At 42.3% G+C, this 68,717-nt stretch overlaps 6 protein-coding genes across 6 annotated transcripts; 1 reads left to right on the top strand and 5 right to left on the bottom strand. All coding sequences in view use genetic code 11, as the record gives it.

The window, feature by feature from the left end:
- Positions 1 to 242: 242 nt before the first annotated feature.
- On the bottom strand, positions 243 to 499 carry EGR_00188 (hypothetical protein; the record flags this gene model as incomplete). Its single annotated transcript, XM_024489437.1, has 2 exons — positions 243 to 282; positions 330 to 499. The coding sequence occupies 2 exons, from the start codon at positions 497 to 499 to the stop codon at positions 243 to 245; spliced, it is 210 nt and encodes a 69-aa protein (XP_024356115.1).
- Positions 500 to 9,431: 8,932 nt separating this feature from the next.
- Positions 9,432 to 11,199, bottom strand: EGR_00187 (hypothetical protein; the record flags this gene model as incomplete). Its single annotated transcript, XM_024489436.1, has 3 exons — positions 9,432 to 9,819; positions 10,805 to 10,955; positions 11,136 to 11,199. 3 exons carry the CDS (start codon positions 11,197 to 11,199, stop codon positions 9,432 to 9,434), a joined length of 603 nt encoding a protein of 200 aa, XP_024356114.1.
- Positions 11,200 to 24,762: 13,563 nt separating this feature from the next.
- EGR_00186 (hypothetical protein) lies at positions 24,763 to 25,211 on the bottom strand (the record flags this gene model as incomplete). Its single annotated transcript, XM_024489435.1, has 2 exons — positions 24,763 to 24,929; positions 25,193 to 25,211. The coding sequence occupies 2 exons, from the start codon at positions 25,209 to 25,211 to the stop codon at positions 24,763 to 24,765; spliced, it is 186 nt and encodes a 61-aa protein (XP_024356113.1).
- Positions 25,212 to 30,339: 5,128 nt separating this feature from the next.
- Positions 30,340 to 47,348, bottom strand: EGR_00185 (hypothetical protein; the record flags this gene model as incomplete). Its single annotated transcript, XM_024489434.1, has 10 exons — positions 30,340 to 31,690; positions 39,883 to 40,408; positions 40,855 to 40,936; positions 41,742 to 41,824; positions 42,190 to 42,341; positions 42,712 to 42,952; positions 42,994 to 43,052; positions 43,458 to 43,591; positions 44,345 to 44,526; positions 47,141 to 47,348. The coding sequence occupies 10 exons, from the start codon at positions 47,346 to 47,348 to the stop codon at positions 30,340 to 30,342; spliced, it is 3,018 nt and encodes a 1,005-aa protein (XP_024356112.1).
- Positions 47,349 to 51,000: 3,652 nt separating this feature from the next.
- On the top strand, positions 51,001 to 58,854 carry EGR_00184 (MCM3-associated protein; the record flags this gene model as incomplete). The annotated part of the gene is made up of 13 exons (XM_024489433.1): positions 51,001 to 51,040; positions 51,678 to 52,261; positions 52,402 to 52,545; positions 52,643 to 52,848; positions 53,442 to 53,690; positions 53,783 to 54,094; positions 54,674 to 54,902; positions 55,018 to 55,185; positions 55,268 to 55,747; positions 55,823 to 55,963; positions 56,441 to 56,815; positions 57,446 to 58,024; positions 58,291 to 58,854. 13 exons carry the CDS (start codon positions 51,001 to 51,003, stop codon positions 58,852 to 58,854), a joined length of 4,071 nt encoding a protein of 1,356 aa, XP_024356111.1.
- Positions 58,855 to 59,442: 588 nt separating this feature from the next.
- Positions 59,443 to 63,843, bottom strand: EGR_00183 (WW domain-containing protein tag-325; the record flags this gene model as incomplete). Its single annotated transcript, XM_024489432.1, has 6 exons — positions 59,443 to 59,556; positions 60,263 to 60,634; positions 61,112 to 61,389; positions 62,173 to 62,388; positions 62,456 to 62,536; positions 63,546 to 63,843. 6 exons carry the CDS (start codon positions 63,841 to 63,843, stop codon positions 59,443 to 59,445), a joined length of 1,359 nt encoding a protein of 452 aa, XP_024356110.1.
- Positions 63,844 to 68,717: the final 4,874 nt, after the last annotated feature.

The following is a 68,717-nucleotide window of genomic DNA, read 5'->3' as shown; positions in this document are numbered from 1 at the left end:
ACAACGAAGACGACGACGACGACAACGACGGCATTAGTGATGTCTTTTTGCTGTTGGCGGCTTCACTCACACACACACACTCGTATATGCGCGCGCAAGCGCCTTGTGTGTATGCATGTGTGGGAGAGCGGGAGGACGTGAGCGAGGGAGCCTAATTATCATTATCGCGGAGGTACTCTCGCGGGATGTGTGTGCAAGATGTCTCGTTTCTCCTCTGAGTCAACTACACTGCGCGTGCGAGTCTAGACAACGACGAGGGTCTTGGCGCGCCAGCGGTGCGCACTTCAGAAGCCATAAAGTGGGCCCCAGACACTTCTCTTTTTAATCACCTCTCTCGCGTATTCGCGCCCCAGCGGAGGTGGCTACTGCTGGCATTGATGACACCTTCCATCTTCTGTCTGCGCACGCATGCCCGCATAAGCGCACACCAGCCAGAAGGCGTGTGGATGTGCAGACACCAGACGGGCAGAGGGACGGACACAGACAGAGGTATCTGCATACGTATCTACCCCCGGCGTTTGGCTTTTCCATAAGTGGAAAAATTCCCATAGATTAGTGAATATGATCAACGACATTCAGACAATTTACCATCTATGGCTGTTAGAAGTAGCCATTGATGCCGCTGCCGCAAATTCAAACTAGCATACTTTTGGACAAAGCAAATGGAAATGGGCAATCCTTGGCAGCCAGCATATGAATTACATACATGAGAAGAATTGGGGTTGTGGTTAGTCCATCTCTGACAGAATACCATTTCTGCGATTCACTTGTGATACCTCTATCAGTAGTTCCAATTCTTATTCTCCTATACAGCCACTTAAAATGAAATTTTTGTGTCGCTAAAATCTTTGGAATCATCAGTTATTTACTTGTTTGAAACGTTCTGGGTAGCACATCAGACTGACATTAACGCGTATCTCAATCCTCCATTGCGTAACAAGGATCATCTTAATTGCAAAAATGAATAATGAAACGGTGTTTATGCTAATCCTGATAACCGTTTTTCGGAAGAGATCAAAAAATGACACCTTTTTGTGGAGCAATGAAACAGAAGAAATTCATTTGTGCTTTACGTCGATGCCAAGTAATCATTGGGAGCTCAAAGGAAAGAAGTGTAAGTTATTTTTAACTTAAACGAAAAATAAGCAATAGCTGAACTTGTCTAACGCAATTTAAACTATTTCGGATGCTTGAAACAGCTGGTGGCTTCAACAGCCACGAAGTGTTGTAAGCCGAAATACATCACAAAACAGAACAACTGAAAAATGAATTGCTTCAACTCGAATCGTGACCATATTTTTGTTCTGTCGACATGGCTTTTGCCTCGGAATCACTTAAAGTGTTTAGGTTTAAAAAGCTAGATTTTCTTTGTCTGAGAACAGAGGAACGGCAGAGCACTGGAATTTGGTGATGACTCCAACGTCTCGTTACTTCCTCCCCCACAATTTAACCCCTTTCTTCGAGTGGGTGTCTGAAATGTTGAAGTGATCATACAATATTTTGCCATGATTTTAAAGCCTTCAGTTAGTTGACTTTGCAAGCTAGTCAGCGTAGCACACAACCGACACTTCGCGAGTGACCTGGTGGACAATTTTGATGAATGTATCATATAAATAAAATCTGATGGTAAGTCCATTCATTCAACCCTGGACAGATGATCGCTTTGTTAGTGATAGTCGGTTTTCAGTCCCAGGATGAGTTTAGAAATTGTTCGAATATTTTGCCCGACTTAAGGGTACACTGATTTAAGAAATCAATCCCGGTTCTTAAAATAGCTGAGATGCAGTGGTGAATTTGTTACTACTCAATCATATTTTAAAATACCATTTTGTTTCTATCAAAATTGTAACGAGGTAAATTTTGGAGAAGAGGCTTAGAGTTGAGACGTTTTGAATTGTCAATTGACGAGAATTTGTGCGCAATAAGACCTTTTTAAAATAATGCTGACTGGAAGTGTTCTGAGACACGGTCACAACCTGCGGACATTGAAATTAATACGAAATAATATTGTCTGGCTACTAACTTAAATTACCGGGCGAATCAAGATACAAGGTCCAAATAATACTTAAATAATAAAAGAGTCAATGCAACTGAATTCGCTATTCCTGTATGGAAATAGACGCTTAGACAAACCTTAAGCGGTAAAATTGGATCTAAGAAATCTGAAACAGGCGATACCGCAAAAACAGTCGTAGCGTTTTATCAAATCCATGAAGTTAATGCTCCAGATGCTATAAGTTTTTTCTTAATCTACGATTTAGTTATCTTTTATAAGAACAATTTAGTCGATTGCATTCACGACTTGACTTCCAAGTCATATTGATCTTACAAATGTCGTTTACTCTACTTTAAGAAGTCCTTTTACCGTCATTTTGCCTTTGGAGGAATTTCCTTTGATCACTCTTGTACTGCACCATTAATTTGTTTTGTAAACACTGGACTAGTGCCGTTGACAAATAAACAGAAAGGACAGTTAATTACACACGTCGTCAGCACTCAACTCCGGAAGTCCCGCTTCCAATTTAGCTCGGTTCGCTACAATACTTTTTGAGGCAATAAGCGGGAATTATTTTAATGATTTTTACTGAAGTGTATCCACAGTGAAAAATCACAAGTGCAATGTCAGGCAGCATAATAATGCTGGGCATATAGCAAGCTCAGACAAGGACGCAATGTTTGGGTGTGGGTGTGTCTAAAATGGGTGATGATGAGGGAAAGTGATACAACTTCAGTGAGGACAATCAGCTTATCTTTCTATTTTTAGATGCACACGACAGCTAGACACTGAGTTGCGTCAGACATAGACACACGCTTATCTCTCTTGTTCCTGTGTCTGCCGTTCGGATGCATCGCCACCCTCCTGTACCTACACAAGGGCGCCCGCGGTCCTTTCATGTGCTCCCCTTGCATCAACGTCCCATTCAGCCATGTCCCTCAACCCACCGCCCACCGCCTATCCTCTTCCCCCTCTCTCTCTCGATATGCAAGTGCGTGCGCACCCGTAGTAGGTATGAAAATATGCACATTCACGTGCGCACCCGAGTCTCATCGCTGATTGGCTAACTCATGCGCATGTACGCGCATCTGTTCACCCGGGTGTGCATCGACAACGCTTTCTCGATCCTCTCTTCAATTATCGCATCGTGCCTTACTTTTAATCACCCAATGAACTCCCATTGTGTTCTAAGTCAGTAATGCTTTACGTGCACACCAATGATACCTCAATCTTGGGCTGAATTTCTTCTACATTTCCATGTTCCTCGTCCACAATACGGTCAAAGGGCCTTAATGTTTAGGTACACTTTCTTCTCTTAAATGTATTTTTTTAATCAGAGCGTTTAAGACCCGCACAAAGGCAAATAATGAAATCGTCCTTAAACTGTGGTGTATTGGCCTTTAGGTGGGCAGTAATAAATTTAGGCCACAATACACTAATGACCACTATCACTAGGGCATGTGTGTCATTATTAACTGAGATCATGTTTTTTATATCAGACTCACTTTAAGCTCATTTTACTGGGCGTTAATTTGTAAGTTATTTTTTAATTTGAATTGGAATGAACTGTACCGTCAGAATGGGCTAATATGTTAAACAGTAAATTGACAATGAATCAATGGTTACCTTTAGTACACATTTTAGATTGATCACTTATGAAAGTTACTTTAAATACGTGAAAAAGGCATTGTACAGCTCATCATGCAGCTGAACTGAGTGAACTTTATTTATGCCGACGGTTTCAAGCTCATTTTCAACTCTTCTTCCAAATTCACAATGGCTCTGTCCGTCTCCATGTTGCTTATAGTTAAAACTGTTCTAATTGCATAAAAATTAAAAAAAGTCTAACTTGATGCAGATCATCGAATGTCAAGCGTGATAATCATGTGTGCACTTAATGAATAGCTCCAGAATTATAAAATTTGGTACCCCAAACAAAAATGTTAACAATGATATTGGTAATTGGGATGGCTTGGAATTTAGATCCGTCGACTGAGTGATTTCAGCGGTTGTGAGGTCTGTAAGATGGGCGACTCTGCTTTATTAATCCAGCTCTTGTCATCTTTACTCGTATTCTTCTTTTTATAGCATATTTTCGGACAAATGACAATTGCAAGTAATAGTACAGTGAAATTGTAAAATTTTTGCAGGCTATTAGTTATTCACTCGTGAAACGACCGCAGGTGGCAGGGCATCTAACGGCTTTCTTTTTTACGCCTTTAAAACAATGGCTGACAACACAACGGGAAGTCTAAGCAAACTCAAAGTGATATCAAAGGATTTTAGTTTACACTGATTAAAAGTCAGCATATAGAGATGTCAACTTCGGTGTCCAAACTATGTGAACCCTATGAATGTAATAACTTGATTTGGGCCTCATGAACGTGTGCTGCTGCCTTCATGTGACAAGTTATTATGGTAATAAAAGAAGGTTAGCTTCGGTCTTGGAACAAAAGTAAAGATGTGTGTAGATAGGTAGGCTAGTTAATCATCACTAAATGAGGAGGTTTATAAACAATCACCCCATTGTCCTTTTCATTTTAGTATCCACTCAAAATAGAGATCTGTTTCTGTTTATCAAACAGCCTATTTGAGTCTGTGATTTGCAGTCATTTTTAACTTACCAACAAGTCTGCAATGCAGTGAAAATACATAGCTGACGATACCACAATCACTAATTCTACTTCACTTATGTTGCTGTACTCGCTTCTATCTCTATCATGGCAATTACTATCACACTGCTGTGTGAAGTAACTTACCTACACGTGCGGGAGACGGAGCTGATTACAAAAATCCCATGATATACAAACGGTATTTTGAAACAATCGGGACGGGAAGATGGGGTACAAGCACCAACAGCACCCAGACACTGAGGGCCTGTGAACGCTTACGATGGAGGTACACAGAATGCGTGGTCTCCGTGGTGTGAGGAAAGCGCTGACTATGCGCCGCTACTTACGCCACAAGATTCATAAGTTTTGATCTCATGAGTTTTAGTTGGTTCAGTGAAGTTCACTGTGGACAAGAGTTGCAAAATCACGGGTATGATGGGGCTCCAAATTTGTGGGCTTTACCCTCATAGCCAGTCCACCACTCACTGTCCTTTAATTTACTTAAGCTCCCTTTCTAGGAGCTCAACTACTTCCAAAACGAGACTTTTTTTCAATTAGTTTATAATACTGTTTAAATCTAGTGCCTAGATACCCGCATTCATGGTGGCCAGTCTTCCTAGATTGTGTAGTGTTTTGTATTTACAATACAGATAAGCTTGTGTATCACAAGATATATAGGTACGAAATATAACAAATGGGGCATTGATCTCATCATGAGAGTGAGCTCTGCTTCGCCAGCTCTATGAATGCAACTTGAAACGCCTTCAACGTTGTAGCGTAAGTGCTTACGCGCCACCTCACACATGGGCATGCTGAACATGCGCGAAAATTCATCGATTACCCGAGAAATGCGTAGGTTGGGGCGTTCTGCCACCGGTGGGGCCAGAAAAGGCGATTTCGCTTTGATGTGGTATCGTCGGGCCTTTTTTCTCTCTCTCGTGTGCCGGCCCGCCCGCCCTCAGACTAGTCTTCAGCCCTTCCCTAATGGATGAACGGAAAAATGACGAAAACAATCACATACACGCACACACACATAAACACATACAAATCGGACATCCAGGAGTGAACAACACGGTGATAAAACCAGCGGCACACGAACTTCAAAGGCCGTATTTACGTGATATCGGCGGCAGTAGCAGTAGTGTCTCTGTGAGATTGCAATAAAGGCAAATACCAATAAAATTAGTGATAAATGACACTGCTTATAAAAAGATGGATGAGTTGTGGGTTGAAAGAGGAATTCGCATCGAGTACCGTTTGACAAGGAGGCCTCAAAGGGATTATTAAACAGGTTGATTTGACCTTATGCCTTGTCTGCTAGTAAAAGGAAACACTGAGTTGGTATCACCTTCCCCACAACCGTAGTGATATCCACACTTACTGTCATGAGACAGCAACGGAGTAGCACCCTGGCGTGATGGAAAATCTAGGAAAGGGTTGCGTGTAGTCACTGCATGCATCATGAACATCAATGCTTCTTGAATGGTGTCTGAATGCCCTACTTACTAGATCTTGAAATAAGAAAAATTAATTGAACCTGCACGCCTCACTTTCAAGACGTCCTATGAGTGTAAACATTCATACCATGGAAGAAAAGTTGGATTAGTTACGTGCACATTAATCAAACCGGTATTGCTTCGTAGAGTGGTTAAATAACCAGCATGTTAGCAAACAAATCACTCAGTTATGCTTATATTAGCTGCATGTCTAATTTATCAAGTGTATAATGGAAACAGGTATAATGAGTGAAAATGGAAATTCTCACCAGTCTGTTCCCTTCCTTTAATGTTTTAAAAAAGAACTGAGTTAACAGTCCTGAGAACACCATTAACAGGTTGATTAGCTTTTCAGAGGATGCTTTTTCTCTAGTCCGGAAAGGGCGAATGAACGCGAGAGTGGGCAAAGGCAAGAGGGAATGTCCCCAGTCTTCCCGCCTCCCGCCTCCGCTGGCCCATATAATTAGTTTTGTTTTGCCGCATTCTTTGACGCCGAGTCCAGCATCCTGCACGCGGGTGCTGTGTGCGTGCACGCGGCGTAAAGTGGATTTGTTACCACCTCCCCGCCGTAGTGCTTTGATGTCGTCGTTCGGGCACCCAACCTCTAGCTCAACCACTCACTCGCCCTTTTGTTGTCAGCGCTTTCCTCACACCACGGAGACCGCGCATTCTGTGTCTCACTGGTCGCGTTCTCCGTAAACATACACATGCGCACACACACAACAGTGAGAGGGGAAGGTGACGAGAGCGAGGCAGACGGGAAAAACAGAGCCATAAAATCCCTCAGAGAGACGAAGAACGGTCGCAACATCAAACGGCCTCGTGACTGCGTTTGCGCGACGAGTCTCGACTCACTAGAGTACTTCCTTGTCATGGTAGGGTTTGCTTAATCAATACAATAAGAAATTGCAACTTATGAAATGATTCTCTGACCCCATTGCCTTTGTGTTTGGTAGGGTTGGTGAGCCGTTTTGTAACAAGTTCAAGCGCGCCACCGTGTACAATTATGCTTATTTCATCCTTCACCAACGCCAATAACAACGGCGCTAAATCGATGGCGTCTATTGTCTCTGAACAATCGGAAGACAAAAGAAAGACCGATGTGATAATAAATTCGATCCTTTAATCCCCTTAATGGCTAGGCAAAATCGAGCAAATCAGTTCCGGTTTTGTGATAGCTTTGAGTTACAAAATAGGATGTGAGAAGAATAGTTTAGTCATCATCGAAGTCACTACTGCTAATTTGTTTAGCTGATTAAAGCCTACAAACCTGGTATTTGCAATTCCTTAGGTGGTGTAATTAATAGGCACAAGGTCTATAGCTATTTGGGTACTCAAAATTCTGGTATACTTTAACCCAAAGTGGAAAAGCGGTCTTTCCGGTTTCGTGTAACTTATGGACTAATGTGGGCTGTGCTTTTATATTAAGTCCATAGGAATGCCTATTTGAAAGTAAATTTCTTAATGAGGTGGAGATGGTTTTAGCAACTATCGCCAGTGACAGCGGTGAAGCCTCTGGAGAATGGCCTGTCTCTCGGAATGGGTCTCCCTCAAAGCACTAATCACGGTCATTTAGGTATATTACATCTGAGTCATAAAGTAGCGAGATTACACTCCATTAGCTGCTGCAGCTGTCTAAGACACCATTTGTTCCAATTAATTAGACCTCTTTGTGGACGGGAAACTGTTCGGAGAGAAGTACTAGTCGCTGGGAGCAGGCCGATTTTTTCTTCTCTGTGGCGAAACACCTTAAGTAGAGGGAATTTTCACAGGTCTTTAAGAATGCCTTTTCTATACGTCTTTTTCCTGAGCCCATGCAGCCTCCCTTACACTGATAAAGTCTACTGTAAGAAGTGGGTAATTGTATTTAAAAATGAGCTTCTTCTTCCCCTTCTTGGCCCATGTAACCACAGTTTCAGGGCTTATCAAAAGAGCAAACAGGTCTTTTAATGACTAAAATAGGTCTTTTTGTTATTATCACAAGACCATGGGGTCAGAGAGAGGAAAAGGAAATGCTGCCATGGTGCATATATCAAGTGCTTTTTAAATAATCCCATTAATAATGGCCTTCGTCAGCAACCGATTCACATTGCCACGCGCAGCCCTTTTTACAAAGCCTATTTTTTAACAACGAAACGCAAAAATTCCACTTCAAATGCAAATTTTATATGCTTTTTGAATTAGTATTAGCTGTTTTGATAATTTTGATGTTTTTGGAAGTTTTTCTGACCCACTGCTCTCATACATACCGAAGATCATTTACTAATCTAACCTAAAAGTTTCACATCAATGATATTATTCGTTAGTGTGGTGAACTTACGCACTTTCCTCCTACCCAGAACTTAAAGTGGGTCAAATGCAAAGGAAAGAGTGCTGAAACCTTAAAAAAGGCTTTTTCAATATGGGCACAAAGTGGTGCAAATGGTGTAGAATGCCAGTTTTAATATTTCCTTTAACCTCTGTACACCCCTTAGCACTTGTATGCCTCAAAGTATTTGCAAGGAAAATCTCTCAGCTCTGTTTCGTATATTCTGGGAGCACCAAAATTAAAAAGTGCAGTGGTTAACGCAAGCCCGGTGAATTGTAAGGAGTCTAAACTATGCAGAAGTCGCATTCCACTTGGGGTTGGATCCGAAAACACATGAAAGAGTTCAATCTCTGCAACTTAGCTTAGATTATGGTATCACAAATACCGCTTGTAAAGTTTTTTTCCGATTCCTGGACCATGAGGGCAAAAAGCACTTGCATCTGTGTTCGCGACTTCGCTTTATTGTTTAAACCTTCCCGATGTCACGCATTGAACACATCTTTTGATGTCTGCTTTTACTGAAGCCGCAGCCATCACCAACGTGACCAGTATTAGCACGGGAACCTCCAAAGTCATTTCATGAAGATGGTCTTATTGTCTCTTCTCTTCCCTGCCTAACCCCCTTATTCAATTTGTTCCGTGCTACAAACCAAAACTTCAAAGTCGCCTTCTGTTACCTCGGTCACCGGACGCCCGTTCAACTGCCCCCTCTCGATGCTCATCGTCCTTTCCTCGCGCTCCCCCCTTACCGTCTGCATGTACATGTGGGTGTGTGTGGGTACTACGTGAAAGGAGTGGTTCCTGTGAGAAGCCAAAATCAAAGGAGACGCACCTGGTAAACGGTGTTAAGATGGTCCACTTTTTTCCACCAAATTACAAGGGGAATACATAATGAGAGTGAGAAAGAGACTTGTTGGCTGACTAGACTCTGAGGGAAAAGCAGAAGAACACGTGGGAGTGGACTGCTGCAGCCTTTTTCCACTTCACAGCACAGGAGAGTCGGTTTTACTTTTTTAAAGTTATCCAACTCTTTTGCAGCATTTATGATGGAATATTGCAACCACACCCTTCTTAGTACAACTGCATTCATTCCAAGCCTGGAAAAGTATAAATTTGTCCTTCATGATAAATGCACTGCAACAATTACAAATTATTCTAAAAGGAAGGGATATGTAATTATGGTAAGGTTTAATGCTGGCTGGCCCTCCACCAAGAATTAATCCCATAACTCTTATCGTATAAATAAATATCAACAAAATATTGTAACCTCTGCTGTGCCAATCTATGAATCTACAAAGGTAGGCGGATATTAGCATTACCTTTATGTAATCAAGTCTCTGAAGTTTGGAATCCCAATTTGATATGAGACTATTCATTACATAACTCACCAATATGTCCCATCTAGCACTTATAAAAAGCAAAATGATTATTCTACAATTCTTGAAAAGTCTCTCCGTACGCAAAAAGATAATAAGTGACATTCAATGCTATCCTGAATATCTTTGGGCACATCCACTATCGATATCGGTATTATTGACAAGGAACTTACTAAAGGAAAACTGCAATGGATGTGTATTTTTCGGAGAGTAGCCATCTTGTAACTTAAACCCATAACCCTCATTTGTCGTTTAATCTAGGTAAGTTTATTCTTTGTGTTTCATGATTGCGAAACGGTAATCTATACATTTGTGACTTTACAACACTTTTTTTTCATTTTCTCGCTTAGATTACACTATTCTGGATTTTACCAAGGTGGGCGTGACTCAGACAGTTACTCACTAACAAACAGTCTGCAACGATATAAGGACGAAACGGCGATTCCCTCTACCGAATCCATTGAAGGTCATTTAGCAAGGCTATCTCAAGTTCATTCATGGTTACATGCAAAAGAGGTTAGTGTAGGTCAACTCAAACTTCTCACTTATGCCAACGGGTCTATCGTCGATACTGGCTGTGATTTTAGTGCTGATGTAGCTACTGGGAACGGGAAGTGGTGAGTATGCTAAGGGCTCGCTTAAATGGCCGCGGCATTGGCGGCGGCAATGGTAGTGGTGAAGACGGCGGTATTGCCGCACTTGCGGAAGACAGCAACAATATGAAGGGGCACGACATCAACAACAATGGCAACAAAACATTAACATCGCCTTATCAATGAGCTACTCAACTACAACTACGACTACTACTACTGCCGCTTCTGCTGCAGCAGCTACGGCGAACTACATCATACGAAAACGGGACAACAACAAAGTTGGACGCTGACAAACAAACACAAAGAATACCTTTGATGGTCATCTACCCTAAGAGATGTAAAACAAAAAGACCGGTGTAGTAAACTACGTACAATCAGAATCAACTCGTGGGGGAAACTTTTGGTGATATTCGCATCAATCACTCAAACACTGAGATAATACTGCAATAGAAGAGGAAATTGTTGCCTAAACGCTGGAATTGTAAAGGTCCTGGATGAAGAGCAATGTGAGTCGAATTTAAGCTAGTGGAATTTTTTGACATCAGGGGATTTTCTAAGGGCTTCACAACTCTTTCTTGCACAAAAGTAAAAAAAGAAAATCACTTTTATCTGGATTTAGCTCAGACTAAATTAGGCAGTAACGTTTGCATCAAAGTAGTAAAATCGAGCAAGTTGGTAAGATTTTTAGATCTATTTTATGCCCTAAATATAAATACCGTTTCCTTTTCTTAAATTTGGAGGTTTGGGGTGTTACTTTTTTGTTTTTTTTTCAATACTTTTTCACAAACAAGAAACCACCAGTGTAATAACGGTTCCATCAGCACTGTCGTCATTCACAGGTTAAAATACGGTCTGTGCACGGCGATTGCGTACTAAAAAGTAAGCCACAGACTTTGGGATAGCTCTTGGTGCAAATTAGCCGCCGCAAATCGACCAGCAGCCAAATCCACACTTCAGATGCCCGGTAAAGGTGAGCACAGGAGGTCTATCTCATCCATCTCCACTAGTCCGTCTGATTATGTGACAAAGGAAGAGACGAAGGCGGAGGGAGGGGAGGAGTCACCGTTCAAGGCATGACACACTGTGTGGGGATGCGAGAGGAGAGGGGAAGTGGGTCGATCTGTGAGAACTCATTTCACCTGTCTCAAATCGGGTGATCAAGTAAAACTGACGACTGGTAGCCTGTGTTCGCACGTATACACGCACCCACGCGCATTTCGGTTCTTTTTCTTTGAAGTCCTTGTCGCGAAATCTCATTCCTCTTGCGCGCACCCACGCACGTACGGGCGCACACTCCACACAATTGCAAGTGCACGTGCGCGCACTGGTAAACAACTGTCCGCGTGCCTGCCCGTCCGCCATGCACGTCCGCACGCACGCACACTGCACCAGGCATGGCGAAACATCAAAAGAATGCGAAGCTACGATTACGAGCCGCGCACACACGCACACACATTCGGAGTGAGGAAAGCGCGCCCGAAACGATAAAATGCGAGAAATGCGAACGGGCGAGAGGAAACCCCCGCGGTGTTTGTAATCGGCCGCTGTAGCAAATGTCGAACGGGAGGGGGCAGGAAACGCCTTTTTATGTGTGCTGCGATGCCGAGGATGTTTGATGAAGTGTCCCTACTTGATGAAATCCCACTGCGATTGCCCAAAATACGCTAAAGCCAAGCGCCTCAGAAGTCGAAATTGCATCGGTGGAGCTAAGCTACTTTACACATTGTCATGTATAAAAATAACGGGGATTTATGCGCCTTTTAATTACGTTCTTCTCGCTCCTCTCAGCATGGTTGTGCATTTTCAGCCATATTCTATCCAATCCACCGCGACTTTATGTAATTTTTCGGGTCACAAACAAAATTGCATTCCTACAGAATCAAGCAGACTTTTTTTACTATTCCTTGTTACATTTTCACCATTAACATACTTTATATCGTGAAGGATTTTGTTCAACTCATCTTAAGAACGCAGATCCATGTCAAACCTTGCAGTTGCCTAAAGGAGAAATACCCAGTTATGGTAGACAGCTAAAATGCTGTGCTTATGGTTGTGGTGGTTAGTTTCCGTTTCTGAAATGTATGTATATGAACGAAGGCAGCAGTAGTCTTTTTTTGCGGCAGAAAATTTTGAAGGAATTTTCTTAAAAAAATGGAAACATTAGATTTTTTGAACTTTCGCTGTATTCTAGACTTATGATGAGGGTAAGAATTTTATCAGTAATTGCAAGTGAATACAGCATAAACAGCTAGCTACAGCTCAAAGGACTGTCTTTTTTACCTTAACTTTTTCAGATGTGAGATAAAATAGATTTGCTTCATCCATGCACGCCAAAAGATAATTTTGCCATCAATGACAGAAGGTAGGGGAACTTGTCGATCTAGGTATGAACTAATTTTGATGCTCTCTCTTCGCAGGTCTTTTGGTCTTTTGTTAAAGAATTTAGCACAAAGCGTTAAAAATTAGTGCTTCCAACAACACACAATCGGTTCAAAGTGAAACGAACCAACCCTTGAAAGAGCTTCGGGCTTTCTCTCCGGTTTCCACATTTTAATGTGGGAAATTCCCTGACACCATGTGAACAGATTTCTAACTGTGGTCACTTGTCAAAGCAAATTGTGCTTTGTGCAGCATTGGTTAAAACTTTAACATTACAACTGACCTATTTTTTAAGCTGCCACTACATATACCAAGCATAATTAAATTTAAAAAGAGGGCAGTGGATTTCTTCTTTCGACGCGCCAAATTGCGCACTTTCAGAGTAGATAGAAATCAAGGTGTTGGTTTTCCGATAGTATATAATTAATGAAAAGTTGGGCTAGTAGTCTTCTTATGCATGTCTCCTAAAAAGGGGCTTTTGAATGGTTTCCTTCTGTATAAGAAGGCATGTTTGAATAATTCGTTTTTTATCCAGTTGATTTGCGGGAATTGAAAACTTCTGCTTTATCACCCTACAGACTTTATTTGGACATTGTGTGTTGGCTATTCTCTCTGGTCTCAGCCGCCTAATCTGGAACAATCTGTCCACCTTCCGCCATTCTGAAGAGGGCTCATTATTTATTCACAGCCATACACACAAACACTGTGTAGATCTTCAGTAAAGCTGGGGCTGAAACAAAATCATAGACACAGAGAGCATTGAAAACTACGGCACAACGAGGAAAACAAAGGAAAATGATACGACTACAGTAGGAAAGTTCATAAAATCAGTAAGGTTTACTTCGTGCTGTAGACGTCAAAAGATGGATCTCTTCACTACCACAACTCGTACATGTTAGGTACCTGATAAGAAAATCGCACATGATTTATCTAGACAAATAGCTCTACTTTCGCAATGACTGCTTTGGAGGCAACGAAATTTACACCACATGCTCACAATGAATTTGCTGAGTTCAGAAATGAGGATTGTAGCCAACAAAAATGATTTTATGCCCCCTTTTGGATTTACTTCGCATTAATTTATGCTCCCAACTTACAAAAAATCTATCGGTTTAATACGTTTTTTTGCCCGGATCGGTCCTTTAATTGCTTTTTCTGCTGTCTCTGAATGGTTGACCAAGTACACGCAAGGGAACAGCCAGTCAGTCCAAACGCAGCAAACCGGTGCATTAGCATCTCTCATGCATATTCTTTGTCAAATTTCCTTTTGCCATAGGATTCTTATCTAAAACAAAAACGAACCTTATGGGCAGAGTTGACCCCTCTTTTGGAGAGAAAGTGCTTCCAACACCAGCATCAAACAAAGGAACTCATCCTCTGTTCCATTTAAAGCCGATAAAAGGCCAAAACAATCGGTTTTAGTACCGATTTGGGTTTCTTAAGATCATTCTATTATTGCAAAAAATTTCCGAGGTTATCCAGAAATTAGAACACAAACCTTTCGAGCCATGGTAAAAGGCGAGCTCTTAGGAAAGTCATTCAAAAATTTCATATGGCTAAATTGGCTGATAAACAGTCCTAGCCTTTCCTTTTTTTGGAGGGGAGGGTTTATCGGTGGTAAACCTACACTTTTGCTAAAACAAACGTTGTTTTGACAATATAAGTCAAGTGTTGCTGAAGGTATGCATCAAACATACTCAAATCCACGTAACGATTTCTCGTTTCACTTCCTCTCAGGAACCAGAATTGTCGTACCCTTCATTTTAATAAAACCAACTTACCTTTGCCTAAATTATTAATTCTTTCTTCTTTCTTAAAAAAGGAAACGCCCCTTCCTTTTAGAAAAGAACCTTAAAACGATTTACCTTGGGGATATTTATTTTTATAAATCTGTCCAAACTTCGAGGCCTTTACTATACATTGAATGGATCAATCGAATAAGGAAACATAAAGTGAAGCAAAGGCGAAAATATATGCAGACGTTGGATGCAAATGTTACTTTTTGGATCTAAAATACTCAATGTTTGTGGCAGAGGAAGACGGATCAAGATTCCTTTCTGCACATGAGTGCCGACGAGCGTGATTTACTGTCATTCAGATGCTGAATACATAAATTGACAACAAGGAGATGTACGAAAGAGCTCTTTGTTGTCTCTTCGGCGGCTCAAATCAAAGCAGGGCAACGGGCATGCAAAGGAACGCCTTGAGTCTCTGGTGGTTACCGGGTTTTTGCCTTATGGAACGAACTAGTCTTTTATCATGCTCCAAGGCTTTTTCCTTCACTCCGTCTTCGTCCGTGCTTGTGCATGCGCCCGTGTCTACATCCTCACCACCGTTTTGTCCGTTTTCTTTCTGAGCCATCATAAATCATTCACATACATGCCACATCCCACACTTTCCCCCTTGCCCTCATCCTCCCACTGTCTGCTCTGTCCAGCCTCCAGACCGAGTACTCCCATAGCGTCGATCGACAGCGCATTCATGCTGGCCCCTAATGCCATTCATAGGCTTTGAGAGGGCCTTATGATAACAACTCTTGCCTCGCTGTTCCCCTCACTTCCCTTCAGTTCAGTTCATTCGGAAGTTTTCAGCTCGCCCAATCTGCATGAACGCATCACTCACGAAGTACAATTCATGGCAACGACAAATGGAGGATTATCCGATTTGGAAATGTGCACGCCCGTAATTCTTTTGCTATTTGTAGACTGGTGACCACTATTAAACTTCTTCTTTTTTACGTACCATGTATTCATCTGGTGTGCCGTCTAAGTCGCAAGTATTGGCTGATCGAGGTCACAATTTTCTCCTCACTTTTGAATGAGTTAAACAAAAAGAGCTTCCAATGTTCGTCAGAGATTATGAAACACTTATTTGTTTCGCTTGCATGGATCATAGCCTGATCTATCTGAATCTAACCCACTTCGAATTAAATCCCTGTTCTTGAGTATTTTGGCTGCATTGAGTTTTATGTGCCTCAAATTGGAATCCTTTTATTCAATCTACCAGGTGCAACCATAAAGAAGATAAGTAAATGGTTAAAGAAAAGGGGAAATATCTCACTTTCCAATTGTTGATGGATGGAATTGGCTTTTCGCAAACACACACACACACATACACCCCCTCTAGGTTCTCCTTGAACGTGGGAGAGCGATCAATGATTACTTGCAAATCAGGGAAATCAGGCCATTTTATGTTAAACCACATTCTTCAATTGAATTTACTTCATGGTTTCATCTTCTGTCCGCCCCAGCTGAGCAGGGCTCGCCTTTCTATCCACTGAAATAGCATGACTTTCAAAAGGTGTCATTTTCACAGTGAAAGATCGTCAATGTTACATGGTGATTTTGCAGTCCCCTATCCACACCTTGGATGGCCTTTGATTATTCGTTGCTGCTAGTTTAATAGTTAAGGAAAAGAAAAAACAATTTTTGAGGTTGCTTTGAGCGCTTATAAATTGCTGATAGACCTACACACCTCAAAAATGTATGCCTTTACGAGTTGAAAATACAAATGATTTCCCTTTTTGTTAGTTTTCATGTAGATTTGATTCTCAGGAGCGGAGATCAGCAGTCATTTTAAAAATATGTAGAAGCCATTGTGGTGGCCTTACTTTGAAGTGTCATGGGCACAAAGAAATTGAATAAAAAACTAGAAAATTAAGCGGATCTAGGCAAAACTGTACTGTGTATTATTTCACCACTTATCTCAGTTCACGAGGTGGTCATCTTGACTAACTTCCTGGTTGTCTAAATGTCTTCTCTCCCTCCAGAGCAGTAAATAAAACTTAATTTCCCATAAACTTCGAAACATTTTTCTGCATCCCACTAATCTTTTACACAATATCTAACGTTCTCTAATAATCAGGCTTCTCGATTCAAAAGTTCAAAGTCGGGATCAACGAAACATCCCATGGAAGTTCGACACTTGAATTAAACGAATATCAAGTTATTTGGTGCCGTGAACATGGTAGTGCACCTCTTCGTATGCTAAATTGGGCTTCCGTTGGATGAGTCTGGTTAGACAGCACGTGATTTGCCAGTACATTCTTAAGTAACAATAATTGCTTGGGGTAATAAACAATTACCATTGAGAAGGTGCTTTCAAAAATTAGTGTGTTGGGTTGTCCAAATTCATGACTTATAGTCGGTTTGGAGCAAGGTGGTCAGCCAAGACAGTACAAGAACAAAGACTAGTCTTAAAACAATACTGTTTAAAAAAAATTAAAGCATTCCGATTTGACTCCATTTTGAAATCACCAGTTAAATTGCATAATGATACCACAAGTACACCACAACCAAATTAAATGAATAAAAGAGACAGCAGTTTGCCGTTGTTAGCGGTTTCTGTATCAACACTTAGTCTAGATGAAGTAATGATGATGTCTTTGTCAGCTTATGCTTTTCCATGCACGACAGAATTAAAGTTCTTGACAATCGAGATTCCACAGTCATGTCTCAGTCCACAAAAGTAAACTTGTACGTATGCGTCTGACGCCTGTCCTCTTTCCTCCACACCCTTTCCAGCTTTGCGGTACATGTTAACATGTGACACTTACATACTCACTTAAGGAATTTACTGATCAGTCAGCTATTTTTAATTTGAAAAGAATAGGCAATGCAGTGAACAGTTCCACAGTCTAAATGGGAATACATGTTTGGGACCAATATACACAGCTACTGCTGTTTTGAATCAATGTGACAATCAGAAGATATTTTTTAGACTAAAAACGATTTATTCTGAATCCTTTAAACGAAATATCTCCCTCGTTTCTACATCTTGGTACTATTAAAGTCATTATTTAGGTGCCTACTTTATCGCTCCTTATAAGTGTAGAGAAGAAACAATGAAATTTTGTGTATCCTAGTCAGTCTAGACTTTGTATCTATGCCAGTCTTTTCTGTAGAAATATGCAATGTAGAGATTATTCCCAATATCCCCATTAGTCATTAGCTGAAGTATCACCAAAGCACCAAGTGTACGCAATGCCTTTACGTATCAGATACAAGGATCAAGGCTGTGTTCGCCCGCTTTTTCTTGCTAAGGACGTAGCTTGCGGACAGATTGGAAAATGATTGGTCATTTATCCACAGCATAAGAAACTTCTAATAAAGCCACTGAGGTTGGCCACCGACGCGAGGATTTTTAAATCACGAGCACGGTGAGTGGGTAGGGTGGTCGGTGGATGCATTTCCCTCTCTCCCCATTCCTCGTGGTCTTTTTGCCTTGCCGTCTCTCTCCACACGCCATAGAGTTTGTTTTTGCTTCTTGCACGATAAACGAGACATTCTCGTTCCTTTGCACATGGGCGGTACCTCACCTTTTTGACTGGGTCCCCATGTCGTTGTTGTTAGTAACAGCTTTGCTTTAATCCGTCTTCCTGGTCCGCCTGTGCGTGACTCCAAGAGGATGGTCGCTTTTTCGAAAGGAAACAAAAACACACTAATCTAACCACTGTCTACAGCCTGGTAGAAAGTGAGGAGTTTTCATTTTAGAAGACCTTACAAAACCATTAGCAGGATTTTGGTTACTCTTATCATCGCAAATTCTTCATCCTACTTGTTCACAAGAGGGTCGCCTTATTTAGCATATGCAGTGACTGCATCATTGAAACAATTTGAAATGGCAAAATAAGTGATTGTACTTTTGTTACCATTCCTAAGTTTGAAGATGAGTTTTGATAACTAACATTGTTGGAGCCAATTACGCCGATGCTAAATATGGATAGTATATTCGAACAATTGGTCCTCATGACCCTTTGACTTTAGACTTTTGACCTAAGGTTTGATACGCAAACTGATGAGCTTCAAAAAATTGAAGGGTACAACCAGCCTAAATAAAGCTATACTTCACATTTAATCACATAGGTCTGTGCATCCCATACTGTTTCATTAATAGCATTAATATGCAATACCTAAATTACCCTTACGGGTCATCGTACATCAAAGCACTGATTTAGCACGTTTACCACCATGTTCTGAGATGTCACGGCCGTCGCAGCTCACAAACGATGCCTTATTTCATGTCGTTTTGCCTAAAAAATTAACATTTCTTATTTTTCCCAGATTATGGACACACAAAGACTTTTTATATGTTTATTTATGACACTAGTAACGAACTTATAATTATTAATTTATTTAAACATTCAAAAGTTAAAGAGAGTAAATTTAGCAATATGGAGAAGTACGATACTAATGCCTGTAAGGAGGCGCAGATAAACATGGCAACATTATGATTATATGGCTACTGATTGTAGCTAAAGAGTTTGAAACAAATGGAAATGTTACAAGACCAAAGGTAATTTGTGGGCCTCGACGTATTAACTTGCAATTCCGGCTGAAGGCATTATTGACTCCGGGAAGAGGAGAGCTGGTAAGAATTTTGATGAACTGAACATACTATTATTTCAAGCACAACCAGTTTAAAGCGTTCAGTTGTTATAATTAAGGGGGAATCACCAGTTTTAATCTCCATGACACCAAGCGGCAGCACCGACAGGCAATATTTTAACTGGTGTATATCTTACTTTTCCCGACTGATGAAAGTACTGCAGCCGAGATAAAAAGACAAAAGAGATAGAGAGATCCTGCATCTCGGTTTATATGTAAGAAAAAGATCAATCTCCCTGCCCGCATCACCGCACCCCACCCCACTGCCTTCTGGAACCACCGAAACGCGCTACACGCGCCACCTGCAGGGGCATTTAGTGTTACCTATCCTCCACCCCTAATTCGGTGCGCCGCTTCTGCGCGCCTCCTCTCCTCTGTGTCTGTGTCGGTGTTGCATTGCCCTCGCTCTCGACTTTCGCTCGTTCCCTCGCATCGGCCTCACCGGCTCACTCACCACTCGTTAGTGTGTTTGCCTATTCCTATCCATACCCCGTGCCTCCCCTCTTTTTCTCCGCTCCGCTTTGCCATGTGTGTGAGTGCGCAGTACGGGTAATGTTTTTCCCTTTGACTAAGCGCCTCCATCCCTACTCTCATATCTCCATCGTCTATGTACCCAGGTACCTAGACAGGACTTTTTAAATTAACCGCTCTGGCTTCATTCTATTTCTCCTTAAAACGGTAACTGGACCACGCACATACCTTAACTACTAAGTACCACCCTAAAGGGGATGGTCAAGTGCTACATTAGAACCACCCCACACGCACCAAGTTTGCAGTGATGAAATTTCGTCAAAAAAAAAATGGATGCCAAAATCACTTCCATATAAAAGCAATGCGAAAATGTTTTTTACGGACTAAACCTATAACCAACAAGTTATGAAAATTCTTGCCTTGTCAAGCAGTTTATAAGTTCGTTTCATGACGGGAACTGCGTTGATGTGGTAAGCTTCAAAGTAAGGTGGGAATACGTTTAAGGTAGTAAGAATAAATGGCTAACTTGAACTACTTGCTGAAAAGTACTGCCTGCATCAGAGCAGGTCAAATGAGATTTTCAGTCTACATGTCCTCTGATTGAAGCCAAAATTGTTCATTTTTCATTAACCGTGAAAGTTTTATATATAACAATTTAGCAAATTAAACTGTCTCTCTAAAATTATCTTTTTATTGGTTCGCACAACAGCTTATTGTGGTAGATTAGTTGTATGCTTAAATGCAGGAAGGCAGACGTCAATTGGGGGTGTCCATTAAAACTCGTGATAGTCCAGATGAAAATCTATTATTAACGTTGCCATCTAATGAACGTCTACGGGTGCGGCGGGCCTGTGTACAATGATAGAGCAGTCTGAAAAGACGAGGCATCACACATCTACCGCCAAAGTCGGGTAATGTCGTCTCTGCATTTATGATTATCCAGAGCGTGGCTGAAAACCCAACACCTTGGCGTACTAGCGACTTGTCGATTGGCGATTAGAGGGACCATTAATGAATCTCAGGCAATGGCCAAGTAGTAGTCGATGCAAAAAAAGGTATAAATACTAGTGCAGTAACGATTAATAAACTATTGCTTTTGAATTCTATGAAAAAGTCTCGGTGAACCAGGCCTTTCTTATCGATGAAAGAAATGACGTATAATATAAACCCGTATATGTAGGTGAAAGGCTTAGGCGAAGAGTATATCGCTGATTGGAAACTGGCGGTCCTATGAGAGAAATATATTTAAAATGAGTAAAATCAGCGCGAATGATAATCAAAATACCGTGGTGTCTGCTGAGCACCTGTGAAACATGTTAGAAATAACTCCTATTGTCCCCACCTATGATACGATTTTGCAGCCTGAATTCCTTGCCTAGTTGTTCACAATTACGTATACAAAAGTAAATCCATGAGAATGCTAGCAAGGCTAAAGAAGATCGAAGAAAAGACCAAATGTTACTTGTCAACTTGCAAATAATTTGTGAATCCATGCACACGTCTCGATAAACGTCAGGTTTGCATTTAAAGAGCTAACAGAATCCCAACCAGGCATGCCACTTTGTTGTGTCTGAAGTCCCTTATTACTTCTTCATTGCCTTCAATCACAGAGAGCAAAAGTGCCGCTGGTGTGAGACAAGCACGGCAGTTGTAGGCTGCTTTTTGCAAAGGTCGGTTGGATTGGCATGTGAACACATGAGATTGCTTTCTCAGATGATGCAAGAGGATGCGTTTTGAAGATCTCTGCCTAGAAATCCATCTGTCAGTCGTGGGACAGCGGTACTTTAAGGAGCTTAATAAATGACAATTCAAGTGAAACCACATAATTCTAGAATAATTTCTCTGTTGAAGCAATTGCTCGAGAATAAAATAATCAATGGAAACGAAGGCTTCAAATAACGCGCAATGCTTCTTTTGTCACTCTGACTAAGCCAAAGATGCTATTTAGAGAAGCATATTTTCGGCTGATTTTTCATGGTCCCTTCATGGCTATGTCGGGAGTGAAGATAAAAAGAGGCGATTTCAAAGTCGCGCGAGTGGGGTTACGCACAAGGGCCAGGTTGCAGAGACCCATTGCAGCCATTTTTTATGTCACAGTATCGCTTCTTTAAGCGACGCGCATGCCTACGCCCGCACGGCTCTCTTATCTAAAAGCTTTTTTCTCGCCCATCATTCTGCTTTCTTTGGGCTGTGCGCGTGTGCGTACACACACACACACACACAAGGAGTTTGTCTTTTAACAACTCACCGCCTCGCCTCCTTCACACAAGAGGGTGAGAGAGCAAGTTAGCTAGCGAGCAAATTAGTGTGTGTGTGTGTGTGTGTGTTGCAGAACAAACGAATGAGCGAGCTCTCGTTCCGAGGATGAGCAGCACACTTGCACGCGAATTTGGAAAAATTTTCTATGTACTCGTGCACGCATCTCCTTTTTTCCGCTTTTCTGTGTGTCGTCGTTTTTGTGTTTGTGCGCGCGCTCAAAGGGTAAAGAAAAATATCTCTTAATCGTTTGATCAGACTTTTGCCATCCACCACCACCACCGCCAGTGCCTCTACCGCCACTAACTCCGCGATCCACAGAAAGAACGAATGGCGGACGAGGGGCGAGAGAGTTGGTGGATAAAAAAGTGGTGCACGCCTAAAATTTTATCAAAATGTGGGAGAAGTATTTTAGCTCTCCTCAGCCAAATTGTATCGTGCCAGGGGTTTAGGTGACATTAGGAGAGGCCATTACTATAATGACACAATCAAAGAGACTTATGTCATGCGAGAGAGTAAGCTCGTCACTTCTATGACTGTAAGCCAGTAAAGCGATATTCTGGACTTCGAGTTGACTAAAATTGGTCCTTTGCAGACTATTCGTTCAGTAAGGAGCAACAATTCACGTAGTGTCTGGAAATTTAGTGTACGTCCTAACTACCTAGGAATGATCGTTGATCACCACCATCTGCTAAGGAATGTGTTATGAAAATTGTTCAAGAAATAGGTTAACATTACCTCAAAATTAAACGATTTCTACAAAACCCCATCCGTTTGGTGTTACTGGAGCGGTGTAAAAGCCCGTCAAGTAATCAAAGTTACTGTTACCTTCAGAAGCGCCGGCCTTAAGTGAAGTTAGATGAAAGCGACCAATAGCCAAGGTGGCGGACAGTGCATGTGAGTAAAGATGCCTCCATGACCCAATACAGACTGCCCATAGGTATGCACATGGCAGAAGTGCTTGATCGTAACTTCTCCAAAAGTATTTTCTGGTCGAAATTGTGTAATGTAAATATTGAGTGGCAGCGGCGACCATTACCACCACGACTAAAACGCTCAAAGCGAGGAAAATTTATTCATCCCACATAGGAGCGATGTGTACGTGTCGCAATTACCAGGATGGAGTCACGAGACAGAGTACAGTCGAGGGGGCTTTTGCAATGATGCAGCCCTCCAACACCAATTCGGGAAGGCCTCCTTGTCTTGACTAAGAGGATGGAAGGACTTTAGTGGTCACAATCTCCAAATGAGTTATTTATGTACTTAACAGATTAATTTGTTTTCTTAACCACTGTCAGTTATTCGGTCAGATTTGTGTTATCCATCCTTCACCACAAATGTCAATATTCATGTATTTTATAGCTAATTGACAGGAGTGTCTGATCCTAGGTAAATTTTGGACCGTACAACAAACATGCGCATCACAATGACGAAGTGAAAATATCCTCCATGGTAAGCTTCACTTATACTTTATAGTGGAGTGACATGTTTTGACAATGGCCTATGCGTAATCGTTAAAATATAAACTGCTCAACGCCTCGGATATCTTTGTTTCCTTTATCATTCGCTTTTCCTTCCTGCTATTAGTTTGCTCAAAGGAATTAAAACTAGTAAATAAGTGTTGTTTTTTTAAGACAAATGATTGCTTATTGCTCGAATTTTTTTCTGAAACCCGAAATAAAGGATAGCGGTTAAACACTTAAAACACGCCTTTCTTTGGTATATTCTGTTCACTAGAATACATACATCTATGTCGTCATTTAATGCAACAAACTATTTTTTGAAAATGGTGTTACCTGGAGAAAAAATGGTGGATCTTTTGATGAAGGGCGCCTGACTGTTATGCCGCCAGAGAATAGGGAGCATTGTGGCTTCATTGCCATACCATTATCAGCGATTAAAACGACGCGCCAACTCCTCATGGCCAACAATAGTGTTGTTTAAGCAGTGCTGATATTTTTTCATGATTTGTGACCAAATTGTTTGTTGGCTTTATCGGCAATGGGAAGTCAGTTGGTAAAGGTGTCAACGGGTTTGCGAAACAGTAAAACGCTTGTGAATTGCCTTAATTTATTTGCTTATGAGAGCTCACTAAAAAACGAAAAAAACGGATGAAGTAATGTTCTGAATTGTCCAGTTTTACCAGACACTTGGTGCACATGTTCCCATTGAAAGTAGAATACATCGCAACAAGTGTTCCAGTATTTTACCCTACATGGCATGGTTGCTGAATCAAGTCCATTTAGTGACGTGGTTTAGCATATCTTCGTTGACCAAACACTGCCTTACTTTAGGACACATTAAGCCACATTACTCGGCCAGATCCAGTAAGTTGCCCGCACTATTCCATAATTATGGTAGGGAATGTCCTCTCGAAAATTGCGTTTTATTAGCTGTACAACAAATGGTCATTTCTTCCGGTTTTTGAAAAGATGTCGAGAATTAAAAGACCTACCCTTGCAATTATCTTAGTTTTCTTGTAAAACACCTTTTTCAGCTAACAGGACAGATGAAATCCGAGGCAACGATTTTATGTTGTACGGTAATCCTTAACAATTCCTCTTTTTTATTTGCACAAAGCCCTTTGCAATGACGTGTTGGAGATTCCTATATATAGGCACAAAAATTACACAATTGACCATTCATCTCATCAAGCTCTTGGATCCCCTATAGTTACACGATTTTTTATGTCCAGTTGCTCGAGCCGGGTGAATAAGATTGAGCTTAGAGCCATGTAACACCTTGAAAAGGCTGCGGTAAGGCCAATTACGGTCAGATGATGAAGTTCTGAAGAAATTTAGGTTTCGATCTCAACTACGCGACATCGCCGCGTTCGTCTTTAGCGGTGAGATAATCTATCATGGAGGCGGAGGTGGTGGTGGCGGTTGTCTATGTGTCGCAGCTCTGTTTGATGTTGGGCGCGCTGCCTCGACAATTCTCTTTGTCTGGATCGTGGCGCTCCAGCGCAAGAATTACCGCCCTTCGTGAGGGCAGCTGGAGAAGGCAGTGGAGGAGGAGGAGGAGGAGGAGGAGGAGGTAGAGGAGGCGTGAAACCTCTTTGTAACAGAGCGTCAACCTTTCTTTAAGCTGGCTTTGGATATAAAGACACTTTTCTGTTACTCCCATAAGTTGTCAACGCAATCATATTAAAGCAGTTTGAAGTTCTTTTAGAAAAACGCAAAGGCATTATATTTTATAACCTATTTGTTAGGTTTGTGCCACTTTCAATAGTAATATTTGCAGACAATAGTTTATTTGAATAATTTGGACTATTTTTCTCGTTAGAAAATTCTAACAACTTTTTACTTTCTCTGCTTACCAGTTAGAATAAAGGCCATAGTCTTTTTAGCTGTGATTCGAATAATGCAGCCAACAACACTAGAGGCAATGTGTTATTTAACGGAAAATACGCTTTTTAACGCGTTGTAAGTGGCATTTACACAGATAGCTTTACAATCTTTCCTCGTAAGCTGCAGTATCAGTTTGATAATAGATATCTTATCCCAAAGCCCCGTTGGTACTTGCATTCATAAGTTTTGCGTCTTTGACTGTAACCCGTAAAAAATGGACTAAAGTGAACCATCGAGCATCCTGAATTAGTGGTACAAAATAAAAGTTGATGAGGTGGATATTTTTGACTAGATTACTGACACAACTCATAATAAATTTACCTACACATGTAGAGTTAAAATGAATACTCTTCGATGCTGTCCCAATAAAGTTTAACTTTTCAAAACCAAATTTCGGTCACCTTCGAAGCGACTGACTCAAATCTCAGCTGACAACTGAGGGTAACCTTGGTGGAGAGAACACTGATTACTCAATTGAGGACCCAATGCATGTCTCGGATAACACCAACTTTCTCATAAGCAAATCTCATTAGGGAATACCAATTCGATTCCATGAGCTCCATTACACGGAAACAGTTGTAAGCCCTCTTTAGAGGGAGGGCACAAGGTGTGCGCACCCAGGCGGGTGGGCGGGAGAACGAGCGAGCGAACGAACTAAAGTAACTAAACGGGGAAGAGAAGTGAGGCGGGAAGGACAGATGGAGATTGTGCTTACAATGAAAAGACGGTACCGACGCATACACACACACAAGGTTGCAACATGCTGAGAATAATAAGCAATGTTAATCAAAGAAGTTTCTTTCCCGTGGGATATTGGCAGATCAGCCCGGAAGAGCATTTAAAGGATGCTGTGACACAAAAACGCCGTCTTAGGTTTCGGGATGTTGAAAAGGGTAGGAGAATTACAGTCCTGTAGGGAGGAGAGAGATGTACCTTCTTGTAAAGCAAAAAACTGGGGCTCTTTAGTGAAACTAGCCATTGTTCAAACCGAGATTCTAAAATAACACTATACTTTCTTAGGTAACCCTTTCAGTACTTTAAAATAAGACCGATGTTGCTGATGCTTTGGTATGGTGATTTCTAAGTTTGCTAAGCCCCAATGAAATCTCTCTAAAAAGAACTTTTCGTAAATCTATATTGCAGTAGCTATTACCTTCGTCTACTTCAATAATCATATTGTCTACGTCTCCCTTTAATGTCAAATTCCTCTTTAAGTTTTTGAATATGGGCACTTCTGAAGGCGAAATTTATTATTACCTGCTAGTTTTTTTATGCTGATGCTTTGGTTTTGGCGGATCACGATTAATACTTGGTCGTTAAGTGAGAGGAGTACTTTTTCAGAGAGATTCACCTAACAAGATAAAGACCAATTTACGCTCTAAGTAGAATGTGGCTAGCACAATGAAAAATTTGCCTTATATACTGCATTTTTGTCAAAGATAACTGAATTGCTCCAATTAGAGTAATCTCTGTCTCAAAATCGAGCATTACCTGACAACAACCTTTGAATAAAAGCCGAACCGAAGTCCGGGATGTAAAAACCGTTATTTCTGACATAGTTAAGATTTGAGGTGTTTTGTTGAAAGCGCATGCTGAGGGTCGAGGCGCCCGACCTCCCTTAAACATGCTCTTGGTCACTAAAAAAATAATAAGAGCGCAAAGTGACTGATGAGAAGTTGATAACTTTGACATGCACAGGTCACTGTCTGTTGCTAAATGAATCGTTAGACAGAAATGACGGAATTTGCACGTTCAAGGAGCAAGTTGCTGTCCATTTACTAAAGAAGAGCATACGCCTTCGGTCCAACTTGGAGCACCTATAAAGAACTAGGTTTTATGACGAAAAAAGCTTAACTCTACCAAAAAAACATTAAAAGTATTAAAATTCTAGGCATCGATAAATACGTATTGTCAATTATACCTAATTGCATCTCTTTCGAGTAGTCTAACGTTACAATCCAGACGACATGCTCTGTTATATAGCATTATCCAAAGTGATCACGAATTTAGATGTAAAACCTGGTTCAAAACCCACCAGCAATTCAGTTATGCAAATTTTATTTGCATTGATACTCATGGAAATCGTGTTTCACCTCACTGATTCATTGTCTATCCTCAAATCTTCATCGGTATTGCCCTTAAGGGTAGCCTGGCCCAATCAAGCAGTGATGATTGTTTGGTCGTTTCCATAACGTTTCTTTCTTCCCTCTTTACAGCTAGCAAAAAATCCTCCCTTTAATCTCCCCATTTGGAGACTGTTGACTTTGCGCATCTGTCCACTGTCTGGTTTCGGCTACGTATATACACATATACACGCACGTACACGTATATATGCAGGAACTTTACATTAAATTTTATGTTAAACAACTTTATATTAAAAGAGCACACCGATGAAAGCATTAAAAAATTGGCGGTCTGTCGCCTGCTGGACACCGTCTCGTTTTATTTTTAGCGAATTTCAGTGAATAAATGCCTATTTTCATGCCTACAGCGATATTTAAATACATATCAGGGAGAATGAATGTGTTTACTTTCCGTCCTACACAGCGCTTCTTGCTTGTTCCTCAATGAGGATATCCCATGGTAACTAACAAACTACCATCAGTCGTTGCTTTGTTCAAATACACATAATATTTTTCGGTTTTCTGGGATCTTCATATAACTTATTATCTCCCTAAAAATAATTTTAATTAAAACATACTCCCTAAGTTCTCCCAGCACTCGACGCTAACTCTCCTCTGGAAGCATGCGCTAACATCAGTGGCACGTGGAAAAGTTACAACTTCTTGCTAAAGAGTTTTAGTCGGTGTATTATAAAAAATAATTGTACGTCAGTGTGAACAATGACCAAAGTTTGCCTTAGGGACATTCCGTGTGAAACATCTTTAATCAAACGAATCCGCATAGTTCGGGTACAAATACTGGTTTTGGTGGTCAAGAGGGTGACACCAAGACTCAAATTCACTCATGCTGCTTTACTTTTAACAACCAACAACAAAGGAAGAACATTTTAGGGAATGCATGCCTTATTGTGCGTTAAAGTATTGTAAAGATTGCAATTGCAAAAGTTTCCAAAGTGAAAGTGGGAAAGTGCAGCTCAAAAATATGTATTCACTATTACGAACCGGAGCTTTTGCGTACAAAAAACCTTAGTTATCCCACTTTAATGCTTCTCTGAATGAGCAACAGACACTTGTGCTTTTAATTTCTTTGAGAAAAGCCTTATTGTGTCAAAGAGGAGATGATAAAAACTGACAATTACAATTTTGCACCCCATTAAGTTCTGGATTTTAAAATTTTGGCAAACGTTTAGTGTTCTCTTTCTACCCTTAGTAATATATTTATCTAGATGCGATCGTTGCTAGGATGTGGGATAGGGTATATGGGTACAAAACCCAAAGAATAGTTTCACCTCTGAGGGGCGTTGCGTGAGACGTCTCCAGCAAGGCATCAGATTTAACAATAGGCGAAATCCTCACTCAAGTAAAGGCAGCGGAAGTCTGAGAGACGTGCTACAAGAAAATAAAGAACAATGTCGGTTTCTTAACCGCATAAAGGTGATAACATCTGGCGGATGTGAATTTGGGTCTGGAAAATAAGCAAAAAAGTGATAAATTCAAGTGTGCAAGCAGGAGTTTATATTAAAAATCAAAGGCTGACTAATATAGCATTAATCACTTCACCAGTCACAATTTTTTTATATCCAATACAGGAACTGCACATATTCTGTACACAGTAGAGATTGTTTAAAGCCCGGAATCTGTGTATATTTACTGCGTCAACGCAACTTGGCCATCTGAGCTGTAGATCTAAAGAGGTTTTTGGAGGCGACAACGAACGGGAGCGGCTAGTGGTCCAGTTAATGTAAAGTTGGCGGCCATCAAAGATTGTAGACCAGATGCAGAACTCGTATTAAGGTGTATGTTACTTAATTGGTTTTTGAAGGAATATACAAAAGACTAGGTACAAGCGATGACAATGACTTCGGGAGCGCATTTTGTGCTGGGGCATTCAGTACACTGTCAGCCTTTGGAAGCACACAGGTGCGCATGGAAAAGCAAAGTTCTTCACCACCTCATCCTTGCTTTCGACTGCGCCCTCGTCAAAGAAGTTACCCGTGCATGCGATTGCTCCACCCGGTTGCCTCTGTTTCCTCATAATGAAAGTCTAATCAAAGCAAGCGCACCCGTAGATGCCACTCCTCAAATTGCTTCCCTTCGCGCTACCTGATTGGCATATGGTTGTATATTTTGCTAGCTAATGCATTCATCCTAGCTGGACTAGCAGTCGTAAAGTAAGGACAGGTACTTTTTGAGCGTAATGCAGTAGCAAACAATGTTAAAGCAGAGGATCGCATGATCACTGTCCCAGTGCACTTACTGGAATGGAGCCCTACAGGTAGCCCTACATGCAGTAAGTGACGATTCGGCGGTTTCTGTGTAACTGATGAGAGCCACGGAGCAACTCTCGTTAATCAAAATCACCAATGAGTGCGTAAAGGCAAGCAGTAATTTCCTGAAACCAGGCCGTTAGTAGTTACACGTATTACTAGAAATAAATACCATCGTCACTACAATATCGTGCTTGTAATTTTAACATTAAAAGATGAAGCAATCAATGAGACAGTATCTTTACTGCTTTAGTGCGCAATCAATGTACAATTAGAAGTGGCCTTAAATCCACCCCTTCAAATTTCCACCTCCCCACCTGTACCGTTCAAAATGGAATGCCAAAAATCTTAATGATGTCTTCTTTTGCAGGCCTGATACCTCGCCTATCCCCTCTTCCACTCTTAAATGGAAGTCGGGGTATTTGCTCGTAAAAATATTAATTTTGGTATAATTCAAACAGTGAGTGCGTGGAGACCGATAGAACGGCGCAATGTATAGAAGTACACGTGGTATCGTCATCAATGTCGTCGTTTTGGTGATAGTACAGCAAAACCAAAGCAGAAGGAAGAATTCGGGGTGCAATAAGAGATGAGAAGGCAAGAGACAGTGATGAAGAAATGCAGTAAATTAATGTGATGCGCAGGAAAAACACATTGAACCACATTTAAGTATTTTGGCGCCGACACGAACTGTCTCTCCCTCTTTTATGAAGGAATTACTGGCCATTAGACACCTGCTGTCTCCATGGCGGCGGATGAGGTATCGTCCAGTCTAGATTGGAAGCCGCCGCCACTGTTCAGACGGAGATCGGTTGCACCCGAGTGAAAGGGTGAAGGGTAGGATGAGGATGAGGAAGTAGTGGCAATGCTATAATCATTCTCGTGGAACGATCGTCCAGCCGAAGAGGCAGCTGAGTTGAGTCCACCGATGGGGGAGTGTTTGGGATGTGGTGAGGGCTGACGAAAGGAGTTGGCACCACCCCCACCGCCACCGCCATGAGAACTTGCTGGGCTGCAGGAGGAGCGGTCTTCGACTCTGGACGTTGCTCCGGGTGAGAGATTCCGCTCAGTCGAAGCCGGTGGTGGTGTGGAAAACGGCAGTGACAGTGAGGATGCAGCGCTTGTAATAGGAGGAGGTGGAAGAAGAGTTGGTGAGTGCGCAGAACGTAGTCCGTTTTGTGCGGCAGCTGCTGCTGCAGCGGCGGCGGCAGCAGCGGCCTTCGCGGCTGCCTTCTCTGCCGCTCTCCCACCCGGCCCAATCCACATTGTCATCCCAGCTATGAGAGCAGAGCTGGAGCTCGACCTGCTCTGACACATGCGCCTTTGGTGCGAAATGAGGCTGTACTTCTGTCGGAAGGCCTTATTGCACCGGGTACACTTGTGCGGTTTCTCGCCAGTGTGGGTCCGCAAGTGCTGTACCACGTGGCTCTGCTGACGGAAGAGTTTGCCGCAGATGCGACAGCCATATGGTCGCTCACCTGAGTGCACGCGCATGTGGGTAGTTAGTTGGATCTTCTGCTTGAAGGCGCGGCCACACTCAGGACAGGGATAGGGTCGCTCGTCGGTGTGCGTGCGCAGGTGCTGCATCAGACCTGCCTTCACGGCGAAGCCACGGCCGCAGGTGGTGCAGCGGTAGGGTCGCGAGGCATAGTCATCAGCACCGTTTTTCGTATTCTGGGGATCAGGACTATCCGAAACACCATTAGTCTTCGATGGTAGTGGGGTTGGTGGTGCAGGTGGTGGTGGTCCTGGCGGCGCAGGGGGGTTGAGGCTGAACATGTCCGGTGGGGGAAAATGGAAGCCAAGAGCAGCGGAAACAGCAGCGGCGGCAGCACGGGCAGCGTTAAATGTGTTGGTGGGAAACTCCCCCGAGGTCAGGGAGGGTGGTGGAGGCGGCGCAGGGGCGGGTGGTGGAGGGACGGGCGAGGAAAGTTTGTGCCTTTGTTGGTAGGGATGCGCGTGGCTGCTGTTCGTCTTGGAAGTCGCAGCTGATATGTCGTCAACCATGCACCGAACAGCCTCCTCCACTGTAGTTGGAGGGAGGCGCTGAGTAACTGGCGAAGTCTCTGACTTAATTCTAAAATGCAAATACCGAGGTCACAATCACAGCGGTTGTTTCGGGAAAGCTCCGCTTTCAATAAAAATCGACATGGATTGTGCTTATAGCGTTTACAAAGTAGGCTATCTATTCGACATTTTGGGAAATCTGCACCTCAAAATACGCTTAAGATATGAAGATCCACATTGTGTTTCGCAGGATAGTGTGAATAGGAGAATATTTTTGTTTAGGTGGATATTAATGGTCTTGAGGGAGAATAACGAGTTAATATTGATGCAACAATCCATATTTCTTATATGCAAAAAATAAGGGTGTATAACTTGTTGGAGTTTGGAAAAACTGGTTTACCGGTTTGTGATTTCTCACTAAGAACGAGATAAAAAAGTGTAAGCGCGCTAGAGAAGAAAAGAATTTCTTTGATTTTGGCTTGAAAAGACACCGAATTTTTGAGCCTACTTTGAATAATTAACAAGGATTTGACAAATTTCTCTTATAATTCCAAGAGTGGTATGGCAAAAGGTGTTAGAGGCAGATATTTTACCTCGTGATAGAAGCCTATCTAATTCTAAATAAACATTTGATTTTGTTGGAAAAATAAAACAACAATGGATGGCTTCCTTATTTGGCACGAAATCAGACTGAAAAGGTCTTAAATAAAACAGATTCTGCTGTATTCACCTATAAACCTATCTCACGAGCAGGCAAGTCGGCAGACAACGTGGCCATATAACTTGTGTGTCTGGAGATTAAGTCGCGGCGATAATTATGGGTTGGTTGGGAAGTCTAGCGGCTTCAATATTTTCTCTCTCTCCCTCTCGCTGTTTGTGAGTGTCTGACTGGGGAAAAGTCCTCCTCCATTTGTGTAGCTACGCGCGCATACACGCCCCAAAAGCACAGACACACTACAACCAAGGCAAATACACACAGACAGTTACACACGCACACACTGTCTGGTTTGCGTGTCTGCGCGCTCGCCGACATGTCCTTTTGAAGTTGATAGGAGGGAAAAGAACTTGGATAAACGCCGATGTGGGACCATACTGATCGAACGCACCCCCCTCCCCCCACTTTCCCATTGTTGGGTTGCACAAGCAAGCGATGATCCCAGTAATCATCGCCCTACATTTGTTACATGTGGAGCTGCTCTAGTCCATGGATTCCGCCGATTCATAATTTAAGCTGTGTATTTCCCGAATTTTTGAAAAGTGCCCAAAATGCTTGCAAAGGCAGAATGGAGTAGAACTGTCGGCGTTGCAACTTAGGTCCCTACTCAAACAAGTGTTCTTCCATTTTTAAATTAAGGAAATAAAAGGAGTCTGGCACATCAGCTCGGGTCACATCAGGAAATGATCGATTGGGAAGTGTGACCATGCCGACCACCAAGGCCACAACTACTTCGTTTCAAAGGAAGTATATAGACGGCGCACACACCGTACACGCACACACAAATTAGTAAATGTCGGGACGTCTCGGTGGGGATGGTATGTCCGTGTGTGTGTAGGTGGTTTCGTTTGTTAATGGCTGCTTTAAGTAGACTGGGAGAACAAAGCAAGCTCAGGGGAGAAGTCCGCTTGGCAGAGTTGGAAAGATTTGAAGAACTCTGAAATGGTTGGAGTTTAGCAGCGCGTGTCCCTATTCTTCCTCCTGTTCCCAACCAAAAGCTAGCTTCACATTTATCTGTTCCCATCTCGGTATTTTTACCGTTTATTCAATTGTGGCAGTTTCATTCATCGCATATTTCTACAGACCAACCAGATAGCTTATAACAACTAATGGTAGCGCCAAATTAGGCGCTGTTTAAATATACTAATCTTAAATGCAGTTGATTGCTGTAATACTTAGTAATCATTTTTTGTCTATGCAAATCAAAAATAGTTTGTCAGTGAACTTTCAAAAAAAGGAAATTGGCACTTCTTCGGACTGTAATTTTTCTGTGGCGGTGAGTTAAGTTTCAAACAAGTTTCTATAAGAAATTCAAGTAACCCTTTATTTAATGCATGCTATGACTTTGAGATTAATTTTACGAGGTTATCGTTACGACTAGGAAGTTAAAGCAACAAACACGTTTGCACCAAAACACGAGCGGAAATATCTACTGAAATCAAGTTCTACTGAATGTGTAGCCGCACGCAAAAATGCAGGCTATTTCATGATTTAGCAGAACTATAAAAATCGCTAATAAATGGAAGGAGTTGAAGTGTTGTCGAAAAAGTCTAGGCAAAAGTAGGTTAAAGTTCACAGAATTGGTGTTGGCAGTAAAGAAGGGACAGCAGTAATAAATTTAATAGGGGCTATACCATAAACTGAGAGACTTAAAGGAAGGCTTTTTGGCGGGACAGTTGGGGACGCGGAATGGAGACTAGTGTTAAGGTGGCTGTGCACCAGTTAACGGATAGTTGAAGAAGAGGAAATGCGACTGAACACACAAAAGAGTCTAAGACTGGGTCCCTTTCGTTTTTTTGCGAATTCGCACACACACATGCACCGTTTATAGGTGGTTAATCAAGTGGGGGAAGACTGATTGTTCTCGCTCACGGTCTCATGGGCATCATCGCCTACCTCAACACCATCAATAAAAACGGTCCGTTCGGGCTTCCGACCACAATGAGTATGTCCAAGATGTCTAAGACAGACAGGCGACCCTGGTTTGAACAGTTGCTTAAACCTGGGGAATTATGCAGTTTTTATTTCGTACTTGGACATGTCACCTACAGATTACCTAATTACCACAATGAATAGCCCATGACTTTGCATGGCATTTATCAGGAAGTTATTTTTAACAAAATATGCTTTTTGGCCTAATTGGAGCAGAATTTGTTTCACCAACAACTGAATTCCGCCACTGTGTTATAACTAGTCCGATGGCGAGAGAAAGTAGGTACGTGTAGCATAAGTACACGATTCCGTTATCTATGGGGACGAATTGAAAGAAGAGAAATCTTTTAAAAACACGTCCTGGGAATCAGTTCTCATCTAAGACACAAGAGAAAGGCGGAATAATTACTGCGCATGATATTGTGCTTCCTTTTTCTAAATGGGCATGAAGGAAGGCGATGAGGGGCCTCGAATGTGCCTGGGCTTTAGCACTCCCTTGCAGGGGTAGTGTGGGCATGGAGGGAGGTGTCGTACCCGGACTGCTGTTCGTCCGGTTGGTAATTTACACTGCTGAAAGCTCAGTGAAATTAGAAATCACGCGCGTATGCACAATCACACTCCCCGGACAAAAGCGTCGTTCAACTTGGACAAACATAATCGAAGCGGTATTACACCTTGTCAAGGAAAAAAGGAGAAAGAAACGACCCCAATGAAAATGGACCAAAAGTTTCCTTTAACCTACGAAATTGCATACATATGAGGATAAGAAAGTTTAGCTGACGCTGCATATTTCGGGGATTGTACGCTATAGTTCGCCTTATAAAACACTCAGACAGACGTTAACTATCACTTGACATGGTAGTTCAAATAAATAGTCACTTCTGCACAAATTATTTGTATAAAAAAACAATAAACCAATGTTCGAAATCCCATTACAATCGCTTAAGTGGAGCTTTTAATGAAAAGAGATTATTAAAATCATGCCAAGCAATGCAATTGCACATTCTGATGTCATTCAGCTAATAAAGAGTGGTGAGTGCTCTGGCAACTTGTAAAAAAGATGCGAAAGTCAGTGAATCAAGTAGGTAGCAGTCCATGATAAAAAGTGGAAGGATGTTTTCTGGTGCGTTGGAGTAAGAGGTGAGCGAGAAGAGGAGGAACCAAAAAGTTGAAAGGCTCCCGCGGTGTGCGCAGAGGAACGTGGTAACAGCGGTAGCGATTGTAGAACCAAGCAACCACAGAAACAAACATATCCAAAAAGTACACTTGCGCAAAAAACACAATGGATGAAACCAGGATGGAGAATAAAGCAGCACAAAGTGATGCTTCAAGTGCGATTGAATGGAGGATGATGGGGAAGAATTCTGATGAACTGTGGTCAGTTCCACTGCGAGGATACTTTAGCATTTAGAGGCAAAAGTAAGGGCAAAGTCCACTCATATAGCGTGTCTCAGCCATTAAATTCCTTCGGGGGAATGCTAAAGCGCTAGAGAGGGATGAAGCTATATCTAGGGGCGTGGCCTCTCAGGGGTGGAATAACCCTAAACTTATAAATGCATTTGAGGAGCCAAAATGCAATCAACAGCGCTTCTTTGATGGCCCCTACAACAATTAATGGTCAGATAAAAGAACTCACTGATATACATATACGAAAGAGATTGGGACGTAAATTATTAATGATACTGTCTTAGACAATTAGGTATTCCTTTCCATCGGGAAATGAATTAAAGGGTCAAAAAAATCAAAAAGGCTACCACAGTGTTTTACGGAAGTGTTGTTGATATGACAAAAGGAACGATCGCAAATTAGGGTTCAAATCGGCATCGCTGTGGGCTTTTTGAACAAAGTAATTAAGTTCTCTTCGCCTCTTGATTACAATATTGTGGCTGCGGTCACTTTGATCAGGTCACTGGGCTTCCATCCGAAAAGTTGCCTTCTTTTTCGTTATTTCTAATAAGGACATTGAGCCACAAGGGGTACTGTGACTTTATTTACCAACACGAAACGTATATAATGATGGATATTAAGGATTGTACTAACCATTGCAGAAAATGTGAAAATGCACTTATGCTGATCATTCAAATATTAGGAAAATAGGTAAAAACTCCGTCTACAGAAAAGGTACCGGACTTCTTTAAAATATTCTCTCCTAAAAACGCAAAAACTAAAAGTTACGTGAAGTGTACCACAAAAAACGCGTTTAATACGCAATAGCACTTCTAAACGACCATTCACGGCCGGGGCGAAATGGTGGGCACATCCAATGTGGCGTTTAGAATGATTTCTTAAATGGGTAATAGAACTGAATTGTCAGAGAATACGATGAACAAAAAAGGGAATTATAAAACATGGAACACTGTCCAGCTTAGTCAGCCACTACTCATTCCCTTAGTAGTATGACTGGGGGTTACATTAACCCGCTGTAAATGTGTTGTATTCGGTGACATCGTAGAAAGTGGAGAGACGCCACCTCCTATTAAAATCAATATTAAGGCACAGAGGGGATTACTTCAAGAAGTGACACCTACGTCGGTGAGTCAGCACAATTGTTTAAGTCAAAAAATGGGCTTTTAAAATTATTAGCTGGCAAATTTTGCTGACAACTGTGGAGATATCGAGAGGAAGCAACGGAAAACAAACAAAGTAGTCAGTTGACAGACAGACGAACGAAAGCGACAGCTGACACAAAACGGAATAAATGAAAGCGCATTGAAGTGAGAAGGTGCGCGAGAGAGAGAAAATGACACGTAGTATTCTCAACTGCAACCATCTCGAAAATTTTAGCATCACACTGGTAGTGGTATTGCTTACCTCTTAGGCGATAGTGACTGTAAAAACCAACTCCTAATATTGCCAAAGGTACATCAAAACAAATCGTGCAAAAGTCAACTAGCACTTAGCTACTGAGCAAAGTCTGCCTTACGTGTAGCATTACCATTAATGGCAGTATCTATTGCATTTGACTTGATGACTTTTTGTTTATGCTGTAACTTTGTGCAACAAAATTCTATTTCGTGTGAAATGGAAGATTGAAAGACGCATGAAAAAGGTTATGAGATTGTCGCCTCGTGGTCCTTTGTTTGTAAAGGGAACAGCTTTCATTAAATGAAACGGTTTGAAAGTAGCTCTGTCTCTGTACCTGTGATTGGAAAGTTTTCACTTATGTGAAGAAGTAGTATTGCGTATAGAAAGGATAAAAACAGTGTGTATAACTGAGGTGATTTACACATTGATGCCTCTTCTCTCGGTAGTCTAGGGGTAAACCTATTGATGATGGATGTAGCGATGCCTTCAGTAATTAAGTCAGTGCAGCTGTAAATGTACTTGAGAGTTGGCAGATCCCCTCTGAATGTAGTTTGACCCAAGTTATGCCAGCGAGGTACGGGTAGTAAAGATTCCCGAGATGGCTGGCTGCGCATTTACACAGCCACTGAAATCACTAGGTTTAGCCAGTTTGTTGCAGATCGTTAGATTGTTATCTTCGAAAAAGATTTCAACTCAAGTTTCGTCTGGACTGCGAAGATGTTGCGATGAAATCAAGAATCCCACCAAAAGGAGCAGAAGTGCTGTACGCAGCCAGTCTTTAGTAGGAATAATGCCTTTTTAAAAGAAGAATGCACCAAGGAACCAAAGCAAAGTGGGAAATACTCAGTCTAATTTTGGTGGGCACTTACCAATAAAAGTGCTTAGTGCACAGACGTTAAAAGACATCAAGTATTTCAAGGGGATAAGCACAAACTGGGCAATGTAGATGCCGTACAAATGCGTAAATGGGCTAAGTTAGGCTAGACACCCTTGGGTTATACGCAAAATATGAAACTATTAAATCAGCTTTATACGTAGAGCAATACTAGGATGGTGGACTGCTACTCTTGCACTCCTTAGATATGTACCAGCATGTCATAGTATAAGATGGTACTATCTCGATAATTGTACTTACCTTAGAGACATTTGTTCACACAACAGTTGAGTTTCCGGTTCTAATTTACTGCCACATATACAATTCCATAACTGTGTAACTTTCTAATAATTAAGTACCAATCCTACCTTTGCTGATGAAATGTGATACCTTTTAACGAGAATGAGGATTAATTTAAGTAGAACATTAAAAAAAAAACACACTTCACACTCTACACTAAAAGTCCCGCGACCCAACTGGTATTTGGCAAAGTTTGAAGGATAGCGTTTTTAAGACTAAAGTTCACCTCCATCCCTGAAAATAATACGTAATTACATTAGTAGAGCGAATTACTATGCATTAATTCGAAATAGAGAAGAACCAAAACTATGAATAATTCACCTACTTTCTTCCACCAATAGGGCAACTTCAGTCTTTTCTGTTAGTGGCAAATAGTTAAAATACTACTTCACTTTATTTTGAAGTAAAATAAGTTAAAATACCGGAGTGCTTTGGCGAGCGCACACACACACATGCAGGCAGAACCTATCCATTTATTTTTTCTCCTATTCTTTTCCCAACTCGGTGACGTGTGTCCCTTTCCTCAACATCCCCACCTCTCATTTGCTCTTCTTTGTTGCTGCGCATTCTTCTTCTTCTTCCTTTCCTTCTGCTCCCCCTCCTCCTCCTCCACCTCCTCTTCTTCTTATTCGTTGAGGCAGCAAAAGAAGAAAAACGGACAAGTAGGTAGGCGTACTGTTGGTCAGTTGCTATCTCCTACTTGACGAAATTTTTTCCCTCTGGTTACTCGATGAAGGAAGCACTTTTTGCTTTTAAAAAACGCACACTTGCACGTATACGCTTAACCTCGTTTTGTATTCTCTTCTTCATTGAAAGCACTTGTGTTAATTTTTCCAGCCATTATGCGTTAAACCTATTTATTCACATAAAATTTACAAATGCACCAGTGTACGCTTACATTATTATTTATCCATGATGAGATTAAAAATGAAAAAATTTCGATAAACGAGTGGGTTTGTTGAACATTGACGCATGAAAGGATGAAAGGGGGTTAAATTTAAAAAGATGAAAACAGATTTGCTATTCGACTGTAAACGTAAAAGATTACCGTAAGTGTTGGGATGCCTAGTTGAAACCTTGCCTCATTGTATTTTGAGAAAAGAGAATAAACAGTAGTTGTCTGGGCAACTGTGAGAATGAGTGATAATACTAGGCTATTTGGAATTATGCAAATCCAAAAAGGTTTTGTCAATACTTCCACCACATTTGCCTTTTATTACGAAAAAAACATTTGGAAAGATTCGCGTTCCTCAATTTTATTCGAGTAATTGCGTTTGTAAGCAAGTAGGATTTAAACACCATTAAATTAATACTGTTCGTGAATGCAAATATTTTGGATGCTTTCTCGCAGTAGTCATTTTCACATCCAGGTTTTTATTTGACAAATTTAGAAACGCAATGAAGACAATTTGGCCACCAATCCCAACTAGACCACAAAGCTTATCGTTTAATGTAAAATACTAAGTATAATAAGACGAATTTAACGTAAGATGGATACATCCAGCTAATTTGCAATAGCATACTTTGAAAGCTAGTTTTTTTCTGTGGATCCACTCAGTAAAATTTAATGTGATTCTATCGGGTGGTTTTTTTATAAGGAAAGTACGATAAATAAGAAGTCGTAAAATATGCTCACGGTAGTGAATCAGTCTTTGCAGACTGGGAATTGAGGGCGGAATGCAAAAGGAGGTTTCGCGACGTCTCCGAGAGAAGTGGAGAAGAGGAGTTGAAGAAGGGCGGAGTAAGCGAAAGAGACGGGGCTTGGGTTGGCGATGGCACGGACAAATTAAGTGCTGATGCGGTTGCGCTGTTGGAATCACTCTGTGGTGGGGTCTGTCTCTCATCCGACTTAAGGGATGGGGCCTCTTCACCACCACTGTTTTCATCCCCATTTTCAAGTTCGTTAAATACTCGAGAAACTGCACTTAATTTCGTTATACAGGTGCGCAGATAGTCGGATATAAATAGTTGTTGGTTTAGAGTTGTCTGCAAGCGATCGATGGAGGCGGATACCTCTGACTGAGCAACTTCAAGGGCAACACGCTGTTCATTTACTGTGAGAAATTGATCCGCCTTTAAACACTCAAGCTGAGGAAGTGGATCCACAGAACATGGGAATTTGCTGGACCATAACTGGAGAAAATTGGCGTGTAAGTTCATTTCTAATAATTCAGAGGAAACGCAAAATCTATTAAGGGAATATCAAGTCCAAAGAAAATTTGTACCAACAGACCAGTTTTTATGTAAAATTTAAAATAATCTTGTATACTAAAAATTTTTAACTAAAAAGGTGGTCTACGGCAAACACCGATATGTTCGTTGCATACTTTGGGAATGAGCAACCGTCATCAACATCGCATCGCAATTAAATTCAAGCTACCAATACTAAGGTAAACAGCACTCATAGTCCAGGCTCCACCTCTTTTGAAACGCCCTCACAACAAAAAACAGGCCGCTTGTAATACAAACTATTTTAACTTTATTACGGGAGCTTGTTTGAATAAAATGGCCCACTACAAGCCAGCTGTTTGTGAAAATGCAGAAAAAAAACAGAAAAGTAAACCACATAAGACCGCAACATACTTAAATTATTATTTCATCGGAGGACCAGCATGCGTTTTATCATCAGGAAGTCCCGTGAGCGGCCTTGCGGTTGATACAATGAAGAATGTGAAGCGATAACAACAAATCTAATAATTGAACTATTACCAAGATCACTAGCCAATCAGAATAGGGTTAGTGACCTAAACTGTAACCAATCATTCATGTATGCATACAAGCAAAGCGAGCAGCTTAAACAAATTAAGATAAGTGTTTGTATGAAAACTGAATAGCAAATTAGTGCAAAAATATTGTAAAATATTTATTTAAAATTGTAAATTTGCCCAAAGGTGCACGGCACTGCCTTGAATGGACTCTTGCACCCTCGAGACTCGGAGGGACAACCCATTTACACCTAACTAGTGATATCCTCTTTGATACAAGGTTGGGTTCCGAAGCTATTTGCGGCCTTACTTAGCCTTACCAGTGTGGAGGAGGATCCACTACTTGCGTCCAGAAACTATGGCTGGTTCATCGCAGAACCATAACCCGTATGGACTGAAGAGCTAGCAAAATGTCAATTTGTAACAAATAATGCGTTAACTTGGTCTGCTTCACCATTATACACTATAGCCATTGTTTCTAATGAGGTTTAGTTTTGCTCTAGTAGAATTTTAATCAGCGAAATACACAATGGTGAGTAGCTTACATGCTTTAGCGACCCTCCCTAAGGCGTCGAATCTCATTGTCCAACTATAAGTTATATTCTCTCAAAAAATGTAGCGCATCTATGGCAAAATTTTCTTGCCATTAGTCTAACTCTTGTTAGCTGTAATGACTCAATGCTTCTTCTACCCGTGCATTTTAGTGCTCGTGGACTTAAGCTGCCACAAGTCTTTCGAGTCATGCTGGTAGCACCCCAGCTCCCCTGTTTTGTGATATATGCTCTCTTACACTACCTTGGCTTAACTCGGTATAGGAGGACTCGAGGCACAGCATGGCAATTTTATTACAACAATAAAGCCGCTCTCGGGTTTCTACTTAGATAATGTAGAAGTATGCTATCATTCGATCAGAAAGCTGTAGCGTCTCGAGACTCCCTGAAGACAAAAAAAGACACAATACTGGTGCAGAATATATATATTTAGCACGGAGAATGTGTCGGAGCTACCGGCATGGCCCAAAGGCCAGCCCACCCAGCGAGGTACAAGGGGGCTATTTCAAAGTACAAAAGTGGCGCCTCACCAGAACCGAGGGATAAACCACTATCGTATTACAAAGCAGTGGCTCGGAGTGAATTCTTTTAAAACGTGGATTTTTATTGTTAGTTATAGATTAAAGTATTGGTACTAATGAAGCAGTGTACTTTGCATGTTTTACACATGGTACAAAATCTGTGTACTAATATAATGCTGAAACGTTTTTTCAGAGCCGAGAGGTTTCTCGTCATATGCACATTTGAGGTTGAGTGGAAGAGACCGATCAATTTGTTTCGGGTATGAAAGATTCAGATTTTCCATAATTTTAACAAACTTTTCTTTTGACACGCCAAGTCTAAAGCAGGAACAAATAAAACTAAGTTTCCATTTGCATGAATAACCAGTTAGTCCGTTTTCAAACATGATCGTTTGTAAGTGAACTTACTGATTTTGCGGCAAAACATTTAGGTGTGTATTAAAGCGTGTGGCAAGCATAAGGCATAGGACGGGAAAATATGTATAAGGTGTACACTGTTACGTCTTCTCAAATATGGATAGGCAAACTTAAAACAAATACAAACAGGTGTTTGTCACTTCCATTAGCAGCCAAGCCAGTTAACTGTGTACTTCGGATTTCTCATTTCCCTTATTTATTGTTTTGAATAAATATAAATAACTTTTTAAGTCAAAATTGCGCATCTTAATGGAACATTTCTGCTCCAGACCGTGTGTTATACTTCTTTTCTTCTCCCACAGTGGTCATCATACAACCCGAGTACTCGTAAGCAGGAAAGAGGAGGTGGTCGTCGGGAAGGAATAGTATTTTCGAGTGAACGGATTCATAGAGGGTCTCGAGCGAGCCCTGCTCAAGATCCGTCCTCCCGCAGCCGCGAACGAGCAAGGCATCCCCTGTGAAGGCCTCTCGTGCCGAGTGGAGCACGTAGGTGAAACAACCGTTCGTATGACCTCACAAGGGGCAGGGCAATCTTAGGCCTTAAACTCCCTACATTTCCTCATGATAGTCTCACAAAATCTACGCCATGCGGTAGCTACCTTGTGATCTAACCTAATCGCAGTCTTGGAAACATTAAACAACCAAGCATGTACAGTAACCGCTTCAAACGATCGTGGGTAGATATGCGGTAGGAAAATTACATACTCTACTGTAGATGCTTAAAGTGTTCAAAACAAATCCTTATTTGCAAATTTTCCATTTATGAATCTCTCAAGGGCCATCATTGTATAAGGTACGGGTGCATAGAGCTCATTTGGGGAACTTTCTACAGCCTTAATGGGAGCGAATACCGGTAGAGGGCAAATGCTTTGGCCACCTAAACTGATAGATGCTTCGACGGCTATGGCTACCTAATCATATCCCGCATGCGCCCAGGTACCTGAAGTGCTGCGACATTCTAAATGGATGCTTCCGCAATCAAGGACTTCGCCAGCCTTCACGAGGCCATCCGCTCACGTGCCCGATGAGTCGGAGATGACGCTTTTGCAGGTGGGAGCGAACATCTCCTTCAGGGCTCCTGAGCCCGTCACGTGGTCCGCGTGCACGTTCGTGTTGAGCACAAAGAGCAAATCCAAGTTCAGCTCCCTTATCTGCAAGTTTAAAAAAAACAAAGTCTTCTGGTTGCATCACCAGTGCACATGTAAGGTAGGAGTGAGTTGGGCTCCTCAAGCACTACGTTTTTTGTGATTCAATGGGTGGTGCGAGCTGTCTAAGATACTAAATTCTCCCTTTCATTATCTCTATTTGTAGAAATAGAACACAGCTACGGAAAACTGAGTAGAATGATATCTATTGTGATACATTCGTTATTATGGTAAATTTTTGCCCGTGCTTATCTGGATGCAAATTATTAGACGTGCGTAACCAAAACATCACTTAATTTACTAGCTCTGAGAGCAATGGAGTGATAGGTGGTGGTTAAAAACACTTCAATAGCTTACACTTGGGTATTAAACGCAGGACAGATTTAAACCTTTTGGAACCATTAGAGTTTTTTTGGGTCAAAAAATCTACCATAAAGGAATAGCTTAAGGCTATCCGCGGGATATCCTGTGTTTTGATTCTTTTTCGGTTTAAGGAGTTAAAAGTGAACCTTTTGAAGCGTCAGTGGATTTAGGGCTCTAACCATTCTATATTCTGGACGCGATATTTTGTTTTAATCGATCAAAGTGACCCCATCGTTCTGAGACAGTAATGTCAAAAGATGGAATCGTATGCGATGAGTCGTTTATCACAAATTATAGAACAGGGACAACTGGTCAATCTTAAGACATAGACCCATTAAAACTGTAGAAACTGTTCTTGACAACATAAATGCACGAAACCATATCCGAAACAGTTACCACTTTCTCATCACGTTGGACAGTTTCCAACACGGGATCAATGTGGATAGCCCGTCTAGGCGAGGTATAGCCAATGAGGTACGTGAATGTGGAAGTGATTGGTTCAAAAAGGTGGCGAAAAAATGAATGGTTCGTTTGCTTATAGTAGGCGAAAAGCTTTGCTTTCCATTGGAAGAGAAGTTCTAAGGAAAATCAAAATGAGTCATGAATTATGCTTTATGCGATCCCATGGACGTCCAGGTAGCACGAAGTACTAAATTGAACCCTTCATCTTAAGAGTGAACTTGATCAGCAAAATGCAGATACATGGTCATAATTAAGCAACGTCTGGCAGAAAAAATGACAGCATACTTTATCGTTGCACAGAAACCAAGGATGAATTCAAAGTGATTGAATATGCAACAATAAGTATGAGATGGCAGGCAGTGCATTCTATGTTAGACTAATTGGGGTTCTATTAAGCATACGAAACAAAACGAGTGCGTGCCACCAAATCCCGAGTTCTAAACCTTACGTGCCTTAGATCTTATGGGTACTGATGCGGGTGATGAAAGCCATCACAAAACAGCGGGAAACAGACTGCCCAATCACAAGGGTGGCAGCCGCACGATAACCTGCCTGCCAATGAAAGGCCAATCTCAAAGCGGTGACATGAAGGCGGGCACCCCAACTTCCCTGTGGAGCGACTAAATACAGGTGAAAAACCAAACTGTTAACCCCACGATCTAGCTCATCGGTGTGGTAATATTTACTGATCGTGTAAGTATTTCTTTTGGTACAATTATCCCCATTATTTCATTGCACCATGCATTTACAGGATATCTTAATTTGGATCAACTACATCGTAGAAATGATTCCTTAAGTGAGGCAATAAGGTAGTTAGAACCTGATTATGCTTTAAGTGGCATCTAACAAGGCAATTTCAGTCCCACTAACTGCTGTGCCATATGCTTCTGACAAAACAAAATATGCCACAAGATGATTGCTTGGTGATGGTCATTACTTGGTGCTCATTAAACTTAACCTGATTTACTCCAAGACTGATAAGCATGTGCTGCGAGAAATATGGTGAGCTCACATTGACAGGCACGAGGCATCCTTAAAAAAAGTGAAACACATTTATTTGTGTTAAACGCGTCACAGCAGGTGACAAAAGGTGCGGGTTAGGAAGTGGAGTCCGTTACTTGCAGAAACGCATTCAAGTAGTTATTCAAACGATATCCTTTGCAGTTAGTCTCCTGGGCGTTATGTAGACTGACTTTAATTCTACCGGCCAGGTCCTGATCAGACTCATTTACCTTTTGGAGTCGATTTCGAACAAATATGGTCTAATTAGTTTTTTCACATTCAAACCTATTCGGAAGGTCTGAATCAGAGCATCGCGAGGGTCGAAAGAGTAGTATAGAGCCTTTGTTGCCCCCCATTGACGTCCTGCTTCAAACCCTCAGATGGACGAAGCTGAGTTGCAGAAGATACATTGCATCATTAACATAAGTTTGTTATCATGAGTGTATAGGAGTCGGAGTCGGTGTTGACGGAAATACGGAGTCAGACAATCTGACCGGCTATTGGCGTAGATAGAACGGATAATCCAAAACCACCCAAAGAATTTCTCTTATTGTAAATTGAAGTTTAGTACTAGAAATGGGTCCATTTGGTAAAGATAAAAGCTAGCTATTATCCTTGACGAGTAAAAAGGCAGACTGCTGCAGGAAGGGATTTAAAGCATACGTGCTAGAAGACAGTCACGTGATGGTTGTCCCTAATAAAACTGGCCAACCAGTCTAGGTGTACCACAGAATAACGACTTTAAATGCATAAATTGAGAAAAAAAATAACACGTCGCGTAAAACACTACACTCAACATAGTTGGAAAATAGCCCATTGTGCTTCAACAGAAGCTCAACTAGTACCTCGGATCTGTTGTGATTTAGTCAACTCAATAGAGCCTGCGGAAACTGCTCAAGTAAACGATGCTGAAGCAACAACTATTCCGTTTTGACGTTCGTCTGAGACCCGAAAGTAAGGAGGCATCAGCTTACGTACCGGCGTGTTCATTAAAATAGTAAAAGCACGAGAATAAGTGAACAATAAATCATATGAATTTATAAGGAACACATAACTTTCCCTTAAATGTGTTTTCAGTGGAAAAAACACTAGGTGAAGACTCGCGCTGTGGAGTGTGAGTGTGGCTGAACGTGTCCAGAACGGCTGGAGATGAAGCGAAGATAGGCATTAATGCAGTCCAAAAGCTATGGAGTAGAGAGTAAGCACGTCGGCAAGGGGCTAATACCAAATCAGAAGTGTGGTCAGGGAACCCCAACGATTTCATGTCGAAACGACACTCGTTGGGATTGGTAGTCATCCCGTATTGCTGATTAAGTCCCGAGAGGGTGTGGAGATGCTGTTTGTGTACCCTACATGATCTGTAAACCTTTTAAATGTCTTCACCACATTGTATGGGTCAAAGGGCATACGTGCAAGTGCACAGTAGCCAAAAGGAGTAGTGATATCTGTTCTTCTACCAGAGAGACTTAAGAGTTGGTTGGGTTTTCTACACAGAAAGGCTGAAAATCATGAAGATTGTGAAATGGGATATTTATCAAATACTGCCATAGCATTGAGTGTGCAGCAGTCTCCGCACTGCCTCCAGTCGCCTGGCTACTTCTTAAACATCATGTGGAGAGGCGAAGACGAAGAGCTGTTGGGCGACTGGACAATGCTCGAATCTAAATTGCGTTAGCTTCATTATTTAGATACATTGATTTTCTCCAAAGAGAGGTGTCATCATCGTACTGAGACAGAAGACTGTGGTGCCATTGTAATGCATTATGCTGTAAAAGTGGGTAGGAGGTGCTGAGAACTCATTACCGGGTGGTAGAGCCAATTGGTTGCCGGTCAAAGCGGTCTTGCCACGAATGGAGAGTGCAGTGGCACATGCTTTCACATTGTTGGCTACGCCAAAGTCCGAGAGGAAATCAATCCCAATGGACGGTCTCATCATGGCCCAAGATTGGAAGAGAGAAATTGTTGGTCACAAGTGTGGATGAATGTGTTTTATTCGCTCGCAGTATGTATGCAGTAGGTTAAAGGGAAGCCTGGGCAGCTAAATCCTTTTATGCTCAGTTTTAACTTGGGACATAATTCTTAGGGCTGGTTTCCTACGTGGCATCAGGGCTTTCCTGATGTCAGCAAATGACACCCCTACCTACCAAGACACTAAAACCTCGGTAGCCTTTTCGTCACCTAAGGGGTATCGATAGTATTTGCGACGTCCTATTTGAAGCCGCAGCAATACATATGACCAACCTCAGTGACTCTTATTCTCAACTTACTCATGTCACCGTCAACGAAAGGAAAGAAATTCGGAAGTTACTGGTTGAGTACACGAGTATAGTCTCATGTCAAAAGGTTAATCTTGGAAGAACAAGCACTGTGAAACAAGAGCATGCCGTCTCGCCTGGTGAGTGAGACTCCCTCAAAATTGCCAAAAAGGATTCCCCTACCCCACGTAAATCATCTATTGGGCTCCCTACACGAGTCGAAGTGGTTGGCATTCTGGCTTTAGAATAGGTATATTAGTCAGTGGAGATAGCAGAAATAAATAGAAGGAAGGCAGACGATACAGCAGCCATATTTTCCAAAACTTTACGCACGCTACTTTGATTGAATCATTCCCGTAATAATCTATGCTATGCCTAGATGCCATCCCTGCCTTCAGTAGAGATATTCGGGAATAGAATGCTAATCTAGAGTCTACGTTAGATCACATACACGACCGGGTTTATCGTTGACCCCAAAAAATAACAGTTTCCAGAGCATTCAATTAAACTTTTGGGACATTCTGTCTCGTCAGAGCAAGGGAGGATCCCATCAACACCACTCAATCAGACAGGATTTCGTAGTTTCCTAGGCTCGGCAGGCTACTACAGGTGTCTTTTGTTAAAGGTCCGCTGCATAAACCCAGAGAAAGGTATTTCAAGTGTGAGATAGAGTACAATAAAGCCTTCAAACCACTGAAACAAATGCTCTGCTCCAAAGTGATTCTAGCATTGACTAGTTTTGAAACAGGTGCCTCGCTATCCATCCTAGACACCAATGCTAATGATGCAGCTGCAGGTGGTGTACTCCATCAAATTGATGACGAAGGTTGGGACAAAGCCGTCGCTTCCGGAAATACCAAATTCAATAAACAGATGGGACAGAAAAGTGCAACCCAATGTAAACTGATTGGACAATTCAGACATTACCCGATAAAGAAAAGCTCATAGTGGGAACAAATCATCAGGCATTGACCCGGTTGAGAACAACAGGAGGGATAGACCACTCGGTAGCGCGTTGGCACGTAAAACCTGTAGCATTACGATCTCACAATAGCGTACAGCAAAGAAACGGCAAGATAAGATCCAGATGCCTCATTTTCAAAACCAGATGTCTTGTAAATCAGCTACGCTTCCGTCAATGCCGTATTTTTGAGCGAGCCAAGTAAATACCAGTGGAGGAACCCGCAAAATACCGTTCGTGCCAAGGCTCTAATGGTGCATGAGAGATTTCTTACATCCTCTTACAAGCCAACGACAAAAGAGGCGACCTCATCAGGCAAGGTGGCCTAACCTATATGGTAGGAGTAGTCGAAACTATCGCCAGGGCATGAAGTCGTAATAGTTATTTACAAAGATCGAACTGGAACATTTAGATGCTTAGTAGTCCCCAGCCCCGTTAGTGAAAACGGACGCAAGTATTCACAAATAACACGAGGATACAAGCAATTGAGCCGTGTAGGGGAAACGAAAGTACTAGATGACTCGGGCAAAAAGTATTGGTGGTCTTCGCTTACCCAGAATGTACTTGATTTCTGCCGCACTTGCGCTGCCTGCAGCAGATTCAAAGGGCCTTACTTCACAGTGGTTCTACTATTTCAAATTACGCCCACAGGGGAGAGTAGGCATCGGCATCGTGGACCCTCGACAGGCCACAAAAAGAGGCTATTATTCTATCCTCGTAAAGATAGACCGTTTTACTAAAGTAGCTGAAGTAAAACCAATGAAGACTTAAGGCACTGCAGCGCTCACGTCCGTTTTCTTCAATCGTCGGATTCCTCAACGGGGAGTTCCCGAAAAGGTGCCTGGCGATCAAAGTGCCAAATTCGAGGGCTTACTTTTTACAGAACTATGTGAAACCATCTGGATCTCTATAACCACGTACTACACTTGGTCATCCCCAGGGCAATAGACAGATAGGAAGAACGAATCACACACCATTTGGACTGTTGAAGGTTTTTAGTAAGCATATCCAACTGCAGAATTGGAATTTGCGCCTGGGACGGTGCCTTCTTGTGTATAGTTCTATAGTCCATGTGTTTACCAGCGTTTTACCGTTCAAAATGCTCACAGGCTGCGAACTGAGAATGCCAGTTTATACTTCCTTACCCAACGTGAATGTAGCAACCCATAATGTTCAGGGGGGTGAGACAAGTTTTCAACCTCGCGCTTAAGTACTTGTGCCCGTCATGGCAATCACACCCAACCCGTTCCGCCTCTTGAAATACGTGGCAAGTTTTACCACCCTTGGAGCGAAGATGTATTTCGAGCAACAAAGGTAATCTTAGTACCAAATTACGTAACCTACACCATATAGCTCCGTATACAATCAATAACATTCCACCACAATAAAATGTAGCCTTATAAATGCAATGTAATGGTTATTTGACTCTCGGTTTTGGTGAAGAGCCACTTTTAAATTGGCTATTGTACCGCACTGGGGGGCTGGTCTTCGGACCATACCAGTAGCCCAAATACCTTCTGTATGCCATGTATACATATATATGTTCTGCTCGATTCTTATGTCTTCTTTCGTCTTCGGGGAAGTCTCGGGACGCTGCATAAAGGGACACCCCCAGCTAAATACGAAGATGAGGTCTACGTTCCAACTGGTGAAAGCTCATTTAAAATAACGCATAAAGAAACAAGTTTTAGAGGGTGCACATTTGTTTGAAATTGCTGTAACACCTCTGGTCTTGCCTAAAGTTAGAAGAGGTCATTAAATTACAACAAAAAATGTATTTTAGATGTGTAGAAGGGATGAGAAACTACTGTCTTGGCCTAGAGGCCATGCCGCCCAGCAGAAGTACAGTGCGGGACATTGAGTGCCCCATAATCAAAATGAAGGGTTCAATAAAAAAGTAAAGCATCACAACGCCTTTAGGTGAAGCGCTTATACCCTCCTTGTGAGTGAGGAAACAGACACCGATCCTCCATAAACCTTGGAAACACAAACTGATCGACGCAAAGCAGGACATGTGTTCCCCCACCTAGCCTTCTTGTTTTAAATGTTTAAAGCCACAGGTTGGAGAGGGAAAAGTTGAACTAGTTAAGTAAATGTATACATATGCTAGTCTTACATTTCCCCAACTGGGTATTATCGCACCGATGTAAAAGTTTGCCCTTCCATTGTAATTTTTACTCAGGTCCGTCTTTAATTTGCCATATTTCGTTGAAAAAGTGGCCGCTTTAAATACCACTCATGAGTTGAATGATTCTCATAATTTTAAACACATATTAGCCTATCAAATGCTAGCTTCGAAGCCATGACAGATGTTCACCCATACTTACGTTGACCCAGGTGTGAACAAGGGACAGTCCGTATCTTTTAGGGCAATGAATCCCCAATCACGAGCCCCGAGTGTCCTTTCCTTTGGTAAGTGCCTCTCCTCTGAAAGCTAAAAATTAATACGTAGCACGGTGCTGAGGAAAAAGCACGTATATAGCCTAGACCTTCTTTCGGCTGATTTGTATTCGAAGGGTTATCTATTAGACATGTTCAATTGGTCACACGTTCCTTTGAAGCTTCGTTATTTCTATCACTTCCACTTTCGACATTTTTGCGCATTCCATAACTTAGCCTCTACCCCTGCAATAGTGTGAGTAATTGTAATACTACCACATCGTAGCTTATGCAATACGTGCGTATCTCGTTCCTCAATACTTCCTCAGTTCCTCTTGTTGTTTTGTATGAACCACAAAGAATAGTTTCCGATAGATTTTTCGAAACCGCGTAGCATGTGAACTGGGCTTCTTTCTCAAATTAGTTGTCTGCTTCTTGAAAGATGTGCTTTATCAAAACCGCTTATTTTTGTCGATATTTTGTCAGAAAATCCTAGAATCTTCACCACTTTGCCAGGAGATATTTGGTATTTCATATTGTTTTCTGCCTTTCATTTATAAGATTAAATCCAGTTTTCCATTTCTGAAATGAGACTAGTTTAAAACCTGGGATGTGGGCATCTTAACCATAATCTCAGTAAAACTTTCACCCATATACTGTATCCACATAGGTCGAATGCATGAGGGGGCAGGTCTTTTCGGCAATCTCAGTGGGTCCTTGGTGCAAAAGAGCCTCTTTCCACCCAAATCATCTGCTTTGTCGCATTGCCTTTTTGGATTTTCTTTCAATGCGTCTAAAACAAAAACGGACAATAACGTTTCCCCATCTGAACCTACATTTGAAGTTGAACAAAGAGTTTCGTCAAATGCTGACCGATTGCCTTCTGAAAAGTCATCTGAAAGAAACTTTTATTCTGGACTATGGGTTTCGAGTGGCAATGGAATGCAGCAAACTGGTCTGTTTTCCACTTCGACAACGCAAGCACCTGCTAAGGATGTTTTGGTTTCACAAAATTTGTCGTTCGGAATCAAAAAACCTCTGGACCTTCCGAACATTCCCCCTGAATCTTTAAACTTACTTACTAAACGGAGCGACTTAGGAATATTCCAGTTACCAAATAAGTTTTATCAGACCGCGTGTTCAAGCAATAAGAAGCAAGCTTCACAAACTGAGCAGGTTGAACAACAAATTTCTCACTCTACCACGCCGATGATGGCCAAGTTGAATTGTGTATCACTCGGTCAAAATCAAGAGGTAAGTCTTTGAAGGGTTTTTGCAAAATTTGGTGAAATTGTGAATATCATCTCTTAGTCCTCTGTTTCCACTGCCTCGATTGTATTCCCCAATCTTGTAAGTTACCGCCCGTCAGTAAAACTAAAACTGTTCGCTTATAGATTGCTGCACAGAAAGCAAAATTGGTAGCGGAGGGATTAATTCCTGGTTTTGCGGAACCTTATGAAGAGTGTTCGTATCGAAAGAATGAACCAACGTCCTCTTTGCCCTTTCAGGACTCTACCTCCCCCCCTAGTTTCTTCTCGGTTAGTAAGTTTTCATGTTTATCCTCTCCTATAATCTTCGTTTTCACTTCATCCACGTACTCCAATGCTAACAAAGTGAATTTGTTAATCCCCGTAGAATAACGCAATGAAAGATACCGCAGGTCCTGGTACAGGCGCAGCGTTGACAGTGCAGGAGCGATTGGCAGTACTAGAGGCAAGCGATAAGGCGGAGCACGAACGCAGGCAGTCGACCTGCAGCCATCCAGATCTCACAAACAAGTTACCTAGCAATCAGTCCATTATCGTAGGAACCTGTCCAGATATGTGCCCAGAGACTGAGAGGTATGTTCAGCACTACTGCTTCTGCTTGTGTGGTGCATTCCACGAGACCAGGATCCTTTTTGAAGAGAACTCGGGTCCTCATTGGTTTTGTGGTACTTTTAATATTATCAGCGCAGTTTTTCCTAGTTGGACCATGGCTCCCATTCAAAATAATTGAATAGGTCCAGCGTCTTCTATTTTAGCAACATTTAATTGAATTATTATTCAGCCCTGTCTCGGCATTTGAACCTTTACTATGAGTCACTTGGTTGGAAATTTCCGTTGCTGGCGAATCTTTTTGTTAGTTGAAATTAACCTATTTAGAATTGTGCATGTGCGTGCATTCTGTGTTAATGTTTGTTTGGTTGTTGGATTCCTATGATACTGCGAAATCCTAAAGCTCTATTCGGATGTTACATCATCAAAACCACGTTCGTCATCGATAAACACAAAATAATTGACTTCCCAACACGCCTCCTGAATGCCAGTAGTTAATGGTGCTGTACCACAAAACATTTAAAATTTTCCGCAAAATTTCCATTCATGCCGTTTTGGACCCGCCTTTCATAAAAGCTATTTGCTGAATTCGGTACCTTTGCGCAACTTTCCAACAGGTACTTGCGGGAATTGCGTCAACGCGTCTCGGTGTTCGAGTGTCAGAGCGGCGGGTCGTCTTCAGCTCCCTGGCAAATGGACCACACACGAGCGGTGAAGGACTACAGCCGCTCGGCCGCCGATCAGGCCGAACCGCTGCCTTGGGAACTTCGGCCTCCGGAGGTCTTGCAGCGAACCATGAACTACCTGCTATCCGCTATTGCAGACCGTCCGGAAATCGACACCACTGGGAACCTCTGGAAACCTTGGTAAGTTCTCTTTCACTGATGTGGGCTTCATCGTTTTTGTAGTCAAGTTGCATTTTAGATCACCAATCCTCTCCTTCCTCTAATCGTTGTAGGTATGAATTTTTGTGGACAAGAACACGTGCCATCCGTAAAGATATCACTCAGCAGCGCTTGTGTTCACCGGCTATCGTGTCAATTGTGGAGAAGATTACTCGCTTCCATATTTTCTGTGCAGCGCGTCTGGTGGACCAATCTATGGACGCGTTCGATCCTCGAATCAACTCCGAGAATCTCACTCAATGTCTCCAAACACTGAAGGAGCTCTACGGGGACCTCCAAGGGGCTCCAGCTGACTTGTGCCCTTGTGAACCGGAATTCCGTGCCTACATGATACTCATGAAACTCAATGACTGCTCCGTGCTAGAGTGAGTTCTGTTCTACTTCATCCCCATCCAAAAATTTCCTTGATGATACTCAACCGGCGCTCTGAATGTGGGAAGTTGCAACGGTAAACCTATCGCAAAAATTGAGCTCAGTTTACATTCGAGATACAATTTTGTAGTTCAAATGTAGCCCTGTTGGTTTAGCTCTATCTTCTTGCTAAGCTTCACGCTTCATTATTTGAGGTGGTTGTCTTAGATTCATTCAAGGCACTGTAGTTCAAGGTAGTAACTTAATCTCACTGCCCTAAACGTACGATGAAGGCAGAGCATAGAATCAGGTAGCAAAATAGTCCAAGAAACCGCGTTTACTCATTGTCTTGGTTCTAATGATGCAGTGATTACACAAAGGCAAGCAGAAAAGTTAACCAGTAGGTGATCCAGTCCCACAGGATTCAATGATAGCATCAGTAGAGGCAACAGTGGAGATTTGAGGATTGCTTTGTAATGAAGGCAACAGTAGTTGCAACAGCAGTGACAAACATTCAAAAAGGAGGAAAAGGAACAAAATTGCACAAAAATGAGCACCAATTCCTAATAGTAACTTACACTGTTTGTACGCAGCGAGGTGCAGAAGTTTCCTGATGCTCTGCGCAAGTCGAAAGAAGTGCAATTTGCGATTGCGGTGCACTCGGCCGTGGCGGAACACAACCATGTGCGTTTCTTCCGTTTGGTCCGCGCGGCGGACTGTTTGACCGCCTGCCTCCTCCACCGCTACTTCAGCCAGGTTCGCTCCCACGCCCTATTAGCCCTCTCTGCCGCCTTCTGCAGACATCCAAGACACGAAGTCACGGTGCGTTCCTCCACCTCATTCCTCCTCTCTGTTTGTGTGCGATGAATTGCTGCTGTTATTTGGCCCTAGGCGGATTAAACTGTCTTGTTTCATTATAGTTTTTTTTTCTGCACAGTTTCCACTAGCCACATTCGTGAATCAATTGGGATTTGAGTCGCGAAAGGACGCACAGGCCTTCTGCGAGCACTGGAATCTCCATGTATCCGGCGACAATTTAATTTTTAAGCGACATTCACTACCTCGTGAGCCAGAGCTCGCGTGGCAAGAGAGAAGGGCATTTAATGTGGGTCTTTTTGCGCCTTCTTCCAGCTCGCTACGGAGCCATTCTTTAGCTAGTAACTCCTCTTTTCTCCCCCGCGCGTCAGCTGATTGAGGGTAAGCGTTTGGGACGAAGCCTCGCGGATCTCTTCAATGGTGGTCCAATTGATCCCTCCTATGCTAAACCTGGACCAGTTCACTCCTCCTTTGATAGCGGAGGCCACCTCCTTTCCGTGCAGGAGATTCAGGAATCGCCTTACTATCCGTCATTATCCACACTCACAGGACTTTCCCTTTCGATGGACAAACTGAAGTCTTCTTCAGTGCTAGCTGGTGGAACAAACACTGGAGATTCTTCTAATCTCCACCTCGAACAACCCGCCTTTAAACTTGACTCGATGTTTGTGGGCCCTTCTGAGCCCATATTTTCCGATGAGGCTAAGTCGGAGGCGTCGATGGCTATTTTTAACGAGGTGTTGAACGGCGAGATTCGAAGAGTTTTGACGATGGATTTGAGGGAGACCAAAGCGGCAGAGAGTATGGCTGATGAACTAATTGAAGAAACCATTAAATCAAATTTAACGCAAGTGGGTTCTGTTTACGTAATGCTTACACCAGTTCATATCTGCCTCACCTATTAGTTTTCTTTGCATGCCGTCCAGATCGTGGAGGAAGAGATCACCCTTCGCCTAGGTTTTTTATCATCTCTTGTCGAAGAAATTGCGGAGAGTATTATCCGAACCTTTGTGAATAATTCGCTGCGCGAGGTCGTCTCCGATGTCATTAGCGAGAGTGTTGTCTCGGTGAGCACTTACTCCAGCCTTCGTCGTTAATTATAAGGAATTTCAAGCATTTTTGGCAAAAGAGCGTTAATAGCTATTATCGTAGATAATAGGAGTTCTGGCAATTTGTATTTCCTCTTAACGATTGCAACATCTGGGAATCTCGAAATTCCCTGAACATTGTTCTTCACCGATTGATTTTGTCACGGTGGATCCATAAATGCATGGACCTTTAAAACATTCCCAAAATGTCTTGATTTTCATTCAATTTGCATAAATTTGCCAAGTATTGTATTTCTTCCACTGAATTCAAGAAATTCCTTGCGCTGATTTTGCTTACTTTACTCTTATAATTCCAATGATTTCATCAAACAAAGGGGTGCATGCGCAATCTCGTAAGCCACTGGAAGACAATATGTAGAGTTCCTTTTTAAGTAAACTTTATCCTTTCGAGTACGCTCCTTTAGAAAAATATTTACAATTACAAAAACCTCCTAGGCCATCTCTGGTGACATTTTGATGGAAGCTTTGAGTGAATTCGCATTACGAGTGCTGAAGAAGACTCGCTCGGAGCATTTGAACATGCGACGATTGTTGAAACGCACCTTCTCTTCCTGGAAGGCGATCTGTCTGGAAGAGCAGCGGCGCGACGTCCCCACCCGCGACTTCATTCGCTCCATCCCCGCTGCTCCGCCGCCCCATTTGTGGCTCGGCGACTTCAGCGTAGAGGAACTTTGCAGCCCCCGGCGCGCCTGGCTCCGGGCCTTCCCGGAAAGGGAGAATTATGCTCTTAAACGGGCCCGACTCTGTTCCTCCTCTTCCGCGGTAAGCCTCCGCCCCTGCCGCGCCACTCGTGGCATGACTCATCGCCTTGTAAATGATTTACAGCAGTAGTGGGTTGTCATTCTCCACAAGACTGTCTCCAAAGTAGGCCGATTGTTTGGGTCGCGTATGCTGCCTTATTATCGGACGCATGTATCTTATCCACTCTTGTGGCGCCCAAACTCTTCAATAATCAATAGCTCCAGTTGTGCCTTAGTTACCGAAATATCTCTGGTTAAAGTAACCTCCTCTCAGTTGACGGTTTTTATCACTCCACACTTCAACCCAAAACCAACATGATAACTCTGTGTTCTTTAATTTGTTTGCCATAAAGACATTCACATCTACTGCATTTTCATCTAAGGCTATGCCCAATTTTTTGTGCTGTACATGAGTGACGTAGAAACTAATCCTCAAAAAGAAAACAATATTGTAGAGCACCAAGTTGACTTGATTGCTCTACCACGCTTGAATCTTTTTGTTTTAAGACTTCAATAAATGCGTCTCGTGTATTGCTAATTTTTCCAATATAATGACCAGGGCTTAGGATCATGCCACATTTTCCGGATTTCGGAATTGTCGCTTTTCCAGTTTTTGTGCTGTTAAATGCCGCTTCATTATACCCATCGAATTTGCAGCTAAAACTTGGGCAGCGCGTTTTTTTTCTTTTATCTATTTCAGACCGATGCTAATCTTGCATACCGACCCCTTGGTCCCATTCATGGCCTTTCCCATGAAGCCTGCATTGGTGTCATTGTTTCCACTGCAGCCCACTTTTTTTCTCGATGGCTCTGCAACAAACTTAGAAACCACACAAACTTTACTCTTCTCCCCTCTGTGGACTATCTCACGGGGACAGAAGTTGGACTCATCGTCATTGGCGACGGTCCCTCACATCTCGAGATCCCGCAGCTTCGTCTCCTCCCCTCGGAGCTCGGAAAGTCCGCTGAACACTCTGATACTGTGGAGAGCATTGTATTTCCTCCGCCGATTGATGGAAATGCCACAATGGCCTATTGTTGGAACACTCTTCTCCAAACTGGTCTTCAGTGGCTGGTGAAGAAGGTGGCGGTTGTCTCAGGCGACGGCGACGGCAGTGGTGGAACTATGGCGAAGACCGAGAACTCAGCCACTCTCCAACCCTTATTTCCGCAATCCTCAACTCTGGTAGAGCTTGTATCGAGCCGCGTTCAGGCAGCCTTCCTAACACCTCTGCTGGTCTTGATCGGCCATTGGACTGAACAAGGACTTACTCATCCCGTGAGCTGCAATAGTTGCCCCTCTGTGCCCTTATCTTCATCATTGCCGTACATATGCTCTAACTGCTCCTAGTTAACTTCGGCTAGGTTTGTATTGTTCATTCATTCATTCTGATGGCAAACCGATTTATTGATGAAACTTACAACTAATAAATGACTCTGGTCTGAAGTACTCTGTAAAATGAAGAACGTCCAAATCGGGGCGTTAATCACCAAGACGACTTGAACAGCTTCGACTTTCATTAGAGACCACTTTTTTCTTTCCAGGATCCCCACTACCTTCTAACCGCCTACAATCAGATCCTGGACCCGCTGCCAAGATCCATCTGCACAAGTCTTGTAATCTCTCCGCTACCTGAACCTCTTCCACCCAACATATCCTGGCATGAAGCCGTGGATAGGTGGCACTCCTTTCTCCTTACTCTGCGATTTCCGGAGAATTTAGCCGCCTCTTGTGAACTCTCCCCGAATTTCTGTGAACGGTGGAGACGAGTCAGCGCTCTACTGATTCCCTGGGGTCCCCTTTGTATTCGGCTAGTACGCGCCAGGTTGGATACGGTGCTGGATGATGATGGTCAATCAGTATCCGCGAGCACCACGATTGAGGTGGTCCCGGCAGCAGCGCGTGCCCTCGACCAGTTAGGTCCTCAATTCTCTGTTGCCTCCATCGTACGTGAGTTCAAGTTCCGTCCACCCAAGGTGCAGCCAGCTGACGGCGATTGGCAACCACGAGAGCCTTCCGCCTCCTCGGACGCCGTAGCCCAGCAACTACAAGAGCTGGATGCGAAAATTGCGAAGCTTTCAAATGATGTCCGGCTGATCCTCAAGTGACTTCTACTTCCCTTGTACTCTTGCCTACCGTTTTTTTACGAACTGCTTTACGGCTGAAGATTTTATGTCAACATATCACTTTTACACTGCTTAGGCGTGAGTTCTTTTCTTACCTACAACAGTTGATACAGGTGTAAAGATAGGTTATTTACCAGTTTGAAGGGTGCTTTTATGATGCCATCCCATATCAACGTATTAATTGCCTCTGGTCCACAACTTCCTCACTCAACACTATTCGGGTCTTCTCCACGACGAATTTTCTCGCTTGAGTATTCCAAAAGCAAGCCTTATCGCATGGAAGATCAGTCACGGTGGGGGGAATTCAAGCTTGGCCATAACTCTAAAGTAGGTACTACTATGCTTACGTCAGATCACATAAAGTTTGCAACGTTTATGTTAATCGTTCAAAGCCTTTCATTTTGGTGACACAACACTCCACTCCGCAAAAAGCCATGAGACCCTAAACGAACGCAAACGCCCTAGGACAATCCTGTGAAGTGCTGTTTTAAGTTGTAACCAAAGTGCAATAATGCGTGCAAGGTTGTCCTGCCACTGTCCGAGAAGAGCTCTTTGCAAAATACCGTGTCTCTAGTGAAATCTGCCTGCACGCAGTACTTCAGGCAAGTGCAATACGCCGGGTTTGTCAGCTAAGTCCAGCGAGTAGCCAAAGATGGCAACCCCGTGAACTGCTTTCTGCCGTCTCTGCACACAGAGATCAGGTTTTAGTTAACCAATATGGGTGAATCCTTGGGGGGAATTGTAAAACTGTATTGCTGCTATCAATTTTAAATGGTCCAAACAACGGAAAAATTAATATACAAACAGGGATGAATGCAAGACAATAAAAAGAACAAGTTAGCTAGCTAAAAGGGCGCTTGCGTATGAACCAAAAGGGTGAAAAAGTGAGTGAGTAGAAGGATGAAGGTGTCCACTTAAACTGCAGCGCTTAACATGATGCGAATTGAGTTATACGAAATTGAGCAATTTGGCTGGGACCTGAAATGGAAGGGGAAGGTACACTTGCGTATGCAGCACATTAAAAATTTAAAACAGTCAAGCTAGAGAAAAAAATTGCCAAACTATTACAATCACGGTGGCATGGTAATGTGACTAAAATGCATAGCGAACAATGAGCAAGGAGCAACTATTGTTTAGACTATAAACCAAATGAAAGAAACATAAAACACTGAAGCATGTCGATAATTGGTACTTGGGTACGCGTGAGAAAGGGGGTTTGGACATCCTTCGATCTCAAATTACTGCAAACTAGCAAAACACTGAATTGAAAACCTTTGGTTATTTTTCAAAGACTGCGTAAGCCCACATAATCATAGAAACGAAACATGTAACACAAACTTAGAGAGTGTTCTGATGCAGAGATGGCGATCCAAGTAAGATGGGCACGTACACCATTATTGTTGGTGGAGGTGGCGGTGGAGGGAGTGGTGCTGGAGACGTCCCTGATGACGGCCCCCGGTGGTGGAGGGGTCTGCAGCGAGGTAACGGAGGCCGAGACAGAGGAGAGAGACGCGAAGCGAACGGAGGTCTGCAGAGGCGAGCTGGAGCGACGCGAGCGCCTACTCCACCGATAGGGCGAGCATCGAGAAGTATCTTTATCTTCTTGCCTTTTCTTTGCCTCCGGCCTCAAGGGTTCTTTAGCGTTGTGACGAATATCCTCAAGGAGCGTGATTGGTAAGAGGAACAGCTTGTCATTCAGCTCAATCAGCCGAGTTGCGAGCAAAATAGCCTCTTGACAGCCCTTTTTGAAATTATTAGAGTCCTGCACAGAAGTGATTTGTGGAAGCAATTAACATACTGTTTGACCAAAATATCATTTGATCAAGTTAAGGAATCATGGTTAAATTTGGAAAAAGATGGTACCGCTATTAGTCGGGCAATTATGTTCATTCAAGAGATTTTCCACGAAATCAACAATTAATTTCCACTACTGTTAAGCTTGATTTACTAATTTACGAAATCGCCAGGAAATTACAATCAGCATTTAAGAGTACGGCTTGCTAAACTTTAAATACCAGCAAGTCTAACATGAAGAATCGGTATGTCTAGATTGCTTGTAAATGACATGAATCACAATTCTCGCCGTGAAATTTACTAACTTTCGCGCGAATAATTCTTGGTAGATCTATCCACATCTACAACCAATACAGAGAAGGTGAGCTGCGTTTCGCGAATCCTATTACACGGCCTAGAGACCGTTCAAATTGCCTTGAGTAGTATGAGCGGTATTGGACCCTACCTTGCAATGGGGATCGTTAATAGCCTCGCCAAACACAGAAGGCACAAAGATAGGTCCAAAAACCGTGCCGAGGGCAACACCAGTCATGCGGTTCTGCATTACGTGCTCCAGCACGAGCCCCAGCAACCGCAACAGTTGCTTCAACAAAGACCGGTTCACAGCGGGCAGCAGCTGAACCAGGAGACGCAGAGACTTCACCTGTTTGCCGTAAGCAAGCAAATCCATTGGAGACATATCCTCCCTTCCTCCTCCACCACCTGCCTCACATCCCCACAGACCTTGAGAAAAATAACAAATAACAAGCATTATGAATAGACAAAACTGGTTTGCTTGTTCAAGTTTGTTAGTAGGCTAACATACAGTTGCTGTGGCAACGTAACAAGACCTCGGTAACACGTCTCGAGATATCAACACATGGTCAGACCAAGACAAAACTCAGCATATGGCTATGGATCACCACTGCTTAGTTGTTAGGTTGAAGATCTACTTGTGAAGTGCCGTATCTTCCCAGAAGAACAGAATATTTGAAATTTTAACCTTCCAACGTTGCATATCAGGATGTCCACACCTCTTGCACGAATGAAAAAGGAAAAAACCTTGCCCACAGCACAGTGACGACCACGAAGACCGTTTAAATGAATGTGTGTTGATTACTCATTCACGGTTTTGTTAATGAGCCTAGCAAAAATGCCTTTACGAAAAAGATGTCTGAGAGTTGTTTGGCTTTAATGGTAGTAGCCATCTGACACGTCTGACTGTTGAAACAGCCCTTGCTGTAAACATGGTACGAAACAGTTTAAGATATTATTTGTATGATACCCTTATTTAACACGACGTCTACTATTACGCGAAGATAACTGACTGAGAAGACGTTTTGATTCCGATCTACGAGCAAGAATTCCTTATCTCACTTTCAGGATAACAGTTTGTGATCTAACTGAGCGCAAAATGCATTAAGAATGGCCATAGCATTAAGCGGTTGAAGCTCAAAGCAGACGCAGTTATAAGGAATCTTGAGTGAGAAGTGAAATGTTGGTGTCCTCATCAAAACAGATGCGTACGTGCGGCTTCAAGGAAGAGTGGCGTCAGTGCAGAGGTGAGAAGAGGTTGAGTCAGGTGACTGATGATAGACTTCAGTGCTCCCGCGAGTTCATGGGGAGAGAAATCGGTCCAGGCAAAAGTCGTGCAATCGAAATCTGGGTGAAGAAGGGCTTCAGTGACTGTGCGCTGTTGGGTCAGGCTTCCGGTTTTGCGGAACACGCCCTCTGCTTGAAATCCTGAGAGAAAAAACATCACGATGAGGCGGTTACAGTCCTCCTGTAAATCAGTTTTGCTCCTGCTTACCACGAGTATTTTCCAGCATTGTCATGAGGTAAATAAGTTTCTCCAGAAGGCCAGGAGTGAGCGGTAGAGACTGAAGACCACCTTAAAGGAGTAACAAAGTAGTGGCCAGCTGAGCTAAACTGTACACACGGTAAGTGGAAAACACGTTGTAACACGTAGAGTGAAGCACTGAGTTCGTTACAGCACAAAATACGCCCATTCATAGGATCATCTACGCTAAACAGACCACAAAACAAACCACGACTGGGGAGTGCCTATCAAGCTTATGTCTACCTGAAGTAACTACCAATCTAAAAAGCTCCTACATGTTTTGACAAAATGCCTTTTGTCTTAAAACTCGCAGAGCGACCTCCCACTTAACTGTTCATCAAAATTAAACCGGTTTGCACATTCGATGCCCTAGGAATTTCGATTGTGTACTGCCTTTTAAACAAACAGGGATCCTTAAGAGGATTACACGCTTTTTGACATGAACCTTTAGTCGCAACGTGCCCTACTGGTGAGCGCTCTGTTAAGAGATCTGTGTAAGCAGATGTTGAAGCATCACACAACTGCTCATGAAGTGACGGTCTCCTCAGTAAACGCTACATCAACTAAGACGCCCGAATCGCGTACGCGCATGGATGGGGGCAGCAAGAGGTAGCGGGATGTCATAAAATTGGGAGGAAGTCATCAACGTAATTTAAACAAGTAAAAAACCGATAAAGGGAACGTCTTCAGGGAGCCGGTGATTTTTGACAGTAAGGGAAAGTAAGTCTCAATGAATACCCTAAACAAATCCACCAGGTTATACGACAAATAGCTGTTTTAGACTCTAGTGGCTTCGTATAAGGATTTGAGAATGAACCTATTATAGCCTAGAATTCGAGGAATGAAAGACTGGATGAAAAGATATGCATGCTCCAACCCAGCTCGTTGTTCACACTTCGATGGGAAAAATGAGGATGCCAAGTAGGCAAAAGAAGGAGGCTTAACATATCGCAATTGTCAAGTGACAATTGAGATTTCTGCGTAAAGCAGCATTGTGAACAGTCGCTAACTATTCATTACACCAAGGTAAAACTAGAATATACGTTTACAGAAATCTTACCTCTGTTATGACGTCGCGAACGCGAAAACATCTGCCCAGCGGAGAGCACATTACCGATTCGATCAGAGCTATTAAACTCGTGGAATAAGTCCAAAGGGACGTCAATCGCGAAGGACAAATGCAGGAAGCAGATTGACCTAAATTTCCCAGGACATCGGATGCGAAAATCGTTGATCTCTGGCGTCTCCTGCACAGCCTCCAGCAGTCGCTGACCATAGTCAGAACATACAGCGGAAGCCTGATTTTCTTTGCCTACCAGCATTCCCGCGGCAAACACATTCCCAGGCTCGTTCAGCATAAAATACGTCCAATTCGATCGATTCTAACACAGTACAGCAGGTTTCTGGCGCTTGGTACCACCTGACCAATCAGAACCGCATAGCATACTCAGAGTGCTGAGGCCGCTTTGATTGGTTGCTTATCTGGTGTGCGCATAGGATTGGTGGATGGGTCAGTTAATGCAAAAAGCACAAAGGACGGGTTTTGTACAGTTGCCTTGCGACCTGGAAGCTGATATCGGATTTTGTACTGTGATGGTGATGTAGTCGTCGGCTTAAACCTGGTAATACGAAAATTAAGTTCTATTTGGACAAATGGTTGCATTTGCTGCGTCACTAAATATTTTCCAGCCAAGTAGATGACAGTACATTAAATCTTTCAATCAAGTTGTTACTGTGTTGCATTTAGCAATTTCTTTATAAACGGTTCACTAAGCTTGCTTAAAACCGTCAGAAGTTCATCATCAGAAGTACTCAAGCTCACAATTACCAACGGCCAAATGTCGTGTGGATTCATCTGACTGCGATTCAAACAGAATATCCTCTGTGCAGTAATCGCACGAATTTCAGAGCACTGTAGACAGCTTGACACACATCCAACTAGTTATTCCAAAAACAAGTAATTAGTCATACTTGGTTGATAGGTTAAACTTTGTTCCCTCAAGTTTTACCCACCTAGGGACTTTAATATAAGCCAATACTACAACCTTCCAATTTCCTAAAACTGCCTTCAAATACAAGCCCATTCACCATCATTAATTGATATTTGCTTTTGCAATGAAGAGGGAGAGAAGCCACACAGAATGCGGGCTTGAGTCCCTCCCCTTCTAGGACCCAACGTGCGCCCCACGAGACCGAGCATCCCCTCTTCCATGAACGGACCTCTGCACGCACGCACGCACGCAAGCACGCATACACAATGGCGGTTGACGTGGCGGCTGACGGGGGCGCGGGTGAACATTCGTGCGCATATGCATGCGCAAGAATATCGAGGGATTATGCATTCTTTGGCCTGGGTTGGGTGGAGAACAACTAGTTCCGGCACCAAGCATATGTGCATACATATGCAGTGCAGGAAACACAAGCTTTGTTGCAGATGATAAATTGAGTCATTAAGCGCTCTTAGCCTCGGCCGAATGAATGTATAGGTGATATTTTGGCTATTGGAATCGATGTTTATCCCTTACAAGGTCTTATTGTAGTGATAGTGGTATCACTCAACTCAATGCTCGCATTTTCCAGGTCTGCATAGGACAATGGAGACTGACTAACAAATGTGCCCACGGGTTTCATTAAAGGCTTATGGTAAGTCAGGAGGTCTAGATGGAACTAAGTAACTTGTTTTACGACTAGGAATGAAAGAATCTTCGTTGATATTCATGGTGACCAGTCAAGAGTGGGGGCTAACAAAATGCAATGCGAACTGGAATTTGGCCAAATTTTTTGAGCATAGATTGTCTAATAAATTCAAGTGGTTTGCAAGTCTTTGCTTGTGCATCAAATGAAAGTAAAATCACTTACTGTTTCATACAAATAACCATGAGACCCACCCTAATCACTTAGTTAAAAATTTCAAATACCTCTATTCACATCCAATTTGTCTTTTACACTAAACACTTCCTATTTTTCTGATGGGAGATTGCTGACCCCCAAGGAAACAGACAGGGCTCGGAGACAAACTAATTACGCCACGGATAGAAACATTTAAACTAAGGGAGTGCAGAAATAGGACTTTAATGCCGTACTGCCACTACGGTTGGGCATATTCGTAGGGTGGTCCCTGGGGTAATGTTAAAGACAGTGTCAACAAATGAATAGATGGACAAAGAAACTAAAATTAGGGGGAGGGCTAAGAAACAATGCATGTTTCGGTTAAAAAAGCTGAACATTAGTTACTCATCACACAGTCATTTCATTAAGACCGGGAATATGGCATTCCAAAGGGAAGTAGAATGGATGGACCACGGAATGAAATGTAAATAAAGTAGAATTTGGGAAGTACAATGCTTAGTTTATTCATCAGTTGTCAAAATCTGTTGGTGAGATGGAGGATGTCACTCGATGTTCGTGAGGTTGAGTACGCTTATGTTGGTATGTTTTCGTGGTATAGCTGCATGCTGATGTTCGGGTGCTGTGCTGAGAGTGTGTAATGGGTGCCTCGTTAATGCATAAAGTAAACAACTTTGGACTTAGTTAATGACTCGCTCTGCTATGAATCGACTACGATCAAATTCATGGTACACTTTGACGGGGACGTTTATCTTGGTAATAAAAACATAGTCCCAAAAGTAGACGACACGTGAATACATAAACAAAATGCAAAGCTGCCGTACGTGCATTTAACAAAATGAAGATGCATTAAGATGATTTTTATTCAGAAAGATATCGTATCTTGATGCCCAAAAGTACACAGAAAGTTTAAGAGCCATTGGAACACATTAATGCGCTTTAAGATACACCTGACAACTCGAATGACAGTTTCGCCATTACTTAGCATGAGGATGGCAATGCTTTCTATGACTTGACAAAAGCCAAGGTGCAGAGTGAATGGGTCCACCGAGTAAGGGTATCGAGGTAGGTGACAATGAAAGAGAGGTCTTCTGTGAGCTATTTTTCTTTAATACCAACTCACCTGTTATGCTTGTGGACATTTAATTCCATTCGCAAAAGACAGCCGATAGGTGCAAACAGAGGCATAAACCTCTGCATTCGTTGTAGATAACATAGATGCAGGATAATGAAGTGTAGAGACTGGATGAACCCGTCGAGGTCATGACAGCGCACGCATGGGGTCGATTGTTTACGTGGCTAATCATTTTGATGCTTCATCTGATTCATAGATCTTAAATGAACAACCGAGTATTGGATGGATTACCGAAAAATAATGTCAAATCTATATTTTGAAGGCGAAGGAAGCATACCCTCGTAGATCTGCGATGCCATTTTTTAGAGATAAAGGAAAAAGTTGGTGTCCCAAAAGTCTGATTTCGAGAAAATATTGAGAGCACCGAGAAGGGTGATCTTGCTCGATTTTAATTAAAATCTGAAAATGTTCACCCAAGACGGCTCCTAAATAACATTTGACTGTTTATTTGTAACCATTATCACACATTTCTACAAAACTATGTGCCTTAAAGAGGCCCAAACGACATTTAGTTCAGAGGCGGAAGGAAAAAAATTGTGAGCCATTAGTGAATTCATATTTTTTATTGTGGTACCCACACCATTTGACATTAAACTAATGAGGGTAATTGACTTCTATTGATGGGGAAGCATTTTTAGTAGAAATTTAACCTCTGAGATCTGCTCGAAGGCATTGCTATTAATAGAAGTATGCACGTTTGTTTTACTACACCTTTTTGGGTCACAGTTCACTAAGTCTGACGAACCTCCTGATCCCGGTCAACACTATCTCTCTCCAAATTGGATGCAGAACTCGCTTTCCTATAAGTCCTGCAACTCTAATCCCAATCTTACCTTAACGGCACGTTACTTTCTTCTACATGATTAGCGAAAGAAATGACGAGTCGTAAAATAGGGTTAAGCCTTCTAGATGAATCTACTGCAGTTTACCCAATAGCTCCAAAACGACTGCTGAAAGGTTTGCTAAAAAAGTCCACCAGAACAACTTCAGTGGTGCAAATCATTCTATTTTTCTAAAATTTCCCATCAGAAAAGCCCTATTAATAAATTGGGCGATATTACCTAGCAAGAACTGCGGCTAATCAGTATAATGAGAAGTTTCATGGTACTCTGGTATAGTTTCCAGGCTTGTTAGATGTCATTGTAGCGCTTTGATAATTTGTTTAACTCTGTCTATGATTATGTGGGCACCTAAGTCACAGCAGATTGTACATTACCTCAAATCCATAGTCTTTGGGCCATGCTAGTAGCATCCACTCTTCTGTGCTCCAGTAATGCCTCTCCTGGTGCACTATTATGACCCCAGGTAAGATTCGGGGCGCTACAGCTATTGAGATAACTCCATTGATTGCTCGACTCTCGATATGGGTAACAGGCCGCTTAGGGCTCCGCCATTGTACCTTTGTTGGGCGGACTGGCTTCCGAGCCATGCTAGTAGTCCGAGAATCTTTCTGTAGATCGACAATATGTTCTTCACAGGCATTATTTCTTTCGTATTTAAGGAAGTAGCAGGGAGCTAAATTATAGCCATGTTTTGTGCTTCAATAGAAGGCATTTCGGAATGCAAGCTTAATGATAAAAAAAAGTTATAGCAAAGCATTAAAGCTTCCCGGTTATTATGGGGACTCGGTAGGAATTGGCAGCAGTTGCAAAATATTTTTAGGCAAGATATACGGCAAGTTGGAAGCAATTCTCTGCCCTTCATAATAGTCCTTAGTTTTAAGTAGGAAAGATGTGTTTAGTGAATTCATCAAACTCTTTATGTTACCTGAGCAACCGTGTTACAAATGGGGATTTATTGTAACATGTTTTAAATGAATTGGCCATATCCTGACTGATATAAATGCGAGCCAATAACTGTTAGAATTTATTTGGGAACACTAAAATTTCTATGGACACGAAAATTGTTTTTAAAGAATGGTAGTTTGCAGAAAGAAAAGCGTATATTTCGCGCGCTTAAATCCCCCTCAAAGCGCTCGTGGCCTTGGCGTCCTGTTTGGAGTTGCGTTTCTCTGTCTCGGATGTGGCATTCGGTGTGTTTACGTGTTCTGATATCAGTGGTGCAAGTTTATCTATACTTGTGGTAGTTTTATGTCTTATGTAGTGCTTTTAAGTTTGATTTCGTAGCTAGTCTTTAAAATATCATGTTTTGCATCAGCAGACAAGGGCGAAATCACATAACAAAAGTAGCTAGACGTAAATCTCGTAGAATTAAATAGCTTGTTTGTGAGGGGAAACCACATTTTTTACA

This window comes from Echinococcus granulosus (genome assembly GCF_000524195.1).
Source record: "Echinococcus granulosus chromosome Unknown EG_S00001, whole genome shotgun sequence".
Lineage (NCBI taxonomy): Eukaryota > Metazoa > Platyhelminthes > Cestoda > Cyclophyllidea > Taeniidae > Echinococcus > Echinococcus granulosus.
Note: the sequence above shows the minus strand (reverse complement) of the source record. Positions and strands in the feature narration are given on the sequence as shown.